The 71889-nt window shown below is 47.0% G+C and overlaps 4 protein-coding genes and 1 pseudogene across 5 annotated transcripts in view; all 5 read right to left on the bottom strand.

Moving 5' to 3' along the window:
* The window catches only part of LOC123447335, a 596-nt gene extending 567 nt beyond the window's left edge, over positions 1-29 (bottom strand). Inside the window, exon 1 of the mRNA XM_045123927.1 lies at positions 1-29. This exon is cut by the window's left edge and continues 567 nt beyond it. The gene's annotated coding sequence lies outside the window, so the exon portion shown is untranslated.
* A 14194-nt stretch (positions 30-14223) lies between these two features.
* LOC123447334 (uncharacterized protein At4g15970-like) lies at positions 14224-16690 on the bottom strand. The gene is made up of 3 exons (XM_045123926.1): positions 16388-16690; positions 14658-15515; positions 14224-14514 (listed from the first exon to the last, which is right to left on the bottom strand). The coding sequence occupies exons 1-3, from the start codon at positions 16628-16630 to the stop codon at positions 14506-14508; spliced, it is 1110 nt and encodes a 369-aa protein (XP_044979861.1). The 5' UTR covers positions 16631-16690; the 3' UTR covers positions 14224-14505.
* Positions 16691-39889: 23199 nt separating this feature from the next.
* LOC123450847 lies at positions 39890-41186 on the bottom strand (annotated as a pseudogene).
* A 2954-nt stretch (positions 41187-44140) lies between these two features.
* Positions 44141-48827, bottom strand: LOC123447332 (myb family transcription factor MOF1-like). Of its 2 annotated transcripts, none has more exons than XM_045123924.1 (6): positions 48384-48776; positions 48206-48282; positions 47869-47905; positions 47001-47175; positions 45617-46025; positions 44141-44558 (listed from the first exon to the last, which is right to left on the bottom strand). In XM_045123924.1, the coding sequence occupies exons 1-6, from the start codon at positions 48538-48540 to the stop codon at positions 44265-44267; spliced, it is 1149 nt and encodes a 382-aa protein (XP_044979859.1). In that variant the 5' UTR covers positions 48541-48776; the 3' UTR covers positions 44141-44264. The 2 variants fall into 2 exon arrangements, with proteins under 2 accessions (XP_044979859.1, XP_044979860.1); XM_045123925.1 differs by lacking the exon at positions 44141-44558 and adding an exon at positions 45196-45542 and having other exon boundaries at positions 48384-48827.
* Positions 48828-55745: 6918 nt separating this feature from the next.
* Positions 55746-61975, bottom strand: LOC123449787 (NADH dehydrogenase [ubiquinone] 1 beta subcomplex subunit 7). The gene is made up of 2 exons (XM_045127119.1): positions 61448-61975; positions 55746-55971 (listed from the first exon to the last, which is right to left on the bottom strand). The coding sequence occupies exon 1, from the start codon at positions 61795-61797 to the stop codon at positions 61462-61464; it is 336 nt and encodes a 111-aa protein (XP_044983054.1). The 5' UTR covers positions 61798-61975; the 3' UTR covers positions 55746-55971; positions 61448-61461.
* Positions 61976-71889: the final 9914 nt, after the last annotated feature.

Here is a 71889-nt window from a genome sequence, read left to right as displayed (position 1 = left end):
GTGGCTACGCCTATGCAGCTATGCTGCTGTATGCATGTATCTGCAGGTTGATTAGCAAGACACGAGCATTTATAGGCTAAACACTAGGCGGTGCTGGGCTGCTAAACCAAATATTTTATCGGTTGATGGGATTTGCGGACTATAACCTGAAACGCTCCACTGATGCACTAGCAAACCTTTTCATCTTGACCACGTATCTTCGGTTTGAAACAGTAACGCAAAGCGAAACAATAACGTATCCATGGGCTCTACCAGTCTGTCTACATGGGTAGTGGTTGACACCGGGAAAGGTCAAAGCGAAAAAGCACGCAACTTTTTTTTCGATGGAAGGCGCCACTTGGCCGCCATTTTCACTAAGAAAATGGAGTCAGCTACCACATCATAACTAATCTGCACCCCAAAAACACAAGCTGCACGGTGGGAGAAACACACTACTTTCTTTTCCATTTCTTCGACGACAACATGTCATTTCACACCTACTACCTCCGTTTTTAAATATAAAATGTTTTAGGATTTTTTAATCTTTTCATATTCATATGCATCGACACATTTTAGTATGTACACTTGCTCATTTTAATCTTTATGTAGTTCATATTATAATATCTAAAACACCTTACAGTTAGAAATAAAGGGAGTAGCAACCAGAAGGTGGCACGCAGCCGCCTCCTCCCCTAACAAAAGTTTAGGGTTCCTCTTCCTTCCATAGGCGCCGCCATCGGCCCTTCTCGTCTCCGGTTGTCTTAGCTAGGGCCGTGAAGGTGTATGGATCCCGGCCCTTTCCGTTGGGAGGGTTCTGTTTTTAGATGTCCCTTCGAGTTTTGTTAGGGCTTGTGTACTTTTTAGAATGATGAGACGACGGTGGGGCTCCTTGAAGCTGGAATATGATTCTTTCCGCCTAGCCCTGTCCCAATGGTGTGTCTAGTATCGCCGGTCGGCATGTGAAGGTGTGTCTCTGACGGATCTGTTCTTGGAGGATTTGCTCTGACCTGGTCGTAGTACGTCTACGTTCGTGTGTTTTCAGGTTGGATCCTTCCGGTCTTCATCGGTGACGGTTGTCCTGTTGCGCTAGTCCTATCGGTCCTTAACACGATGACTTCTTGATTGTCTATTACAACAAATTTTGCCTGGCTCCGATGAGAGAGGGGCGATGACGACGGCGCGTCTTTGACTCGCTTCAGTTTTTGCAATCGTTGCTAGGTGATAAACACATTTGGATATAATTTTGATTATTTTTTGTGTTCTTTGTACTGTCATGATTAAAAATAAATAGATCAGAAGTTTTCTGGCCCAAAAGATTAGAGGGAGTACATTCATAATATTCTTATTTAAGTCTTCTTTCTTTGGAAATGCTTAAATCATGTTTGATGAGCCTTAAATTTGCACACTTGTATTTTGATATTTATTTACACACTAATCAGTTAGATTCCCTGAAAAAAACTAACAATTAGATTATTCCCACGTGATATTATACGTCAAACACGACACGGGAGAGAAAGTACCAACTAAGGTTCAATCGCCTAACTAGAAAGCCAAGTAGTTGCCTTGGTTATTGCAAACTAATCATGTTTGTATTATTTGTTCGATCAAAACGACAGTGATGGCACTCACGATAGTCAAGAGCGAGACATATACCTGCAAAAACCGACAAGGGACCAACCAATGGGGCCAGTTATCTTGGGTCATGGATGATCATATGGTGCACTTATATATATTCAAGTGATCTTCCAAGGTAAGCACGTACGTCAATTATAATGCCACTCTAGCATGAATGCACTGCTCGATTAAGTTGGGCAACTGCGTGTCATCCTGCATTAGTTTTTGTCTTACCCCAAGAACGAAATATTATAAGCTAGCCTGCGCCCTAATGCAGGTCGCCGCGGCTGGCTTTCGATTCAATGGAAGAACACGCACAAAATGATGGGAATTAGCACACAAATGCATTTATGATTAACAGAAAACTACAGTAAAAATAAAGTAATCTCAGCACCACATCATGTACGTGCTAACTCAAGGATCGTTGCTTAGCATGGAAGGAAACATATGCAGCATCATACATGGAGGAAAAATGTTACTCTACACACAAAACACTCCTCACACAAGTGTTTTGTGGCAAGAGTGACTTTCTCGACAGCACCAAGCATCAACAAAGAGACATCGGATTTTTTACGTGGAAAACCCCTTAACTTGAGAGGAAAACCCACGGGTCGAAACCACCCAAATCATCTTCGACTATTATCAAATATAGGATACAATAAGTTTCTTCTCTAGATAGCACTAGAGGATCTCATACATTAAATTTTCTGAATCTTGAATGAACACAATAAGATTTGGGGCTCAATAACTAGGGATTGGAACAATCCAAAAAAAAGCTAGGGATTGAAACAATCTCATCAAAGATGGTGGAACCACAGCTTGAAGGAGACAGGTTAGTTGATCTACATCATCACAACCTTGAGGAGGAGCTCCCTTTGCTTCTTCCTTCAATCTTTCTCTTCTTCCCTTTCTCACTTGGTTTACTCTCTTCTTCAAGAGGTTGAACTGATTTTTTTCACTCTAGGTGTTGGCGACTAGATGGAGGGTAAAGCATCCCCATCCACTCACGTGCAAAGACCAAAATGACCTAGGTCATAACCCTAATGGGTAGTGGGCTTCTGCACCTCTTTTGAGCTGTCTAAAGGACTCAAATGGTCATCTCCTCACAGCCCACATGAGGAGGATATCCCAACAAATCTCCCCCTCCGACTCATGAAGGGGGCACCGCCATTCCCGAAACCTTGCAACATGCTTGTAGCTTCTCATTTGGCAATATCTTGGTCATCATATCCGATCCATTGTCATAGGTATGGATCTTCTCAAGTTTCACCAACTTGGAACTCACATCATCTCGAATCCAATGATACCTCACATCAATGTGCTTGGTTCGAGAGTGATAGCTTGAATTTTTGGCAGGTGGATAGCACTTTGACTGTCGCAAAACAGAACGTACTTCTCTTGCTTCATGCCGAACTCTTGCAAGAAGTTCTTCATCCACAAAACTTCCTTGCCAGCATCAATTGCTGCTATGTACTCAGCTTCTGTAGTTGATGTAGAAACACATTTGTGCAATCTTGATTGCCATGACACTGCTCCCCCTGCATAGGTCATCAGGTTTCCAGATGTGGACTTCCTACGATCCTTGTCACCTGCATAATCTCCATCTGTATAGCCCTGCAATACAGGATCGCCACCTCCAAAGCATAAACAAGATGTAGAAGTTCCCTTGAGATACCTGAGAATCCACTTCACTGCTTCCCAATGAGCTTTACCTAGACTTTTCATGAACCGGCTAACAACTCCAACTGCATAGGCAATATCACGCCTAGTGCATACCATGGCATACATCAAACTGCCCACAGCAGATTGGTAAGGCACTTTCCTCATTTCTTCTTTCTCCTTCTTACTTGTAGGACACTGCTTTGAATTCAGTTTGTGATGGCCTGCAAGTGGAGAGATAACAGATCTTGCATCTTTCATATTGAACCTTTCAAGTACCTTCTCAATGTATCTTTCCTGTGAGAGCCAAAGCAGCTTCTTTGATCTATCACGAGAGATCTTCATGCCAAGTATTTGCTTAGTTGGTCCTAAATCTTTCATGGCAAATGATTTACTCAATGCCTTCTTGAGGAGAGCAATCCTCTTTATGCCATTTCCAACAATCAACATATCATCAACATACAACAAGAGAATAATGAAGTTGTTAGACTGTATATACGTAGCCCTCTATGTATATAATGTATATTGTATTGTACCCCTTGGGTACCCTTATATAATGAGATAGCCACACCCCGTTTAGGGTGTCGAGCACTTCCCAAAACATTACGTCTTACATGGTATCAAATTAGGTTACGATGTCTTCCGTTGCACCGCCGCCGCCGCCACCACCGCTGACCCATGGCGCCGCCCCGACTGTCGTGGCGCCGGCCCTTGCCCCCGCGTCGCCGTTTCTCGCCTCTCGGCCCCTGGCGACAGCCTATGGGGCCCCGGCGTCACCTTGCAATCCGAGTGGATCGGATCTCACCACCTCGCCTGGGGCTCCTGCCACGGCTGCTGCACCTCGTCCCGGCCATGGCGCGCCACCGCCGTCGTCCTCCTGGACGGCCCCCTATGGCGCTTCTTCGGCACCACCGCACTACGGCGCGCCTCCCCCACCCTACTATGGCGCGCCGCCGCCGCACCAGTCCATGCAGCCGCCGCCGATGATCTGCGGGTCGTCTACCCCGCATCACTACGCGCTGCTCCAGTCATCCCAGGAAGCCGCCGCCGCGTCACACTACGGGGCCCCTGTCATGGAACCCTACGGCCCCCCCGTGCTCGGCTCCTCCGGTGCCCCGCCCTACTCGGTGGCCGCTGGTCATCCCGGGGCGGCTCCGTCGATGGGGTTCTATGCACCGCTACCGGTGCATGCTGATCCGGCCGCATTGCCGTCGCCGTTCTACTTCTCGCATCTCCTGCCGGTGAAGCTTGCGCCAGACAACTACTTGTCCTGACGTGCCTAGGTGATGCCCCTTCTGCGGAGTCGCTACCTCGAGGGATACGTCGACGGCTCTATCCCGTGTCCGCCGCCTCATCACCCGGCGTATCACACGTGGGTGGCTCAGGATCAAGCCATCCTCTCTGCCATCCAGTCCTCGCTCACACCGAGCGTCTCCTTGCTGGTCATCTTCGCCGCTACATCCCGAGAGGCGTGGACGGCGCTTCACACCAGTTTTTCCTCCCAGTCTCAGGCACGTGCTCATTCTATACGCACCGAGCTGGGTGAGACTAAGCTTGGTGACCTCAGCATCACGGACTACTTCAACAAGATACGGGGTCTAGCCGACACATTGGCCTCTGTTGGCCAGCCGCTACAGGATGAGGAGTTCACCACCTTTGTGCCTAACGGGCTTGATGATGATTATGACAATCTCATTGAGAACGTCCACGGCCGTGATGATCCGCTCCCGTCTCGTGAGCTCTATGCACGGCTCCTTGGCCGTGAACAGCGCATCAAGGTGCGCCGTGGCTCCCCTGGCTTTGCTGCTGCCAACACCGCGACTCGTGGCAAGCCCTCGCGGTCTTCCTCCTCCAACACCAGATCGGCGTCGTCACCACAATAGGCTTCCCGAGGCAACGCTCTGACCATCACGGGCGGCAACCGACCGGTGGCGTGCTGCTCCTCTTGTGGCGCCCCTCAAGCTTGCCAGCTCTGTGGAATTGAGCGGCACATTGCCTCTCGCTGCCATCGTCGCTACAAGCAAGACTTCCTTGGCCTTGGCAACAATGGCAAAGGGAATGATAAGCAGGCTGCTGCTGCGGTGACAGGTCATGATTCTGGACGCACGCCATCCTACTCCATTGATCCTGCTTGGTACATGGACACTGGCGCCACCAACCACCTCACCAGCGAGATGAGTAAGCTCTCTACTCAGGAGCCATATCGCGGTCATGATCGGGTTCACACCGCAAACGGAGTAGGTATGCGCATCTCACATGTTGGTCAGGCTTCTCTCCTTACACATAATTTTCGTCCATTGCATCTCTCTAATGTCCTTCGAGTTCCCTCCGCTACGCGCAGTTTCTTGTCCATTCCTCAACTTACTCATGATAATAATGTCCTTGCTGAGTTTCACCCTTTTCGTTTCTTTATCAAGGACCGGGACACGAGGGTCATTCTGCTTAGTGGTCGTCTTCGGCATGGCCTCTATGCTCTTGATGCGCCGCCACCACCTTCCATGCCGTCTTCTCCCCAGGTGTTCACTAGTGTGCGTGTGCCATCTACACACTGGCATGCCCGCCTTGGTCACCCGGCGGACCCCATAGTTCGACACATATTGCATCGTCATGATCTACCAGTTGTGTCCAATAAAAATGTTGAAACTATCTGTGATGCCTGTCAGCAGGGCAAGAGACATCAACTTCCGTTTTCAGATTCTAGTCGTGTTGTGACACACCCTCTTGAGCTTGTATTTTCCGATGTATGGGGTCATGCCCAGACATCCGTGAGTGGTCTCAATTATTATGTCAGTTTTATTGATGCTTACAGTCGCTTTACTTGGCTATATCTTATTAAGCACAAGTCTGATGTATTTGATGTCTTTGTTCAGTTTCAAGCCCACGTTGAGCGTCTACTTAAGCACAAAATCATTCATGTGCAATCCGACTGGGGAGGTGAATACCACCATCTCAACTTGTTCTTTAACAAGCTTGGGATCTCCCATCGTGTGTCCTGTCCTCATACCCATCAACAAAATGGAACTGCCGAACGTAAGCATCGTCATCTTGCGAAACAGGACTCACCCTACTAGCTCATGCTTCTGTCCCTTTTCGTTTTTGGAGTGATGCCTTCTTCACAACCTGTTTTCTTATAAATAGGCTTCCATCACGCCTTCTGAAAATGAAAACCCCACTTGAACTCCTACTTAATGAAATTCCAGACTACACCTTTTTCAAAGTGTTCGGGTGTGCATGTTGGCCGCATCTACGCCCGTATAACAAACATAAGCTTGAGTTTCGGTCCAAGAAGTGTGTTTTTCTAGGGTATAGTTCTCTCCACAAAGGGTACAAATGCTTACATGTTCCTACCAATCGTGTCTACATCTCTCGTGACGTTGTGTTTGATGAAAACGTGTTCTCGTTTCGCACACTTCCGACTCTCCCCACCAGTCAACCGTCACAAGTGCCCATGCCTCTACCTTCGCCTGATCAATTTGTTGATGTTGCATATGCCCCTGCGTTGCTTCCTAATCATGCTGCAGGTATTGGACGTGGAGCTTGCCTGGAACTACTTGAGGAGAGGATTCCGGACGGTGCTTCTCCGGACGTGCATGGGCCATGCATAGCGGGTGGAGCCAACAACACCCGCCCGCCCGTTCCTGCCGCGCCCGTGCTGGCGCCCCTGCGCGACGTGCATGGGCCATGCATCGCGGGCGCTGTTCGTCCCACCCACCTGCCCGACTCCGCCCCGCACGTGGCCTCCGTCCCGCGCGACGCCCGCTCGCCCGACTCCGCCCCGCACGTGGCCTCCGTCCCGCGCGACGCCGCCGCGCCCTGCCCAGCGGGTGGAGTCCGCCTGCCTGTCACGCCGACGCGTGGCTCCACGTTGCTGGTTCCGCCGGCGCCAGCTGAGCCTGCCTCGCCCGGTGCTCAACTGACCTCTCCTGTGTTGGCCACTGCTATGCCCGGCTCTCCGTCGGCCTCGCCTGGGCTAGCTACTGCCTTACCGGATCATGGGCTGCCGACCAGCCCTGCGTTGGCGGTCTTGACTCCATCGTCTCCTGCGCCAACACCGCCTGCCCCGCCCGATGTCATGCCTCGTCCGCGCACCCGTAGTCAATCCGGTGTTCTTTGCCCCCAAGCAACGCACGGATGGTACGGTTGCATGGTTGGCAGCGTGTATGGCTCATGTTGCTGCTGATCCCACTCCCGAGCCTCGTCACTTTCAGGCTGCACTCAGTATTCCACACTGGCGTATGGCAATGGAACAGGAAGTTCATGCTCTCCATAAGAATAATACTTGGCGCCTTGTTCCTCCAGTTTCTGGTGTCAATGTTATCGATTCTAAGTGGGTCTTTAAAGTAAAACGACATGCTGATGGCTCCATTGAACGCTACAAGGCACGGCTGGTTGCCAAGGGCTTCAAACAAAGGTATGGTCTTGATTATGAAGACACGTTCAGTCCAGTCATCAAACCCACTACCATTCGATTACTACTGTCTCTTGCTGTTACTCGAAGATGGTTCCTTCGTCAGCTAGATGTGCAAAATGCTTTTCTACATGGAGTTCTGGAGGAGGAGGTTTATATGCGTCAGCCTCCTGGTTTTTTTGATCCGGCTCGCCCTCATCATCTCTGTCGTCTGGTTAAGGCATTGTATGGACTCAAGCAGGCCCCTCGTGCATGGCATGCTCGCCTTGGATCTGTTCTTCGGGCTCTTGGGTTTACTCCCTCCACTGCTGATACGTCGCTTTTTCTTCTACAGCGCCCTGAGGTTACGATGTATCTTTTGGTCTATGTTGATGACATCATTCTCATTAGTTCCTCTGACTCTGCTGCTGATCGCCTTGTGAGTGCCCTCAGTGCTGATTTTGCTGTCAAGGATTTAGGTGCTCTGCATTTTTTCCTTGGTCTGGAGGTTTCACGTTCTTCTGCTGGGCTGACTCTCTCTCAGAAGAAGTATTCCTTGGACTTGTTGCGCCATGCTGGTATGCTCAAATGCAAACATGCTGTCACCCCGATGTCTGCCACTGATCGGTTGTCTGATCTTGATGGTGATCCTCTATCCTCTGATGACGCTACTGAGTATCGTAGCCTTGTTGGTGGTCTACAATACCTCACCATTACTCGACCGGATATTTCCTATGCAGTCAACCGGGTGTGTCAGTTTCTACATGCACCCACGACATCTCACTGGTCAGCAATGAAACGCATCTTGCGCTATGTCAGCCTTACTGCTTCCTATGGCTTGCTACTACAGCCAGCACCTTCGTTGGAGTTGTCTGCTTTCTCTGATGCGGACTGGGCTGGTAGTCCTGACGACAGGCGATCCACGGGGGGATATGCAGTATTTCTGGGTTCTAACTTGATCGCCTGGAATGCTCGTAAGCAAGCAACACTGTCTCGCAGTAGTACTGAGGCTGAGTACAAAGATGTTGCTGATGCGACTGCTGAGATTATATGGGTACAGTCTCTATTGAGAGAGTTGCATGTTACTCAAGCTCACCCTCCAGTTCTATGGTGTGACAACATTGGTGCTACCTATCTTTCATCCAACCCAGTGTTTCATGCCAGGACTAAACACATTGAAGTGGACTACCACTTTGTTCGGGAACGTGTTGCACAGAAGCTACTCTCCATCAAGTTCATCTCATTAAAGGACCAACTTGCTGACATCTTCACGAAGCCTCTTTCACAACCACAGTTTGTAGGCTGTAGGTGCAATCTTAACTTGCTTTGTACTTCAGGCCACGGTTAAGATTGAGGAAGGGTGTTAGACTGTATATACGTAGCCCTCTATGTATATAATGTATATTGTATTGTACCCCTTGGGTACCCTTATATAATGAGATAGCCACACCCCGTTTAGGGTGTCGAGCACTTCCCAAAACATTACGTCTTACAGGAGTCACCCTCGACGTACCTCTTCATAAATACACAATGATCAGGTTGTGCTTTATGGTAACCAGGCCCAGTCATAAAAGACTCAAACTTCTTGTACCATTGCCGAGGAGCTTGCTTCAAGCCATACAAGCTCTTCTTCAATTTTCAAACTAAATGCTCCTTGCCTGCAACCATGAATCATTATGGCTGCTCCATGTATATCTCCTCCTCTAGGTCACCATGCAAGAATGTAGTCTTCACATCAAGTTGTTCAATTTCCAAGTCCATGGTGGCTACCATGCCAAGCAAAACTCGTATTTAAGACATCTTGACCACCGGAGAGAATATCTCATCATAATCGACGCCCTTTTCTAACTGAAACCTTTCACATCCAATCTGGCCTTGTACCTTTGGTGCGGGTGTTTTCTTGAGTCTTCACTCTCTACACCCACTTGTTCTTGAGTGCTTTCTTTCCCTTTGGTAGATTCACCAACTCAAAAGTACCATTCTCATACAGGGATTTCATCTCATCCTGCATGGCTTCTCACCATTCTTCCTTATTCTCATCAGACATTGCCTCCTCATAGCATGAGGGCTCACCTACATCAGTCACCAACACATATTGATGTGTTGGATAATTAGAAGAGGGAATGCGACCTCTATCACTTCTTCTTTGTTACTGCACTGGTGGTGAATTAGGTGGATCTTCGTTGACATCATTATTACCACTTCTTCATAATCCTCACTTGATGGTTGCTTGTCACTTTGACTTGTACTGCCTTGGTTAGTTACATCTCCACTATCTTCAGTGTCATCATCTCCCCCATGATTGTCATGCCCGAGAGGAGGACGGATTGGATCCATGTCAACTTGAGGTGTGTTGGTCATTGGCTTCTCTGGTTTCCCAATATCTTTTATTGTCTCATCTTCAATGAACACCACATCCCGACTTCCCACAATTTTCCTATTGACTGGATCACACAACCAGTAGCTGAACTCTTCACTTGGTTTGTTGAGGTAGATGCACTGCTTTGTCTTGCTATCAAGCTTGGATCTCTCGTCCCTTGAGACATGTACAAATGACGTGCAACCAAAGACCTTCAGGTGCTTGTATGATATCTCCTTCCCTGACCAAACTCTGTGAGGAATATCACCTATAAGAGGAACTGAGGGAGATAGGTTAACCACATACATAGCATTCTTCAATGCTTCAGCCCAAAAAGAGTTAGGTAAATGAGCATGAGAGAGCATAGATGTGACCATCTCTGTGTGTGTCGTGTTCATTCTCTCCGCAAGACCATTGAGCTGAGGTGTCTTTGATGGACTCTTCTCAAGTCTGATGCCAAACTTCCGGCAATACCTTTCAAAAGGACCACGGTATTCACCACCATTGTCTGATCTCACACCCTTCAATTTCCTGTCATTTCTCTCTCAACTTTGGCATGGAACTCCTTCAAGGCTTCAAGTGTCTCGTATTTGTGTTTCAGCACATACACACAAACCTTTCTGCAATGGTCATCAATAAAAGTCACAAAATATAGTGCTCCACCATGAGATTTTTCAGTCATGGAGCGAACATCGGTGTGCAGGATATCAAGAACATTTTCTGCATGGTGTGGAGGGAGTGTACGAAATGCAACCCTATGTTGCTTGCCAGCAAAACAATGTGCACAGGGTTTCAAGGATATACCTTTAATTTAGGGAGGTACTCCATGTGAGCAAGAGCATTCATGCCCTTCTAACTCATATGCCCAAGTCTCTTGTGCCATAATTCCACCGAAGTGTCTTCTTCAACAATGTTCAACACCTCATTGCACAACTTGGTTTTAGTCACATAGAGATTACCTTGCCTACTTCCTCAAGCCACAATCAAAGAGCCTTTGGTGAGCTTCAACTTTCCTTCACCAAAATAACTAGGATGTTTGGTATCATCAAGCTTGCCTACTGATAATAAATTCAGCCTTATATTGGGAACGTGCCACACATCATCGAGCACCAACATGCAACCTGTATTTGTTTCGATGCATATAAAGCCCTTGCCAACAATTGTTGACGAACCACTATTTCCCATCCTTACTTGGCCAGTGACACCACTAGTGTAAGATGTGAAATACTCTTTGTGTGATGTGATGTGGAAGGATGCACCTAAACCCACAACCCAACTCATGGCACCATCACGAATAGCACTACAACATTCATCATCTTCAATGACTAGATAGTCCTCATCTGTTGTAGTCATGACTGAGATGCTCTCAACCTTTTGCTCGATTTTCCATGCAAGTTTGCCCTCTCCAAGCTCTCTTTTCTGCTTCCTGCACTCACTCTTTATGTGTCCTGGATTGCCACAATGAAAGCAAGTAATATGTTTTCTCTGTTTTTCCCACTGGATTTATTTCTGCCTTGCTGAAATTTGGTGTGACCACGTACACGGTTCTCATTCTTCCCATGGGGTTCAGCCACATACACATCAGAAGAAGAGGCATCACCCTTTTCCTTCTTTCTGGCTTCTTCATTCAGCATGTTGTTCTTCACCATCTACAAAGTTAGCTTCCCGTCCGGAGCTGACTTGCTAAGTGACACAACAAGCGTGTTCCAACTATCAGGCATGGAATTCAGCAGCAACAATCCTTGCACCTCATCCTCAAAGTTGATCTTCATGTCTGAAAGTTGATTTATATGGCATTGGAAGGCATCCAAGTGCTCAAATACACTTGTGCCATCTTGGTACTCAAGCTTTGCAAGTCTTTTGATCATCAATGCCTTCCTCTCATGCATAGACTCCAACTTCTACCACATCTCATATGCATTGGTGTCATTTGCAACATGGTGAAATATATTGTGTTTGATGTACAATCGAATCATACCTACAACATTTCTGTGCAGCACTCTCCATTCTTCTTCCGTGACTCCTGTGGGTATCTTGTCTTTCCAATTGGCTCATATAAATCCTTGCAATAAAGGATGTCTTTCACCACTGGCTTCCATAATGAGTAATTGGAAAAATCAAGTTTTATCATGGCACTTGTAGTAGCGCTTTCTTGCAAAGCCATTGTGAGCAGCACTTCCAGCAACAATCAAGCAATTAGGATTAGCAACCTTCTAAGCAACCAAGGCTCGCATGCCACTCTCATGAGAATTAGCACACAAATGCACTTGTGGTTAACTGAAAACTGCAGCGGAAACAAAGTAATCTCAGCACCACATCATGTACCAACTCAAGGAACATTGCTTAGCACAGAAGGAAACATATGAAGCAACATATATGGAGGAAAAATGTTACTCAACAAACAAGACGCTCCTCAGACAAGTGTCTTGTGACAGGAGTGACTATCTGAATAGCAGCAAGCATCAACAAAGAGACACCAAATTTTTTACGTGAAAAACCCCTCAACTTGAGGGGAAAAACCACATGCCGAAGCCATCCAAATCCTCTTCCACTATTATCAAATATGGGATACAACAAGTTTCTTCTCTAGGTAGCACTAGAGGAACTCATACATCAAGTTTTCTGAATCTTGGATAAACAACAAGATTTGGGGCTCAAGAGCTAGGGATTGGAACAATCTCACCAAAGATTGTGGAACCACGGCTTGAAGGAGACAAGGTAGTGGATCTGAATTATCACAACCTTGGGGAGGAGCTCCCTTTGCTTCTTCATTCAATCTTTCTCTTCCTCCCTTTCTCACTTGGTTTTCTCTCTTCTTCTCCAATGAAGGGTGGACTGATTTTCGTCACTCTAGGTGGTAGTTGCTGGATGGAGGGTAAAGCATCCTCATCCACTCAAGTGGAAAGACCAAAATAACCCTCGATCATAACTCTAATGGGTAGTTGGCTTCTGCATCTCTTTTGGACTGCCTAAAGATCTCAAATGATCTTCTCCTCACAGCCCACATGTGGAGGATATCCCAACACAAAGAATTCCCTTCGGTTGACCAGTGCTGATAGACATTAAGTATTTTGCTTTTTTAGAAGGTTTAGCTATCTTACAAACGAACAATGAAAATGGGTTAGGAATTCCCTTCAAATAAGAATTCTTGATTCTTTTCTGGGCAGAGTAGAATGTCCGCCGCAAAAATAGAAAAATAAATCGTGATATTGCGGAAGGAAATGAAGCCTGTTTGGTTGGCACGGACAAGGAGGGGGATGAGCGGCTTGGGTCTGTTGGTGATTGACTTTTGCAATAGTTTTTGGCGGCAGTTTTGGAGCGAGATAGGACGGAACGCATCAGACATTCTAGCCGACTCGTTTTTAGGAGCTGATAGGTGCTTTGCAAAACACCCTCGACCTTGATATCGTCATCAAGAACAACTTATACTTGCTCGAGATCAAGGAGAATCCAATTATTGAACTCGGGGATCGACATCAACACTAGCCCTCGTGTAACTGTGGACGACTGCAGAACTTACTGCAAAGCCACCGGTGGTTAGGCAAGTTGATATTTTTGTTAATCTTTCAAGGATAATTTAAGTCTGCAAAAAACGCATGTTTACTAAAGGGGCCACACCATCCACCAACGGGAAGAAAGCAGTAGCAGCATCAGAACGTGTAATTCAAGCTGTAGCAGGACTGCGGGAGCAATGCAAGTGCTTTGCTTCCTCTCTGACAACTCTGAACCTGCCTCTGTATTTTCACTGCTTGAGCTCTCTTTGTTCCTCCCGGCCATCTCTGTTTTTGCCATTGTAGTCAAGTCCCGACGAACCTGTCTGAATTTGTTTTATGTTCACGTTCATTTCACCGGAAGTTTGCAGGCCATGATTCCTGTGTGACAAGACTAACAAGAAGGCATGGGTCCTATGCTTGTACACCTCATTTCCAGTGTATGGTAACCCACTTTTTTTAGAACACCCGCTTTATTACTGAATATCTTTTGTATGAATGCTACTGGGGCTTAATAATTCTGAATTTCTTTCATCACGACTCTTTAATTCTCACGGTTATACCCAAAAAAAACTTCATTTGTGATCTTATTTTATGAAACAATTTTCATAAGTAGCTCAGTTCAATTCAGTTGATTGAGTAGCTTGGTTTCTGGCGTGCTAACCGAAATCGTAGGCTTAGCCACCTCTTCTCAGAAAGAAAACAAAAGCTGTCAAAACAAATCAAAGCAAAAGGAACTGAAGAACAATTCCATTAGCACTTGAGTACATTTGGTTGCAATCACTAGCTAGGTTGGCAACTGCCATCTAGTGAGTGTATATGTGAATATATGGGCTACGGTACTAAGAAGCACCGATGTTTGTTGTCAGAACACACGATCTTTACACACCTCCGATGTTGTCTCCTCGGTCAGAAGCTAATCACTTGGTAATAAACGCGTACGAATCCGGTGTCTACTGGACTTGGCACTCTTGTGTAAGAAATGATCCTCCCTCAGCCTCTCCTACTGCTCCACTTTATTCAGGCTGCAAATTAATTAAAGTGACCATCACATGCATGTATGAACATATATACGTATATATCATCAGTTGAAGCAAACATCTCTGCATGCAACATGGAGTAGCACAAACAAACAATCTGATTTAGTAGAGGAAAGCAAGATACGTACGCGCCTGCAGTTCCGGGGCACGCTCCATGATGCAGAGTGCTTGTCACGGTCCCTGAGCGACATGAACCTCCTCCAGTCGTGGAGCATGAGTTTGAGGTCGGCGATCTTGGGGCCGAGGCCGACGCAGCAGTTGGCGTGCATGGTGCAGACGGCGCTGAGGTTCCGGCTGGGCTCGCAGATTCCCCCGAAGAACTCGGTGCTGAGGAACCTGATCCGGATGCCGACCTCGGCGAGGTAGCGGTCGCCCTTGATGAGGTTGAGCACGTCCTGGTCGTGCAGGCCCGGGTGGCGCTCCCTGGCCGCGTACCAGTACCTGTAGAGCTCCACCGTCTCGGTGTTGGCGCGCACGTAGGCGAAGCCGCCGTTGGGCGAGTTGCCGAGGTCGTCGGGGTCGCCGGTGAAGTGGTCGCAGGCGATCTGGAAGTCGCCGTCGGCGTAGAGGCGCGGCAGCGGGCTGCGCAGCCACACGATGTCGGTGTCCGTGAAAATGAAACTGAAGCCCTTCTCCAGGACCTGCCGGAGGAAGTCGATCCGGCGCCACATCATCCGCAGGTACCCGTCCGTCATGAAGTTCTTCTGGCCGGAGAAGTCGACGCCCTCCGTGGCCACGGCCAGGCAGTGCGCGTGGATTTGCTTGCAGCGGCGGTGCGCGGCGAGGTCCAGCGAGACGATGACGAGGTGGTCGACCAGCTCCCTCGTGTGCTCGCCCACCCGGAAGCTCTCCAGGAACACGTCCACCACGGACCCCGGCTCCGCCCACGCCGAGTTGAGCGTCGTCAGGATCACCGTGTCGTTGGCCATCGCCGCCGCCCGGAGCACCCGCTCCAGCCTCACGTCCTCGCTGTCGTTCTCCTGCACCTAGGTACGGTACGTACGCGCACATCAAATCACCGTGTCTTGTACAGTACATACAAGATTGCCGTGCGGATATACCGGATACACGTACATAACCACGGCGGCAATCTCAACGAAAGAAAAAGAAGAAATGGCATGCTGTACTTGGAGTACGTGCAAGAGGAACACACACCAGCCCGTCATGTACCCCATGATAATAGACTTTCGTTTTGGTACGTGCTCACTCCGTTTCGAAAAACAAGTATGGTGTAATGAAAACAGATTGGAAATCAACATATACTTTTTCTAAAGTAACTGCAAAATAGATAGTTCCCTTGTACTACTCGTATGGCCGGCATGCGTGGACAACGTGAACTGAGCGGCATATGGCATGAGCCTCCGGCTTTCGGTGTAGTTACACAATGTAGTGTGAAATTTTCGTGGCCTACCGAACCTAAACATTTTGGTAAGGCATGCTCTTTGGCGCACTCTTTCTCGTTCCTACGACTACGAGTAGGTAGCCAAATTCATGCACACTATAGCACACAGCTGCCTGAATATATCACTAGTAATTAGCTTTGCAACAAATTAAAACATTGCACCTCCGTTCGCTACAATTATTTTCAGAATCAACTCCAGTGAATTGGAGGAAAACTAAGCGACGAGTCGAGTTTAATTACTTGTAATTACGTCGTCCTAATGAACCGCACACCCTGCTTTTCTGGTGATCATGCATGCGCAAGAAGCAACGAATTTATCTGTTCCGAGGAAGAAGAAGAAAATAGTGTTGACCAAGAACTCTAAACTCTTTGCATGGCGTTCAGAGGCTCCTTGGACTGACTAACTATTCAACGAGGAAGGCCCGAGCTTCTCGTAATGTAGGTTACGTTACGTACCAGGTCGACGTCGTAGTCGTCATCGTGCGGCGGCGCGGCGGCGGCCCGCAGCCACGGCAGGCGGGCGGCGGGCTGGACGAGCACCCCGGCGGGCGCGACGGCGCGGTACAGCACGAGGCACGGCAGCGCGACGGCCGCCAGGAACAGCAGCGCCGTGGCCAGCCGCCTCGCCCCCGGCCCGGCGCCGCCATGCTCCGGCCAGCCGCCGCTCTCACTGGAGCGCGGCACCAGCGGCGCGGCCATGCCGGAGATTTAGGGCCGGCCTGGTTAATTGGAAAGTTGCCAGTCCCGGCGCGGAAGCCGTCGGATCGGTGCGCCGAGAGGGATCTCTGGTTTATATCGAGAAGAAGGCGAACGATCGATCGATCGCTCCCGGTCGCGCCGGCCGCGTGACGGCGTTGGGTTTAGCAGACGAGTCCTTTAAGTTTCGGCGTATTACGGCTGTTCATCTGGAAGAGCCCATCAGATGCATCCCGCCGTCCATCGTTTCCTTTGACCCGTCTTTTTAGTTTTGGTGAATTTTGTGTGAATTTTGTCTTATTTCAGATTATTAGTATATAACTAGCAAGAGAGCCGGTGCTTGCAACGGAGACAAATTATAAAACACGTCCTAACCTAACAATCATGACTTGGGACCTATATTTAAGGGAAACGCTTTCACCCGGCGAAATCGTTCGGCCGGTCGCGCGCGGGCCGCGCGCCTCGCTGGCCAGATGCATGCAACATTTTTCGTCAGATTTGCTGCAACCATATGTGAATTTGATACAAACGTTTTCCATTTTGTTACAATCTGTCTATTCAAAAAGCTAAATCCATGTTTGGTTGCAACTCGAGTTCGTTGAATTTTTGCTACAATCGACGTTTGACTTTGGTACAACCGTGTTAATTTTTGCTACAACCGGCATCATTTTTTGCTGCAACCGTTTACTAAAAAAGTTGCATACACGTTCACGTAAATTTTGCTACAACCGGCGTTTGACATTTGCTACCACGCATCATCAGATTGGTTTTTTTCTACGATCACGTAGATTTTTTTTGCTACAATTTTTTTTGTTGCAACTGTTGATGAAAATTGCTGCATCGTGCTGAAATTTGCTGCATCGAAGAAAAAATGTTGCATGGATAGATCTAACGGTGCAGACGCACGACGGTTGACGAATCATGCGGCCCACGCGACTTTCGGCCCGTGCGCCGGCGCAGAGCACTGGCCTTTATTTAAAGGAAAATGTTTGTTTTCAATTGGGTGAAAACAACACATGGTAAGCCTCCTGCGTTGCTCGACACGTGGCCCTCTGGGCCCGTCCACCGCTTGCCCTCCCCATATTATCTCTTTGCACAGGCCTCTCTCCTCCACACGACCCCTCGTTTTTGTTTTCCCCTTCCCTCGTCTCTGGTTCCCATCGCGATGCCGAGCAGCCATCCACCAAACTACGACCCAGTGAAGAGCGATAGCGCCACTACTATTGCATCTCGTTGTGCCCAAACCCAGCGGGAAGAGGAAGGTCCCAGACGGGCGCAACCCCCGCGCGGTGCTGCAACGCGGCCTGTCTGTGCTGCCACGACGACGACGTCGGAGAGCGGTCGTCGGCGCTGCGATGGGAGTTGTGCGGGGCGCCGACGCTGCGACGGTGACGTCGTCGCTACAACGGAGCACGGTCGTGTCTGGATGCAAGCGTTGTGATGGCAGCAACAATGGCGATGTCGGCGCTGCAATGAAGCACCACCGCATCAGGAAGCCAGCGTTGGGATGGAAGCATCAGTGTGCTGCGATGGAGCTTATCGGGGTGCTACCAGTGCTGCGATGAAGCTCTGTCGAGGTCTTTCAGTGTTGTAATGGATCTTCGTCGGAGGGACCGGTTGGCTTCGTCGAGGATGATTGGGTTGCAATGAAGCTTTCTTCGAGCAGCCGGTGGTTCAACGGAGCATCGTCGACTGCGTCGATGATGCAATGGAGCGTCGCCGTGCCGCTGTTCATTGCTGCAGTGAAGCGGCGGCGGCGGCTTCGTGTGTTGCCAGATAGAAGAAGAGAAGGGTGGTGTTATGCGATGCGAGGAGAAGATCGTGTGCGTGTTGACCGTTCAACGCAGCTAACAGAAGCAATGTGACGGTGCGATTCGGGGTGATCAAACTGCATGCGAGCCGGCTTAAAAATCTCTCGCAACAGCCGGTTGATTTGTAGCACTGGCCTTATTTAAACTTACATCTACGTTGTTTCTTTTTTTTTAATACATTTATGCTCTCTCTCTCTAACTCTCTCTCTCTCAAATGAACATCAACTTCTTCGTTTTCATGCGATGTTTTGTCGAGGCACGCATGTGCGATTATTGATAGTTTCTTTTATCTTCAATATTATTTTGATGAGGTATTCATTTGCAACACGGATCGGCCTCGGTATGAAAAAATGGATTATGCGCTATTGATTAAAATTACAGCATAATAGAATTTGAAAATTGTTAAATAGGTAAAATAACATCAATTTTTAGATTGTACGCATCACTATAGATTCAAATTACATTATAAATAAAAATTTAAAAATTAAATAGGTAAACTAACATTATATCTCAATTCAATATATTTTTTGAATCAAAGTTCATATATAATAATTTAAAATTATAGTTACAGTTTAAAAGATATATTTTTTAAAGTATTAGTCAATTATAATTGTACCGCGGATTAATTAACAACATGGATTGGCCTCGGTATGAAAAAATGAATTGTGCGCTATTGATTAAAATTACAACATAAATATAATTTTAAAATTGTTAAATAGGTAAAATAACATCATATTTAGATTGTGTGCATCACTGTTGATTAAAATTACATTATAAACAGAAATTTAAAAAAAATTAAATAGATAAACTAACTTTATATTCTGATTCTACATATGTTTCTAATAAAAGTTCATATATAATAATTTAAAATTAGAATTACCATTTAAAAGATATGATTTTTTAAAGTATTTATCACTTATGATTGAACTGCAGATCAATTAATTAAAAAATGTAGAGGTGTTTCTCGAAACATATGGAAAACGATTCGTTTTTTATTTAAGTATGTATTATGGATTTATTTTATAAAAACTGAAGGAGGTTTCTATAAAAATTACAAAAAACAATTTATTTTCTCTCTTAAATCCTAACTGCGGGTTGATTTTAGGAAATTACAGGGGATTTCTGAAACATTACAAAAAAGATTAGTTTTCTCACTTAAATCCGGATTGTGGGTTGATTTCGGGAAACCACATGGGGTTTTCTATAAAAATGCCATGACGTACTCCCTCCGGTCAGTTAAACTAGTTAAACTTTGACTAACTTTATTAAAAAAAGTGCGAGCATTTATGACATCAAATTAATATCAATAGATTTGTCTTTACACGAGGTTTCCAAATATATCATTTTCATGGCATATATGTTGCTACTATTTTCTATAAAGTTGATCAAAATTTAAAAAGTTTGACTAAGTATTAATCTATATGTACACTTATTTGTGGACGGTCTCACTTAGTTCCGGATTGCGGGTTGATTTCGGGAAACGACAAGGAGTTCTGTAGAAATGCCACGACGTACGACCACAAGTAGTTTTTGCTTTATTATTAGGTAGAGATATATTATTATGTTTTCTTTCTTGTTTCAAATTTATCATGATGTTTTATTGTGTATCAACAAATAGTAGTGTGCGCTCATCTTAGAGTGGATTGGCTGGTATACCGTGAAATAAGAAAGACACCCGTGAAAAGAAACCGAAAAAAATTAATAATACTTTGAAACAAGATAAAAGAATCAAAGCCCTAAAACTTCATACTAATCATGAAACAACAGACAGTGGATAAATACACACAGAATGACATACATTTTTAAGAATGTTGCTACCAATATATTCAATTATTTTTCTTTGAAGAATCGTTTGAGTCTGTTAGTATAAAAAATCATCAGAAGTGCAAAGTATCTCAAGTATTAAAAAAATAACTAAAAAGGCTCTCACCTCGCTTTATTATACATAAACAACGACCATACAATTCAGCTCTTACAACTCGACAACACACATGACTCACCCAAGGCAAGATATGAGGGTGCAAGGAACGCTTACGTCCCCCAAACCATACGCACGAAGAAACAAAGCCGTGGCCGACGAACCGAGGACTCCAGGACGACGCCTCCAAAAAGGTTGTGGCATTGGAGTGTCACCGTCGCCCGATCCAAAGGATCAAGGTATTCATCGGAGCCACTCAAAGGGCGGAGAAAGCCGCGACAATGGCTTCAAGCAGGACACGACGACGTCCATAGACGTCGTCATCATCGGCTTGGCAAAAGCCAGACACGGAATGACCCCCGACAATAAAAATCCACTTCCAAAAAGTGGTGCGACCAATCACGAGGACACCCGCCACACCACCTTCACCGGACGTGGAGCACCGGTCACCACGCTGCCCTCACTACCATGACAACCAGCGCACACCTAATCTGCGATCTTCCCCCACAAGTACCACGACTCCCACCACCAGGGTCGTCGCCCCGGCATCCCATACCACCCCACATCGTCATCATGGTACAATGATGCCACTGACCAGCGAAGGGCAAAAGGCTCCCCCTTTTACCCCAAAATATGTCCCTCGGTACGAAAGGGCCCAGCCAGCCACAAGCAGAAAGGGAAAGGTCGAGCGCAGTCGTCGGCCTCGTCGCAGCCGCAACACCGCACCACCGGGGCAAGGGCCTTTTTCACCACCCACCTCGCATCTCTAGATTTTAGCAACGGTAAGGACGGGTGTCGTGGGTGTAAGCCTGACAGTAGATGTGTAGGGTACGAAAAGGATGGGCAGAGCCTTAGCTACGACGAGCTTGTATGAGTTCAGGCCCCTCTGCGGTGGAGGTAATAGCCCTACGTCTCAGTGCTCTGGAAGCTTGTTGTCGAGTGGAATATGGAATACAATGATTTGCTAACCCCTGCACCAGCGCGGGAGGGCGGCTTATATAGAGTGCGCTGCCCTCCACAACGGTTCTGATACAGGGGTGGAGTAGTGGCGATTGAATGCCTACGTTACAGGTAACGCCCGTCCTAAATGCTAATAAATGCACCTGGAAACGTACGACCGTTTCCCTCCAGGGGGGTTACGATGTACAGAGTGGAATCCAGTCGGTTAGTTTGATATTCTCCGAATGCTAGCCTCTGACTGGATGGTCGAGGACCTGTTACCGACTGGATGATGGAAACTCCTTAGTTCAGTCGGAACTGACTAAGGGCCTTGTCCCTTATGAGGGGTAGTCTTTGGGTAGGACTTACAGGGCAGGCCTATGACCCTACCCTAGGACTATAACCCCATCATTAGTCCCCGAATGGATTGGGGTTGGAACGACGGAGCGATGCTTGAAGTTTGGATCCGACTGGAACGGATGTGACTTTGGCGTTGCTTGCCTCAATCCATTTTATCTTTTGTGACCAACGATCTGAGTGGAAATCTTTGTGGAACAAACTGTCGGAAACCGAGTGCTTCCAGGGTATCTCTTGACGTGACCGTGACCAGCCAACTGACAGCGGCGGATTTTCCGGGATCCTCAAATTTCGGTTTCCGCGCGCTCAGCGGGGATAACGCCAGCGCGCTCGAGTAGCGCTTGACGCCTCGATTCTCGTGCCTTCATCCTCTCCATTGATATCGCCATGGTCGGTCGGGGGATAAGGTTTCGGGGCCACCTGCGAGCGACCCAGTCGGAACCTTACTTAAATCCCAGCGGCGAGGGTTTTTCGTTACGCCCGCCGGATCTTTTGCCTTTGCTTCGTCCTTCTCGCCACCTCCAGCGCACCTAACCTCCCCACTCCTCCTTCCCCTCCGCAGATTCGCATCTTCCGCCATGACCAAGGGTCAGACCAGCAAGATGGACGCGAGGAAGAAGAAGGGGAAGGCGGCGGCTCCTGCTCAGCGGCGGCAGCGGCCGTTGCCGGCGGGGTGGATGCAAGGCGACTTCCTCCCCTCCATGGTGACAGAGGGGGATCTGCTGCAGCTTGTGGAGCACGGGATGATCGTGCACAGGTCTTGGAGGCTGCCGGCGGAGAATGAGGTCGACCGGCGCCCCGGGAAGGGGAGCGCGTCCTGCTGCTCAGCCATGTCTATCGAGGTTTCTCTCTGCCCCGCATCCTTTCTTCAAGGGCATTATGAACCACTTCGGGGCACAGCTTCACCACTTTCCCCCGAATGCTATCGCCCATCTCTCTGCTTCATAGTTCTGTGCGAGTGCTTCATCGGCTGCCCTCCCCATTGGGGGCTGTTCAAACATATATTCTCTGCTAGATCTCAAACTATCAAACGACTCAGCCAGTCGGATGATAAAACACATCTTCTCCAACTCTGCGGAGGCTTAGGTTTCAAGAAAAAGAGTCGGAGTAGTTATCCTGCTCTTCAGCTGAGTGAGTCGGTTAGGAACTGGCAGTCGACGTGGTTCTACTGCCAAGACGTTGCCTGCCCGAATGCCTCGACAGGGTTGCCTCCCTTTAGCTTAGATCGTCCCGCTCCACCTAAGCAGCTTGCGCTCACGAAGGCGAAGAAGATCGACATCCAGCCCCTGGTCGACGCACTCGTAGACGTCGTCAGAAGGGGAGTCACCGGCATATATTTGCTGGAGATTTTCCTTGGTCGGCGCATACAACCACTGCAGGCTCGCGACCACGCCATGTGGCACTACACGGGGCCCGAAGACTCCACTCGGACCAACGCCTTGAGCGTGACCGAGGAGAAGGTGGCGTCGTGGGTGCTCCAGATCACAGGCGCCTGTGAGAACCCCAGAGGGTCTCGGCGAGTGAGGGCTTTCAGCACGGACAATCCTCCTCCGAACCAGGTGAGTACCATTTGTCGAGTGCACGTATCTGTCTTAGTTTTATCGCTTTCTTGAATCTCTGCCTGTCGTCTGATGTCGCCGACTGTATTTTACGTAGAAATGGACCAACTGGTTTTCTCCTATCTCGAACGGGAACCCGGCCGAGGAGGAGGAGGAAGGCAGCCAGGAGGGCAGTGTGGAGAGCGGCGAGTATGTCTCCGACAGTGGGGAGACGGAGGAGGAGTCTGGTGAAGAAGAGGAGGAAGACGAAGAGCAGGACTCGCTGCCTCCGCTGCGAGAGCACCGGACCAAGCGTCGACATGAACCTGCGGTTCCCTCGGCCCCTCCGGCATCCTCGAGTGCTTCGCCTGCTGCTCCCGTGGTTCCGAGTGCTCGGAGCACCAAGAGGGCCAGGGACGTTGCTGTCGAGCCCGTGGGTCAGCCTTCCAAGGTGGCCAAACCGAGTGGGTCTAAACCTCGGAAGGCTTTGCCGCGGATAAGGGTCATCGTTCCCGTCACCTCGACGTAGGTGTACTGTTCCTCTAACTTCCTCTGATATCCGATTGGACTCCTGTTTTATTGGTCGAATGAATTTCACTCGACAGGGTTCCCACCTCTGCTGCCTCTCCGGCGCGCCAGGAGGATGATCCCATGGACGCGGACAACGTCGTCTCGTCCCAGCCAGGTGCGTTGTAGCGATTTTGAGAGTTTTATATTATCATATCGCGAATTCTGTCTTCAGTCTTGCCCCTTTATTTTTCTGAGATCTTGCGCCGTTCTGTCTGGCAGGGGCGATTTATGTGGATGAGGGTGACCAGGGGAGACCTGAGCAAGCTGCGGAGCCTGTCCTTGAGGCTGCCCCGCCAGTTACTGCTCTCGCCGCGGTCGTGCCGCCGACTGAGGCGATGCCGCCGACTGAGGAGGCGCTGGTGGCTGCTGAACTGACTGGAACGTGCCTTGGGATGCCCAAGGAGCTTCCAACGATGCCAGGCCCGTCAAATGTCGAGTTCAACATCGAACACCTCCCGGAGGATCAGGTGGGAGCGGCCAAGGGAGCCATGGTGCAGGCAGAGCTGATGGCGGGAGAAGCCAAGAAGGCGTATGACTCCATCGCCTCTTTGTACCAGCGGAGCTTGGAGCTGCGGGACGATATCCGAGTAAGTAGTCTAGTAAGTATTTGTTTTTCTCTTGTAACCCAGTGGGTGTGCTCGGATACCGTATGATGTTTGCAATGGGTTCACTCTGAGTGAATCCAGTGGGTGTAGTCCCCGAGACTTCTGTCGAGTGCTTGCACCAGCAGTTGTCTTTATGCATATTGTCTCTGACTTAGTCATATTCATAAATAATATGGTCTACTGCTAACAGTTGGGGCACTCGGAGTGCACGTACTATAAGAGTCCCCGAGAGTAATTTTACTCAGGTCGGGTAGTATTAGCCTTGTAGGCGTAGGTGTTGTCATGAATCTCAATAGGACGGACCTGTTTGAGTTGCATGCCAGTGGGGTCACTCTCAGTGAACCCACTGGGTGTAGTCCCCGAGACCGCTGTCGACTGCTTGCGTCGGCAGGGGTCTGAAGAACTTAGACGTGGTATTGTTGGATTTGTCTGATCGTCTCTTGGCGCTGACTGGCAGAAAACTTGCGAGATGGGGACAACATATGAGACTCTCAGGGCAGAAAAGGTGCAATTTGCTGGTGAGCTGGATGCGGCACTGATTGCAATGGCTGGGATGAAGGAGGTTCTGGCGGAACGGGAGAAATCGCTGGAGCAGGCTCGTGAAGTAAGCAAGGCACTGACTGCTGAAGTTGAGAAGATGGGGAAGCAAAGGTCCACGCCGATGGGACAAATGGATGTGCTAAACAAATGGTGTATAGCGCAGGAGAAATATGTCAGTGACTGGGCTCGGGAGATGATGACGCGTCTGGGTGGTAAGTCCTGTTTTTCCGAGTGCTTGTGGGACGTGCGTTACACTCGGCGCTGATTGTTTGCTTGCCCTGTGTTTGCAGATTTTTGCGTGGACGCTGAAGCTGAAGCAGCTGACGTGGAGCGGTCGATTCGCGAGAACGTACCACTCGGCGAGGACGCCAATCGAGACCTACTCGCAGCGCACATTCGCGTGGGCAAAGTTGGTCCTTTCATCGGTCGACTGAGAGAAGTCGTCGGCCGGATCGACAAGGAGTTTTGGCCGGAAGATGAGTCGCGGCAGGAGATGGAAAACTTGATGAGTCGATTGGAGGAGGTCCCCAACCGAGTGCAATCATGGAAGAAATCTGCGGCTCGCTATGGTGCAGACGTTGCTCTGTCCTTGGTCCGAGTGCATTGCAAGGAGGTGCGCGAGGAGAAGCTCAAAGCGTTGAAGGTCGCCAACACGAAGAAACTTCGATTCGAAGACTTCATGGAAACCTTCCTTGAAAGTGCCACCCGCATCGCCGACGGAATCGACCTGGACACCTTCGTGGAGCCCTCCAGTCCTGGCGCCAATCCAGACGACGCGTAAGAAAACTTTATCCTCGATATGCCGAGTGTTGATTTGTAAGAAACTTTGGCCACTCATGTTGGCCGTCACATTCTTGTTTCGGTGTGGGTAAGCTTGATCCACACCGAGCCACTATCTTTGTTTGAACTTTGAATTGAATCCTTTGCTCTTCTGTTGCAATTTTGACTCGAGTTTTTGTTTGGCGTTTCTTGGTGAAGCCAAAGGCAAACATTCGGAACATGTCAGTTGTCTTCACATCTGCATGAGCCTCATTGAGGGTCCGTGGAATTTCCGATTGTATCTGTATGATCACCGAGTGGATCAGTAGGATCGCCGAGTGGATCGGTAGGACGTACTCGGAGGTCAAAGAGTACTTGGGCGATGCGGGATCGCAGCTAGGTTGTCGAGTGCGACTATGAGGTCGCACTCGGGACGAGTTGGTACTGATGTAGTTGTCAGTTGTTTTGACATCCGCATGAGCCTCAATGAGGGTCTGCAACTGATGTAGTTGTCAGTTGTTTTGACATCCACATGAGCCTCAATGAGGGTCTGCAACTCATGTAGGTGTCTGTTGTTTTGATATCCACATGAGCCTCAATGAGGGTCTGTTGAGTTCCCGAGTGTACCTGTAGGATACAGTCGAAGGCATGTGGGTGCTTAGGCGATTCTGCATCGCAGCTAAGTCCCCGAGTATGGCGTTAAGTGCACACTCGAATAAAGTTAATACTTAGGCAATTCGTGATCGCAGCTAAGTCCCCGAGTGTGGTCGTTAAGTGCACACTCGAAGAAAGTTAATACTTAGTCGATTCTGGATCGCATCTAAGTCCCCGAGTGTGGCGTTAAGTGCACACTCGAAGAAAGTTAATACTTAGGCGATTCTGGATCGCAGCTAAGTCCCCGAGTGTGGTCGTTAAGTGCACACTCGAAGAAAGTTAATACTTAGGCGATTCTGGATCGCATCTAAGTCCTCGAGTGCGACGTTTAGTGGACACTCGGAGAAAGTTATTACTTAGGCGATTTTTGATCGCAGCTAAGTCTCCGAGTGCGACGTTTAGTGCGCACTTGGAGAAAGTTAGAACTTAGGCGATTCTTGATCGCAGCTAAGTCCCCGAGTGCGACGTTTAGTGCACACTCGGAGAAAGTTAGAACTTAGGCGATTCTTGATCGCGGATAAGTCCCCGAGTGCGACGTTTAGTGCACACTCGGAGAAACTTATTACTTAGGCGATTCTTGATCGCAGCTAAGTCCCCTAGTGCGATGTTTAGTGCACACTCAGAGAAAGTTATTACTTAGGCGATTCCTGATCGCAGCTAAGTCCCCGAGTGTGACGTTTAGTGCACACTCGGAGAAAGTTAGAACTTAGGCGATTCTGGATCGCAGCTAAGTCTCCGAGTGCGGCGTTTAGTGCATACTTGGAGAAAGTTAGAACTTAGGCGATTCTGGATCGCAGCTAAGTCTTTTTTTTGTTGAGACCGGAGTGTGTGATCGCGGAAGAATTCTGAATCTGCAAAAGCTCAATCTGCTTTATATTATTTCATCAATACTTGTTCTTTACATTGCTTCAGTCGACGGTCATGTGTAGAAGCGCTTCAGGAGATCTCCGTTCCATGCTCGCGGCTCGTCTGTCTCCCTGTCGATATTGTAGAGTCTGTATGCTCCGTTGTTCAGCACCTTGGAGATGATGAAGGGTCCTTCCCAGGCAGGAGCCAGCTTGTGAGGTCTCTGCTGATCCACTCGGAGCACCAGGTCGCCTGCTTGGAACGTGCGACTCCTGACGTGGCGTGCCTGAAAGCGTCGCATATCTTGTTGATAAATGGTTGAGCGAGTCAGCGCCATCTCGCGCTCCTCCTCTAGAAGGTCCACTCCATCTTGCCTTGCTTGTTCTGCTTCAGCTTCGGAGAAGAGTTCGACTCGTGGAGCATTGTGAAGCAAGTCACTCGGAAGGACCGCTTCTGCTCCATAAACGAGGAAGAACGGTGATCGCCCTGTGGATCTGTTCGGGGTTGTGCGGAGACCCCAAAGCACTGAAGGTAACTCGGTGACCCATGCGCCAGCGGCATGTCCCACCTCTCGCAGGAGTTGGGGCTTCAAACCTTGCAGAATAAGTCCATTCGCCAGCTCTGCTTGTCCATTGGATTGAGGATGTGCTACGGAAACAAAATCCACTCGGATACCTTGGCTTGCATAGAAACCTTTGAATCTGTCCGAGTCGAAGTTTGTTCCGTTGTCCGTGATTATGCTGTGAGGCACACCGAATCTGGAGATGATGTCCCTGACAAATTTGATGGCTGTTAGGGCGTCGAGCTTCTTGATGGGCTTGGCTTCAATCCATTTTGTGAACTTGTCGACTGCCACCAACAGATGTGTGTATCCTCCTTGGCCTGTCCTGAATGGACCGACTGTATCTAATCCCCATACCGCAAACGGCCACACAAGAGGGATTGTCTTCAACACAGATGTCGGCTTGTGAGACTTGTTGGAGTGGAACTGACAGCCCTCACATCGGTCGACCATATCTTTAGCCATCTCGTTTGCCTGCAGCCAGAAGAAACCAGTCCTGAATGCCTTGGCGACGATTGCTCTCGAAGAGGCGTGATGACCGCAGGTCCCCGAGTGAATATCTTCCAGGATTAGCTGCCCCTCCTCTGGGGAGATGCATCGTTGAAGAACGCCTGAAACGCTTTCCTTGTACAATTGGCCATCAATGACAGTGAATGACTTCGACCTGCGGACTATCTGCCTGGCCTGGACTTCGTCTTCTGGTAGTTCCTGCCTCAGGATATATGCAATGATCGGCATAGTCCAATCGGGGATGACAGCAAGAATCTCCATGACCAGATCAACCACAGAAGGTACATCGATTTCAGTCGGATCTGTTGAACTCTTTGGTTGTACTGGTTCCTTCGTGAAAGGATCTTCTTTGACTGAGGAAAGGTGAAGGTGCTTGAGGCAGACGTCACTCGGGACTGGTCTCCGAGTGGATCCGAATCAGCTGCTTGGTTCTTCAGTCTCGGAACATGGTGAAGTTCTAGACCTTCAAACTTCTTCTCAAGCTTCCTCACTGCATTGCAATATGTGGTCATGGTGGGGTTCCTGACGTCCCACTCTTTCATCACTTGATTGACCACCAAATCCGAATCGCCGTAGACCATCAGGCGACGGACGCCGAGTGAGACGGCCATGCGCAATCCGTAGAGGAGAGCTTCATACTCTGCTTCGTTGTTGGAGGAATCGAAGTGTATCTGTAGCACATACTTGAGCTTGTCGCCCTTTGGCGATATGATCACAACGCCAGCGCCGGAGCCATTCAACATCTTGGACCCATCGAAGAACATTGTCCAATGGGCCGAGTAGATGTGGGTCGGTTGCTGTTGTTCTACCCATTCTGCTATGAAGTCAGCCAGAGCTTGAGACTTAATAGCTTTCTTGGCCTCGAACTTGATATCGCAGTACAGCATCTCCATTGCCCACTTCGCCACTTGGCCTGACGCGTCTCGATTGTGGAGAATTTCCGACAACGGAGCATCAGAAACGACAGACACCGAGTGGTCTTGGAAATAATGGGCCACCTTCTTCGCAGTCATGTAAATCCCGTAGATAAGTTTTTGATAGTGGGGATACCTCTGCTTGGAAGGAGTCAGGACTTCGGAGATGTAGTACATTGGCCGCTGAACTTTGTATGCTTTGCCTTCTTCTTCTCGTTCGACTGTAAGAACAGTACTGACGACTTGATTTGTAGCCGCGATATACAGAAGAAGGGGCTCTTTACTGAGCGGAGCAGTAAGAACCGGCTGGGTGGAAAGTAGGACTTTGAGGTCGTCGAACGCGACTTGGGCTTCGTCTGTCCACTCGAAAGTGTCTGATTTCTTCATGAGTCGGTACAGAGGAAGTGCTTTCTCACCGAGTCGACTGATGAACCTGCTCAAAGCCGCTAGGCAACCTGTGAGCCGTTGAACATCGTGTATTCTGACCGGCCTCTCCATTCGTACGATGGTCTCGATCTTTTCGGGGTTGACATCGATCCCTCGTTCGGAAACGAAGAAACCGAGTAACTTTCCGCTGGGAACGCCGAATGAACATTTGGCGGGATTGAGCTTGATATCGTACCTACGAAAGTTGGCGAATGTTTCTGCCAAGTCAGTCAGCGGGTCGGAACCTTTGCGTGACTTGACTACGATATCATCCATATATGCCTCCACATTTCGACCGATCTGGTCGAGAAGGCATTTTTGGATCATGCGCATAAAGTTAGCTCATGCATTCTTCAAACCGAATGGCATAGTGGTGTAGCAGAAGCACCCGAATAGGGTGATGAAGGCTGTTTTTAATTCATCGGGGCCATACAGACAGATCTGATGATAGCCCGAGTAGGCATCAAGAAATGACAAACGCTCGCAACCCGCAGTCGAATCGACAATTTGATCTATGCGGGGGAGGTGAAAATGGTCTTTCGGGCAGACCTTATTGAGATGCTTGAAGTCGATGCACATTCGTAGCGACTTGTCCTTCTTGGGTACCATGACAACATTGGCGAGCCACTCGGAGTGGTGAACTCGCGAATGAAGTTGGCTGCCAGCAGCTTGGCTACCTCTTCCCCGATTGCCTTCCTCTTGTGCGCGGCGGACCGGCGCAGGCGCTCTCGGACGGGCCGAGCGGCGGGATCAACATGCAGTCGGTGCTCAGCCAATTCCCTGGGTACACCTGGCATGTCAGAGGTTTCCATGCGAAGATGTCCCAGTTCTCACGGAGGAATTGGTGAGCTCGGCTTCCTATTTAGGATCGAGGGTGGTGGAGATGTTCGTCGGGGCAGCAGTGTCGTCCGTCGGGTGGATGCTGACCTTCTTCGTCTCTCCCGCCGACTGGAATGCAGACTCTGAAGATGGCTTCTTAGAGCGCATAAGGTCGGCGGGGTCGACTGTCTTCTTGTATTCGTTGAGCTCGAGGACGGCCATCTGCTGGTCGGCGATTCTTGATCCCTGCTGCAGACACTCTTCGGCTCGCTGTCGATTGCCCGTGATGGTGATCACGCCTTTCGGGCCTGGCATCTTCAGCTTCAGGTATACGTAACATGGACGGGCCATGAAACACGCATACGCTGGGCGGCCCAGAATTGCGTGGTAAGCGCTCTGGAAGTCCACCATTTCGAACGTCAGCTTTTCCTTGCGGAAGTTCTTGTCGGAGCCGAAAACGACGTCCAACGCGATCTGGCCGATGACTTGGCGCTCCGTCCAGGGACGACTCCATGGAACTGCATGCTGCTCTCGCTGAGTTTGGACATCGGGATGCCCATCCCCTTGAGTGTGTCGGCGTACATGATGTTCAAGCCGTTGCTGCCATCCATGAGGACTTTGCGCAGTCGGACTCCTTCCACCACCGGGTCGACGACCAGAGCCTGTCTCCCTTGGGTGGGTACATGTGCTGGATGATCTGACTGGACGAAGGTGATTGCAGTCTGAGACCATTTGAGGAACTTGGGGTTGGTAGGGGTGGCCATGTTCACCTCCCTGTTCACCAGCTTCAGTCGACTCTTGCTCTCCACGTCAGCAAAAATCATGAGTGTTGCATGGACTTAGGGGAACGGATCCTCCTTATCCTCCTCATCCTGTTCGTTGTCCTTTTCACTCGGTTGCCCTTCGCCGAACCCTTGGATCAGGAGGCGACACTGTCGAGTGGTATGCTTTGGATATATGGGGTTGCCTTCTTCGTCCATCTTCGTATGAACTGGACATGGCTGGTCCAGGATGGGATTATTGAACTGCTTCTTCTTGGGGGTAAACTGCGCCTTCCCTTTGCCCTTGAACTTAGCATTGGTCACGGCTGCAGCTTCTGCCAGCGGAGTGGATGGAGCTTTCTGCTTTTGCTTCCGAGTGTTACTCCCATCTCCGTCGCCGACTGTCTTGTGCTTGCCGCTTCGGATGCGGTCCTCTTCTTCGCCATTTGCATAGTGTGCTGCTATCTCCATCATCTTGCTCATGGAGATGTCACCTGTTCGGCCGAACTTTAGGTACAGATCCCTGTACCGCACGCCTGCCTTGAAGGCGCAGACTGCTTGATGCTCAGTGACGTTCTCCGCCGTGTGGTAGAGAGTTGTCCAACGCTGAATGAAGTCACGCAGGGGCTCATTCTGCTTCTGGACGCAATGCTGGAGCTCCACGAGGCCCGCAGGGCGCTTGCACGTCCCTTCGAAGGTCCTAATGAACACTCGGGCCAGATCTGCCCAACTGTAGATGCTTGAGGGGGCCAACTGGTTCATCCATGCCCGCGCCGAGCCATCGAGCATCAGAGGGAGGTGCTTCATGGCGACATGGTCGTCCCCTCCTCCGATCTGGACTGCCACTCGGTAGTCATCCAGCCATGTTTCTGGCTTGGACTCTCCTGTAAACTTGCTGATTCCCGTCGCCAATCGGAAGTTGGGCGGGATGTCAGCCGAACGGATGGCTCGACTGAAACACTCGGGGCCGGACACGATGGTCCTTCTTCCACTCGGACGGTCCATATCGTAACCATCGCGGTGGGCTCGGCCCCTGTCGACCCTTCGCTGGGCGATACGCCCTCTTGCGTCGAGCCTTGGGTCGTAAGTGTCGCCGACTGAACGCCGATCATCATGATGTCGGGGCCCGTAGGGCCCAACCCGCGGAGGGGTGCGTGAACGGCGGCGATCTTCGTGATTTATGGAACGGCTGCCTCCCCTGTGCCGCTGCTGTGAACCAGGGCTGTGAACTGATCGATGTGTATTTGCATGAACAGAACTATTGTGGATCCTGTTGTGCGACTGGGAGACTGCCGAATTCTGCTGCTGCGCCGTGTGCAACAGGGCGCGAATTTGCTCGATCCCTCTACCAGCCTCTGAATCAGTCGGCTGGAGGGAATCGGTGATCTTGGCAGCCGCAGCCAAGTTGAGGAGGGATGTACGGAACAACTCCACGTTGCTCCGCCGAGTGTGCCGACTGGCAGAACGGTGAGGTGGACGACGCGCGCCGGACGTTTCGCCGACCTCGTGCTCGTTCCGGCCAGCTTGACGGGGGTCTTCATGAGAGTTGGCCATGTGTACTTCTGCTGCAGGCCCGCGACCCGCGTACTCGGAAGGAAACTCAGTCGGAACCGAGTCCGAGCGCTGGGACAGCGGGGCAACCACAACAGACTCTAGAACCGCCACTTGTGAAGACGCGTTCTGGCGCGCCTGGGCATGTTGCACCCAACGCTCGAGCCGCGGACGGCGAGACCGCTTGTTGCGGCGCGTGACGGTGGTGAAGATCGACACCGGAGCCGACTGCTGGAGAAGAAGAATGTCGCGGGCACCGGCACGGAAGTGCGTAGCCCCACGACGGGGAAGCGCCTCGACGTCGAGAGGAGCATCCCGAAGCCACGCCGAATCATCGACGATGAAGGAGAGAGCGTCGAAGAAGATCTGGTGACCCATGCTCGAATCTCCACCGGACGACATGACGAAAGGAAGTAGTCGCAAACTCGCTGGAAGTCGCTTAGACGCCTGCCCCACGGTGGGCGCCAACTGTCGTGGGTGTAAGCCTGGCAGTAGATGTGTAGGGTACGAAAAGGATGGGCAGAGCCTTAGCTACGGCGAGGTTGTATGAGTTCAGGCCCCTCTGCGGTGGAGGTAATAGCCCTACGTCTCAGTACTCTGGGAGCTTGTTGTCGAGTGGAATATGGAATACAATGATTTGCTAACCCCTGCACCAGCGGGGGAGGGCGGCTTATATAGAGTGCGCTGCCCTCCACAACGGTTCTGATACAGGGGTGGAGTAGTGGCGATTGAATGCCTACGTTACAGGTAACGCCCGTCCTAAATGCTAATAAATGCACCTGGAAACGTACGACCGTTTCCCTCCAGGGGGAGTTACGATGTACGGAGTGGAATCCAATCGGTTAGTTTGATATTCTCCGAATGCTAGCCTCCGACTGGATGGTCGAGGACCTGTTACCGACTGGATGATGGAAACTCCTTAGTTCAGTCGGAACTGACTAAGGGCCTTGTCCCTTATGAGGGGTAGTCTTTGGGTAGGACTTACAGGGCAGGCCTATGACCCTACCCTAGGACTATAACCCCATCATCGGGATATCTCCTCCCTTCCTCCTCAGATCGTCCTTGTTACCACCGGCCATCCATCAACACACACTCGTGTTGAACCCCCGTTGCCATCGAAATAGGGACAGCCACCGGTCGAGGCTCCAAGCATATAAGCAGAAGCATGGGAGATCCTCCACCAATGTCGCACTACCAACCCCCCATCAGCAGATCACTATAGTAGGGGGCAGTCACCCGCGGCAAAGGCCGCCTTCGGCCCGTACCGCCCGGTTGTTAGATCTGGATGTATCACTGCCAATTTGCTGGAGGCTCTGTCCCCAACCACCACGCATGCACCTCCAGCCCATCGTCTCTCACACAACGATCACCTAGCGTCGCCTCCTTGCTCCGATGCGCAGCCGCGCGACAATGCCCAAAGCCAACCGTTGCTCCTAGATCATTTGTCATGCCCCGCGCCAAGGCTGTCGTGCATGGAGACGCACCAATCCCCGCCATCATCGACGAAAACGGGGCTTCATCCGTCCGCGACTCAGGCGTCGGCGAGGGAGGGGAGGAGAAAAGGAGGGGGTTCCCGACGGTCATGGCTAGGGCACCCCTCTTCCGCACGCGGGGCGACGTGAGGGGAAGGGAGGAGGGACCAGAAAATATTACGGTAAGGATTGAATCACTGATTACTACCATCACGAAAAATGAGTCCCAAGTATACTCAATTCATCAAAGAACTAACTAACCCAATGTCCACAGTAAAACTAATTATTTGATACTTATGTCATCTTCGTCAGTCTGATTACACGTGTCGATCCTCATCCGGCATCCATGCCTGCTCGGCACGGCTCCTCGCTGACATGCATATTGACGGCTCCTCGCTGACATGCATATTGGACAAGCCTTTTCTTACTTGTGGAGTTTATATCCATACCATATTTGTTTTATTAGGACATCTCCAACGCTAACCCGCAAACATGATGGAGGGGAGAGCCATCTAATGCTATTCACAAAATAATCTGGTTAAGAGGAAAGAAAGTAGTTAGGGACCATAGATGTGGTGGGATATCATGATGTGCTCTTCGGTTGAAAGAAGAGAGAGAGGGGAGGAACACCATGCATGTGAGGAGAGAGAGAGAAAAAAAGGAGGACCACGCCAAACCTTTGTGTTGATCAAGTGCATGTCCCGACTTCGATAAAGTTTCTCAAGTTCGTTTCGGATTTATTGAAAAACGGACGCCCGGATCACTTGGCGGGTCAATATGGGACTTCATTGCATGACAAAAGTTAACAAGAATGGTCCAGACACCTTAATCCATGTGTATACCGGAGCTTTGAGGGTCTCCGTTTGAGATGCCATCATATTCATATATATATTTGGCAGTATATGTTTCAATATTTCTTTCCAATCCTGCTAAACAATAAACGTCCCTCCATTTTCATCAGCTACTCGGTTTGATAGGCCAAACTATCAATATTAGCTCATCCAGCTGGATATATGGGTGACAAAGTTCATAAGTGCGATACCCTCTCTGGCGAGAGCCATCTCTTTATAGAGTGTAAATATACACAGCAATACTTACTCTTAATGCCCATCGTTTTCCAAAAGGCCAGCCCTACATGCTCATTCTAACACTGGGATTTCCCAATTGGAAGAACTACAGCTATGAACCTGACTCGAGTATGTATAATTGTATATACTTACTTCGTTTTTAAAAATAATTTTTTTTAAAGATTTCATTAGGGATCACGTATGAAATAAAATAAATTGATTTATACTAGTCTTTAATAGAATCTTTTAAAAGACTTATATTTAGAAACGAAGGAAGTACCCACTGGTGACTGGTCCTTGCTGAGCTGCATTTCCTTCTCCCTATTCAGGCCAAATGCACGCCCTTTTTATTAACAGGCAGCTATACATAGCCTACACCACAGCCACAACGCGAGTCTCGTCAGTACCAAAATATGGAGAAGCTGCAACCAGCAACTGCAAGCGAGGGCAGTTTTCAAATTAGCGGCAACCCGGTGGATCAGTTTGGTTGCAAACGCTGCTGGTCACGTTCAGCAAGCAGCGGGGCAATCACAAGCCGCGTGAGCTAACTAACCTACGATCGGGCCTATGTTCGTTATGCGTGTGTACATGCATGCACACGTTTGGGTCGTGATCTTGTGGTCAAGTTTTCACATTGTATAAGTCTTGATTCTTAGTTCTTGCTCCATCCGTTTCAATTTTATTTATTAATTGCTGGAATTTTGTTTATTTATGGGCCAACCCAATATATAATTTCAGAAAAAAATTAATAAATCTTAGAGGCCACGCAGCCTATTTGTGCAAGGCAAGAGGTGAAAATATCTAGTCTCACGTTGCTAGTTTAGTGAGAGTTGGACCTTTTTATAAGGAAGGATGTTTCCACACATATATATTTTTTAAACCGGGCAACCACCTTTTCATTACTCACATAATGGAAATACAATGTCCAAATTCAAAAGAAAAACCAGAAAAGGGGTGCGAGTTCAGAGCATTCTTGAAAAACCTACACATAGGCACTCGTCATCGAGCAACCTACCATAGGGCGATAATCCAAGAACACCCATACTACGCACTAACCATCCAAAAGAGTTTAGGAAACTCGAGTAAGCAAACAACATAGGTCAACGTCTGAAACCACTCCACGCAGGGAGGCCACCAAAGCAACTGAGCATCATAAACTACGTCCATCAGCAATCCTTCTCCGGGGCCGCACAGATCCTCAGCAGATTCGACGCATTCCTCTTCAGCATCTTCGCCTCCCGCTCCAGCGTCAGTTTGTCCTCCCCTGTTAATAACCCTGCCCAATATGTGAGGAACCCACAAGCAGAATAAACGACATCAAAAGGAGATCCCAGCTTCTTTTTTTTCAAATGTCGCGCGATTGCGGCAATTCCACAGTGCCCAACAAATAGCCGCAAGGCCACAAGTATAAAACCTAACTCCATTAGGCAAATAAGCAAAGCACCAAGCATAAAACTGCCAAAGATTATCAGGACCTTTGCTGGTCCCAAGCATACATCCCACTGTTCTCCACACCACTCTAGCGACAGGACAAGAAAAACACAAATGTTGCGAAGTCTCCCTCTCTGGGCAAAAAGAACATCTAGGATTACCTTTTCATTTTCTCCTACTCATCACATCTCGCGTTAGAACAGCATCTTGAAAAGGTTGCCATAAGAAAATCTGGATCTTAAGAGACAACTTTGCACTCCAGATCCATCGAAAGTCACAACCAGCAATGTTACTCTCCAAATGCTCATAAACAGATTTAGTAGAGAACCTTTTACCACCCCCAAACTTCCACAAAATCTGGTCTGGTTCATCAGATAAGACCCATTTACCAACAACTACCTTCAGTTCTGACCATTGGCCCGCCAACAGAGGAGTCAATTGTCTCCTAAAAAAGTCATCCCCCTCCCATGTTTTAAAATCTCTCACAGTAATATCCTGATGATTACAGATATAAAACAGATCAGCATAAGAATTTTTCAGCGGTGGGGCAACATTCACCAAATCATGCCACAGTCTAGTGATAGTACCAGATCTCAACACAACCTCTCTACCAGCTATATAATGAGGTTTAACTTTCATAATAGCTTTCCAAATAGGAGAATCAACAAACTTACTAGAAATAGATGTCACATCAACTTTTCTAAAGTATTTTGCTCTGATCACATCTTGCCACAACCCTTGTTGTGTTTCTAACTTCCACCACCATTTAACAAGCAGGCTCACATTCTGTTTATGCAAGTTCTTTACCCCCAGGCCCCCTTTATTTTTGGATCTACAAATACGATCCCACTTAACGAGGTGATATCTCTTATTACCCTCGAACTCTCTCCAAAAGAATTTCTTCCTGTGTTTATCAAGTTTGTATATGACCATCTTAGGAAGCAAGAACATCGTCATATAGTAATATACTATATTAGTAAGAGATGAGTTCATCAGAATCAGCCTACTTCCCGAAGATGCAGCATTACCTATCCAAGTTTCACAACATTTAAGAAATTTTTCATCCAAAAACAACCAATCTACACACCTGAGTCTAGTAAAGCTTACTGGAACCCCCAAATACTTCATAGGAAAGTGCCCAGTCTGACAATTAAACATGTCAGCGTAAGTATTCAAGATATTATCATCACCTCCCACACAAAAAATCTCACTCTTCTCAAAATTGATCTTTAACCCCGACATGAGTTCAAACATATATATAAAGAGTTTCAAATTAACAGCCGCAGCTACATCATGTTCAAAGCATATTACCGTGTCATCCGCATACTGAAGAATAGCAACACCATCACCAATAAGATCAGGGGCAAGACCGGTGAACAATTTCTCCCTCTGGGCATTTCTCACCATCTTAGATAAGGCCTCAACAACAATATTGAACAAGAAAGGAGAGAAAGGATCACCCTGTCTAACCCCCCTTATGACTTTGGAAATAAGGACCTTTTTCATTATTCAACCTAATGCACACCGTGCCATCATACATGATCTTTTTTATCCAGCCACACCAGGTTTCTCCAAAACCTCTGTTTCTATGGCACTCCAAGAGGAAATCCCAGTTGATCTTATCATAGGCTTTTTCAAAGTCCAGTTTCGGCACTATCCCACATTTTTTTCGACGCTGAGTGTGGTGCAAAACTTCATGCAAAGTCAGGATGCCATCCATTATATTTTTATGTTCAATGAAAGCATTTTGATGCCTACTAATTAGAACATCATAGTACAATGCCACCTTGTCATTCAAAACCTTCGTTGTCAACTTACAAGGACAACGCAACAAACAAATGGGTCTGTATTGTTGAATCTTTTTGGCTCCATTTAATTTAGGAAGCAAAGTGATAACCCCGTAGTTTAAACGAGCCACATCTAAAGAATTGTTATGGAAAGCATCAAACAATCTCATCAGATCATATTTAACAAATTTCCAACAATGCTTATAAAATTCGGCAGGAATATTATCTGGGCCTGGGGCTTTATTGCTTTCCATAGAAAACAAGGCCTTCTTCACCTCCTCCTCCGTGAACCTTCTAGTAATGAAAGCATAATCATCCACACTAATTTTTTTCCTCCATAGACCAAGTATTAGGGTCCAGGTGAAACATGTTCCCATTAGCAGGACCAAACAACCCCTTATAAAAGTCAGTTGCATGCTTCAACAGGTTTTCGGTCCCCTCAATCACCACATCCCCATTAACAAAAGAATGAATCGTATTCTTCCTTTTCCTACCATTAGCCACTCTATGAAAAAAATTTGTGTTTCGATCCCCTTTTAACAACCATCTCTCATTAGACTGCTGGAGCCAAAAAAGCTCATCATTATTAAGGATCTCATTATATTCAGCACACAAGAGTGTCCTCTTTTCATACACAACAGGATCTAAAGGGCCCATCTCCTCCAACCTCTCAATCTCCTCTAATTCTCTTCTAATCTCATCTTTTCTCTTCCTACTATGACCAAACTTGTTTGATCCCCAGCCTTTAAAGTATTTCTTAATGCGCTTTAATTTTATATTGAGAATATCAATAGGGTCTTCCGCCCTGAGATATTGTTCCCAGATGCTCTTAGCTTCTGGGAAAAAGTCTTCATGCTTAAGCCAGGAAAGTTCAAATCTAAACACCCTATTCACACGAGCACTCCTTTCATCCGATCCCGTCGATAATAACAAGGGATTATGATCAGACACCTCCCGGACCAGTTTACGAACCGAAACCAGAGGATATAATCCTTCCCAGCTAAAGCTCATTAATACCCTGTCCAATATTTCCAAAGTAGGATGACTCTGTTTATTAGTCCACGTATACTCCCCCCCCCCCCCCCCCCATATCAATCTCTCTTAGGCCTAATGAATGAATAACATCATTAAACTTTGCAACAAACTTGAGATTGCCAGGTCTCTTGTTCTTATCATGCATCCCTCTAATGATATTAAAATCACCCCCAATAATATAGGGAATATCAACGTTACGACAGGTAACAAGCATTTCCTCCGGGAATTCATCTTTACGATCATCCTGAGCCACTCCATAAACTACAATTAAAACCCATCCACATTTATGAGCTTAAGAATAAGAAAGACATACACACGCTGAGGTTGTGTATTTACAATGGGAGGTAGCAGTAGACACTGCCTATTTTTTGTGCAAATCAGCTTCCCAAACTACAGGGAAACCCCGTCGTGCTCAAACGTGGTCGCCCACGTCCTCGAAAACACGGTGTTGTGGAAACTGGAAAGAGCCGAAGAAATCGTCCAGCTCCACGCGCGCCCGTGCCCGGAGCTTGGACTTGTCGTCCGCCAACTCCGCAGCGATGGAAGACGGTACGTCGGCGTCGTCCACCTCGCGGCTGGCCGGGGCCGCCTCGCCTGACGCCGTCGTGCCGCGCGGTGACTTGGGTGGGTGGTGGGCGGTGCCGGCGAGCGTGTTGATCAGCACGGGCACGGCGTGGCAATGGTCGTCGATGTACGTGACGATGAGCGCCTCGGGCTCGGCCGGGCTGCGGTCCACCAGCTTCCGCGCCGTGCACGCTCTGAGGCTGCTGCACTTGTAGTACGCTCTGCACAAGCTAGCATTTTTCAGTCTCCCACGTCTGGTGGAGGGGCTTGGATTCATGGGAGAAGGAACGGTTGATTACCGAGGATGCGGGGAGCCCTTGATAGGTTTCTGGCCGTACTTGCGCCACGCCCACAGGTCATCCACGGTGCTGTTGTTGACGCCGCCGTCGGCCACCGGCACCAACCGCACCACATTCTTCTTGCTGCATCGACCCAACCAAACATGTAGCAATGATCATCGCTTCATACGATATACATGATCATCTTTAGGGCATCTCCAATAGTCATATAATCATCGTCGATAAAATTGTCACTTAGACGATTTTAATAACATGACACATAATAAAAAAAAGAATGAAATCGTACGAACTTGAAGCAACGGTTCATGCACAAGCTTCGAGATAAGTATGGTCATTTCTTTAATATTTAATGGACCCGTTTAGTTATTTTACATACGGTTAACATACACTCCATTGAAGAGTTTATATGATGTGTTGTTGGCTGTTGACGTGAACATTTATACCAACGATTGAACATACGTGGAGTACCTTCTTTTCGGCCGTCTGGGAGTGGGAGCACCAGCGCCCGGTTTCCGGCCAGCCTGCTTCCTTCCCGGCAGCGTCTGCCTGGACGTCGAGGCAGACAGGAGGGAGAAGAACATGCTGCGCTCATGGGAAGCCGACGACGGCGTGATGGAAAATGGCGGCTGAGGCACCTCCAGGACGTCGTACAACGACGAGGAGGCCGCCACTTTCATTCGTTGCCCGACGAACTCCACACGGGCGGCGACTCCTCGGCGAGCCCGTGCAGCTGGAGGCTCTGGCTCTGCTTCCGAGCCGGGGACTACGGTCGAGCCGCCGCAGCTCCTCACGACGGCCTCGAGGCCCCAATCGCCGGAGTCCATGATCAGTTTGGCCGAGGCAGAGGAGAGGAGAGGAGAGGAGAGTGTGGTTGACTTCGGCGCGGGCTTCTTGGAGCGTGTCATCGTGCATGTATATATAGTGCTCCACTGCTCGTAGACTTGGGAGCCGGATGAACGGCGGAGCTCGATCGATTATTGTTGTAGGCAAAGTGTGGTTGTCATAAAAAGTGTGCCTAACAAAATAAACATCATAAATGTGGCAAGATTTAGCAAAAAATTAAATGTATGACATGTGAACCATATAACTAAAAATGTGACAGGCATAGGTGTGACAATGAACCAAACACATGCCTAAGGTATTGTCGCATGACTAAGGTTAGACGTGACAACCTTAGACGAACCAAACAGCCCGAGAAAGTCAAACACCGCCGCCGAGTGATTGAGCTACTGATCATCAAAGCATGAAAAGCGTCAGCGACTACTAGAGTACAATTCTAATAGAACAAAACAAAAATATATAAAAAAATTTAAAGTCACTAGAAGTCATGCTGTTTCGCCTTAAAAAAAAGGCGAATGTGCAAGATCGCATCCACACTTGACCCATCGACCGACCTACCTAGTTTCATTTAGGTACGTCACGTGCTGCAACTGGATACGTGTGCACCTTTCACTGGACCAGAGTAGCAAGGTGCTACCTAGGGATCGATGCATCCAGGACTTCGCGATGTAATTGCATCGTGGGCCATTTCATGCCTTCAAGGGCTCCCACGTGAGTCATGCTGTTTTTTCTTAAGTAAAAAAAATTAAAGATGTCATTAACCCCATGCACGTTTGTGTTCCTCCTCTGCAGAACAATTTTGCGGTACTTAACCTCACAAATAGTACATATTTAACGAACCAACTTATGATTGAACGGTTAGACGGACTATAGTATTCCTAATCCATAAAAGTTTAAATCCTAGTGCTTGTATTTATTCTTCTATTTATTTTATGATTTCTGACGATGCACATTCAATGTGAGGAGACGTTTTCGTCGATGACGAGGTGCCTATGATAACTTCGTAAAGTTCAAGATGATATGACGGCTCAGTCTATTGAAGGTGCTCATAGGGGTAGAATGTGCGTGTGTGTATTCATAAGGGTGAATGTATGCGCATTTATATGGACACTTGCGTCTTTACTGTGTTAAAAAAATAGTACATATTTAAGTCTTTTTTTCAAAGGTGGGGGTGACATTTAGCTTGCAAGTTAATACAAGATTGTCATTTTTCTTGCTCAACTATATAGATGGCCAAAAATAAGTGCAATAAAATTCTACCATGTCCCAGGTAAAATGTTTGTCACATCCTTCACGACACTTCGTTATTCGATAAAAAAAATACTCTTTCTGCGTCGGCCCTTCAAAGCATCATAGAACCCTTGAAAAACTTGGTGGTGGCCCCACTTCACGACACTTTGGCTCGTGTTTCGTTGTGGCCTCACACCCTCTCCACTGGTTCTCTTTCTCTCTCTCTCCTGGACGCCTCGCTCTCTTAACCAAGCCGACAATGTGGCCTCTGTTACTAGCAGAGACGCCGACCGTATCTCGTGTCGTTCCCTCCCAATACAGCTTCAATCCACCTCTATTCTTCAGTCCCTTGGTGTTGCCTCATTGTTTGGCCTTCACTCACTGCCCTGGGACTAACCCTAGTCGTGTTGATTCCCGGTTCAATGGCCATGGTCTGATGATAGTGAGTTAGTGGCAACGACGACGCAATGGCCAAGCGGGCACCTGTGATTTATAAGATAGTGTTGGAGAGCCATGAAGTCTTCCACTTAGCACAGTTTGTTATCTTCATGCATGTGTGACAAAGAATATTATATCCATCTTATTTTAACAACATTAGGCTTTTAAGCCAGATTCTTTCATGAAACCTTGGATCAATGAAGTTTCTTTTTCTTGCATAAGAACATGGTATCTAGTTTCAAAATTATTGACACGAGGACCATTCGTAATTAGGACGCTTGTTTTATAATGTATTTAAATTTAAAGTTTACACCTTAGCAAATAAAAATGCCAAACGTCTATGTGATCATTATTAGAGCGGGGAGGGGGTTGTCCCTGCGACCGCGAAAGGCTGGGAGCCTAGGGGCTTCTTTTATATATACAAGACAGTACCTGGCCGGTTGTTACGAGAATGTTTTGGAATATATTTCAATGGGTTTTAGTTGTATGAAACATGAATATTTGACAATAATATAAGAACTAAAACTGAAAATACATATAACTTTTTGTATTTGATTATTATCTAGTTGTAAAAAGTATATATATCATAATGTAATATAAAAAAACTTGCATGCACTTTTGCATGTTGAAGTGGATTTTTTTTTCTTATGCATGGTTTTATGTTGGGGTGGGCCTATGTCATACATGTCGAGTGCTTAGATGACCTTTTAGCAGTAATGCTACACATACATAGGTTTACAGGAGTTTTACAGACAGGTGGATTTTAATTGGAGATTAAGGGGGTGAAGGCCCCACCCCCTTTGAAAATCAGGGGGGGGGGAGGTTAGTTAAAAAAAATCCTAGTTAGCATGTAAACCTTTGTAAGTCTTTGTATGTTTATCATTTTTGGCCTTTTAGATATAGAAGACATAAAAAAACATGTACACACACCCCTTCTAATCCTGATACATGAGAAGAAAACAACCCAAGCGCTCTAGTGCCAACAAGTGGTGGAAATGCATTGCATCACATCTGGCCAGCAGAAAAGCTCAGGAATAACTTTGCGAAGGCTTCGAAGAGCAGATATCGCTCTAGTCTACGTAGTGATTCCAAGCATTGAACATTGTACACTTTCTTCTCTTTCCGGGAATTTTATTTTATACCCCAGTTAGTTTGTTTTTTAGGGAAAACACTCCGATAAGTTTTTTCTAAGGGATAAATACTCGAGTTAGTGCGTTGGGCATAAAAGAGTTTGGATGCATTGGGCTTCACGACGAGGCCTGCACAAATCTAAAACTAGAGGCTAATACTATTTCACATGGACCAACTCGGCAAAACCTGTTACGACAGCCCATGAGGGCCCATGCATGCCAACCAGTCCACGTACATACGGGCATAGGGCACAGAGCCGGTCTCTACGAGTCGAGCGTGGACAGCGACAGGTCGAGGCTGATCCGGCTTCCGCACGACGACGACGACGAAGATGACAACGACGACGAGAGCAGGCTCCCGTCTGCGGCCGGGCACAGTGCCAGCGCTAGCGACAGCGAGAGGGAGCAGCCACCGTCGCGTTCGCCGGCCACGGTTGTCGACATCGGATTCGTGAACCCGCCGTCGACGAGGTTGCCCGGCGGCTCGAGTCTGCACGGATGGGCACCGTCGGTGAGGCTGGCTCCGTGTGCCGCGGGGCGGGTAGGAGGCGTGCCCACCTGCATGCATGACAATCAACCCCACTGTTAGATCTTTACTTTTGTACGAGCAGGAACGTAGTAGTAAGTAGTACTACTATGTATTAAGAGGATCCCTAACAGTCGCTCTATATAACCATCGTATTAAAAAAATACATTCTTTTGCATGTGCGTAGTCGCTCCAAACGTTTCAACAAAGGCTTAAAAAACGCGTGCGTCATAAATAGTTCAACGCACGGGACGACACGGCATCGCATGCCGTTTATTTAGAACGCCCGCTCCTACACGCTGGACAACGACGACTCGCACGCGTCTTCCATCCACCACTAGATCCAGGCTCTGGCGTCGCCGTCCGCGCCATCCCATTTGCTCCGACGATCCGAGGGCGCTTCCCCTGCCTATCCCCGCGCCACCGCTGCTTCCTCCATCTCCCTCTACCCGCCGCCGCCCCTCGCACGCCTTGTTCCTTCGATGAACAGCGTCCGGCCGCCACTGCTGCTCGGCACCCACTCGGCATGCGGGCCGGGTTTTTGCTGGAGCGGCTCGCGCATGCAAATTTTTACGACGGCCGTTGGAGCCAGCGCTCTTCCACGCGTTAAAATTCGCTATTTCGATATTACAAAATATTTTTAACGCGTACGACGGTTGCGTGGTTGTTGAAGATGCTCTAACCTGAAATTCCAAAGTACTCAAGGTCGATAATTCCGTCTGGCTCTTTAAGGACCAAACTTTGAACTTGATATCATGCAAACGCAAATGCAAAAGTAAACGTGGCACTGATCAATCACTCGGTGTCGCCCACTGCGCGTATGAATTACAACCGAGCTTTCAGCAATTCACTGCGTGCAGCAGTAGTAGCTGTCGGCAACAACGGACAAAAAATCACCAGTATGTGCACGCTTGGTCATCTATCGAATCGATCCAAGCACATGCACACAGAAATATAATCGATTTCGCAGAGGGACTGGACAAACCGTGCTCTACTGCTCCATACGCTTTGTCCCTCTGACCATATGTAGATAGAAACTGATATATACTTATACATAACATAAGCACAGTGTACTTAATTACGCACATACCTCAAAAGGGTGGCCGTCGCAGCGGCTGGCAGCACGGGGAGGATGTCCCGGAGCGACCAGGAACCCCAAGAACTTGAGCTCGGAGGCGGCGGGTTCGCCGTCGCCGCCGCCGTGCAACCTTGCAGGCATCCACGGCCCTCGCCGCTGCCGCTGCTTCTGCTGTATTCCCAGCGCCGTCAAACCGCGGGGCTCCACCAAGCGAGCCGCCGCCACGGGCGCCGCTTGCAGTACGGCCTGCTCCTGTACCATGTTCATATTCATACGCAGGTAGTAGTTGCCACCGGCTGCCGGTGCGTGGCTCGACGACGACTCGCATATTCCTCCTCCTCCTTGCACTCTCAGCAGGCTCGTGGGGCTCGCGCTCGCCTCCTCCCTCGTCCCCGTCCCCGGCTCAGATTCCCCTGCTCTCCTGTTGATCATTTAGAGTGAACTAAGTTTCTTACATACACTGATTATCAATGGTAAGCAAATATCTTGTTATGTAGGACATGAGTTATGGAACCCTGGACAAAGTGAATATATGTGTACTAGCTAGGTTTCCAGGGGAACACGTTGGCAGTCTTGCTCGACAAATATTCCACGTTGATACAGGCTGTGTGCATCACCGTCGATGCAGAGGGTTGAGGATACATCCATCTCTTTAGAAATAAACGAATTCCACAAAGGGATGGCTAGATCTCAGTCAATTGCATGGATGCTATATTCATGAGATCTTACGTGTAGATTCAAGCAAAACTTACTTAAAGCGATTCTTTTTTTATATATTTTGTCATTCGACTGAGACTTAGTTAATTTTCAATCGACAGAGATCTAGTCACGTCCACACGAGCACATGTCGTATTTTAGCAATTGTATAGGCCGAGGGTCTTTTTTTCCCTTTAGATTCCTACTATATCTATCTTGGAATATACGGTTGTGGCACCTCAAGATTGAAAAATAAAAAGGTGAATGCAAACTAGGGGTTCTGGTCTGAATTGTCGTCATGCATAATTTGTGCCTTGACTCGTACACCTAGCTAGGTACCCCCTCCGTTTCTTTTTAGTCCGCATATATAAGATTTGATCAAAGTCAAACTTCATAAACTTTGACTAGATTTATTAAACAAAATATCAACATTTATAATATAAAATCAATATTAGTAGATGCATCATGATATTAATTTTCATAAGATATAGGGTTTCGTATTATAGATGTTGATACCTTTTAATATATATTTGATCAAACTTTGTATCACCTAACTTTGATCAAATCTTATATGCAGACTATAAAGGAACGGATGGAGTACGGTACGTTCGGAGTGCCATGCAGGGAAAATAAGCAGACATATTGAGTGAATAACCGGGTGAAGAAGAAAAGGGAAAGTGGGTATGAAAAAGGTGGTGACCTTTTCAGTTGCGGGTGGAGCGGCAGCGGCGTCGACTCCTTTCTAGGCATTGGCGAGTCGTAGCCGGGGACATGCCACTCCTCATCTTCGTCGGTGCAGACTTCCATGCATCCTCCTGCTGAGCGTGTGTGCCCCTCCTGGCCCGACGACTGTTGCACTGCTGGCTGCATCCGGCCTGTGCTCCATCCACCACAACATTGGCCAAAAGGAATTAGCTGGGCTGCTCTCGTAGTATGATGCAGAGTAGCATGCATGCACCTATTATTATTATTATTTTTACAGTGACAAAGCATGCATGCACCTTTTATTATTATTATTTTTACAGTGACAAAGCATGCATGCATGCTGTGGTTGTGGCGGAGTAGTGTACATGCATGCTTGCATTCCTGCATGTCACCCATGCACATGTGCACATAGACGAATCTGCGTCATCATAGTTTTTTTTTTCTGAGACAAGCAATAGTGCATACTCCCTCCATTTGAAATTACTTGTCCCACAAATTGATAAAAATAAATGTATGTAGGACTAACATATAGATACATTCATTTATATAACAAGTATTTTCGGACGGAGTAAGTACTACACAAAGACTGCGTTTAAAGACTATCAAGTTCCACCAGTGTTTTGCTTTGTTGCAAGTTTTGCTGGGTAATTAGCAAGCTGGGCGTGCAGCAATGTTTTTTAGATGACCCAACAACCAATGGTCCACGAGGAGATTTCCTTTTTAGTTAACTATATGCTTGCTTTAGTAGCTTAGTTTGTGATATTTTTGGAAAATATAACGTTGGACAGCACGAATGCTATATAAAGAGTATATATGCATGCACCTGTGCATATGTGACCTTAGAATTATGCACATAAGTGTACCTTGCATTCCAAGATCATTCTTCATGTTCCTGTACATCTGCTTCAAACAAACAGACAACATTAATCATCAGTAACTCCGTCGAACAAAAGGAAAGGAACACTCCATTAATTCACATGCAGGTCAAGATCATGCATGCGCATCTACTCTCTATGTATCAAAATACTAAAATACTTGTCGTTAGGGGAACTTACACTAGTTCCCCAACAACAAAGATTATGGTACAGAGGGAGTAAGATCCATCGACGTGCAATAAGCGATCTAAACGATCTTATATTAGTTTACAATACTATTGTTTTACGGAGGAAGTACCATGCTAATAATAATAGATTGACAGACCTGCAGATGGCTTTTGACATGAGAAATGGTGAGCCCTCCCACCCCCATCAGCTGCAGCACCCGCTTCGGCGTCGCCCCTGCAACGCATGCATGCACACGCCACGCGCGCGCGTTAGTTAGACCGGCCGACGCCACCCCCATATACTCATGATCGGCCGCGCGATGACGGAGGACGTACTGTCGTGGCCTCCGAGGCTGTGAATGGCGTGGACGAAGCAGCGGTGCAGGGCGCTCGTCCACCGGAGGCGCGGCACCTTGGACCGGTTGTACTGCCTCACGCCGCCGGCGCCGGCGCAGTTCGCCTCCCTGCTGGCTGTTCTAGGCGCCATGGTCATCGATCTGGCTAGCTATAGCTTGGAGCTCAGATTATTTCAGCGGAAGCAGACACCAGCCGACACAGCAAAAGATCGTGTGTGCTTTGCGTATGCCAGCGGGAGCTGAGCCAGTGGTCGACCTCGACCATCCGGGCCAGCTTATATACCGCTCCAACTCAGCACCTCAGCTATCGCAGTTCAGTAGTAGTTGGTAGTAGCTAGGAAACTAAGGAGGGGAGAGAGGGGAGGTAGAGCTGAGCACGGAGGAGTGGCGTTTAATGGTGCTTGCGTAGGAGAGCAAGGAGGGGGCGGGGAGGGAGAACAGGAAGAGACAAAAGGTCGGGGACAAAGGAGGGGTTTCAGATGGGGCGCAGGGGCATATGCCTGCGTGCTAGCTGCTGCCATGCATGCCATGGGTAGGGGATAATTATGAGATGGGGGCAGCGCTGTTGACCCGAGCGAGGGAGACGATGAAGACAGGGATGGGCAGGCAGGCATGCCAAGCTAGTTTTCCGCCTGCGCTGTGTTCCCACTGACACGCACCTCCCTCCCTCTCCTCTTCTTGGTTCTTGCATGCCATGCTGCGCTTGCTACAGTAATTGGCTGTGGACATGGGCAGCTCTGTACAAATTCGCTTCGTTCGAAATTAAGGGAGCCGCGACGACAAAAAAATGAAACCACAAAGAAAGCTGGTCGAGCAAACTAAGACAGCCACCAAGACAAAACATGAAAGTGGTGGTTATGCTTTTGATATGACCCTTCCGTCTCAAAATATTTAGTTTTTGGAAGTGTTTAGAACTCATCTAGATGAGATATAATTTGATCTCATTTAAAATAAAATAAAATAAAGGCCTCCATTCTATAGTATAGTGTGTCCTTGTTTTCCGTCATCTAAGGTTAATCGTAAATTTAACCAACGAGAGACCGACTTCAACGGAAGCAAAAATTATACCACTGAATTCGTAATTCGTATTAAAAATAGGAGCACACACGCATCTTATAGCCTCATCCAATGATTATAAAACATAAATTATAAATGAGACATAACTAAAACTCAGCTAGAAGAATTCTATCAAAACCGTTAGGTTTATCCTAAGTCAAACTTCTTCACGTTTTCTCCGACGAAAGCCGGTGGCACCGTGGATCTGGCTAGTATGATGTTGGCTGACACTGCCACAGACCTTAGTGGTCGCGGCGATGGTCGGATGGCATCGCCTCAGGAGTTTCAAACTTCCGGTCCCGAGACAATGGTGATTTTCTATGTCGCGTGGTTCATGGTCAGTGTCAAGGATCGCATAGATAATGGCTACGTGTAGTGCTACTGTCTTATGTAGATCAACCATCTGTTTCCGCTTGCGAGTATGGTGCGGGCCCCCGGAGCGTTCCAACCTAGGGTTTTTGCTCGTGCTGGTCTCGTTTCTCCCCGCCAAATACTTCGTCATGTTGTGCCGAATGGCCCTCACCATGGCTCACCAACCTACGATCAGGACCGTGTGCGTATTCAGCTGGTGGGATCGAGGCTAGTGGAGGAGATAACATATGATGACTTCAATTGGGTTGTACTTTTTTGGTACCAGGTCTCGAGCTCCAGGTGAAAACCCTAGGTCTGATCGTTTGGTTATACCTACAACGGAGGTATTCTTTGTGTCGTTATCCTGATGAAGGCATTTCTCGGAGTTTACTTGAATTTGATATACAACCCCACGATCTGACTTTCGGTTGTAGCGTCGGGGGACGACGGCGCTTGCACGTTGTTGTGTTCCTGGAGGTGTCGCTTTCGAAGAACCTTCCTCGCAATCCTTGTGTTGTCAAGAGATAGTTTGGTGGCGTCACTATTGTATGCTGCCAACAGTTGTTTTTATCACTTTTGAGTTTTCACTTTTCTTTTTTCCTCGCCTAGGCACATATAGCTTCAGTCTTGATGACTTTGCTATTTGCCAACGTATTTTTTTCATGTGCCCTTTAATTATGCAGAGGGCGGGTGTGTACTCACTATAATTATGTCTCTCGGTTCTATATTTTGACTCAATAAAAAATACCCTTTGTAGAAGAAAAAAACTTCCTTAGGTTTGACAAAGTCTATAGGAAATATACTGACATCTACAACATCAAATTAGTTTCATCATTTTTTAAGTATATTTCTGATGTGGTGCATATTAGGATTTTTTTTCTATAAAACTCCAAATATTTTGGAGCTATCCGCTTTTAAGAGATGATGAGCGTTACACCAGGAGTCTGGTCCATGATGGGCTAGAGGTGCGACCACCTCGCTAGCTCTCACAAAAACACATGTTTACTGGAAAATATGGTATGCTAAGTTATCAACACACTCGGTGGTTGGAGTAGAACCGATGAACATGAGAGGCTGGGATGGATATGCATTGAGATTGCTCAAAAAACAGAAGTGGTGCGGGTGGTGCTTGTAGGTTATAGCTAGCTAGGTTATGCAGATGGGAAAGGATCCGTCCGATCGGAATAATAACCTAGAAATGCTCAATCTTGCCACCAACTGTGACCCATGTGTAGTACGAGATTGAGTTGTGTGTGCACTCAAGTAGTGCATAAATATATGCATGTTTGTGACTAGCTAGCTAACTGCAGAACGTTAACCCAGGTAGAATAAAGGTGGATGCACGTACGGTTGATTAGTCAGAAAAGGTGCATGGTTGATCAGTCATAAAAAAGACTTGAAGGATTTGATCTCTGAATTTGGACTTCAAAATAGTATGGTACCAATCAATTGCAAGAAAAGCTAGTCAACTTTATTTTTCCCTTTTTTAGTCTCGGGGAAACCGAAAGCTTAGCTATCACGCATAGCTAGCGATTCTGTCACTGATAGGAAAATGATAGACCATACTATCATCAGCTAGTATCAACAAGAACATGATGGAGATCAGGTAGCATGATCACTACTACGTATTAACGTATATACTGGTACAGTATAACCTATCATACCTGGGAGACCATGCAATTAGCTGTGGCATAAAAGGAAAGAAGAAAGGATGCTATCAACTCAAAGATGTACCATGGTGGCGTGCATTCAGTACAACGTTTTCCTTGAGAGCTCTGACCGGATCTCTCCTACAGTCCTACCACCACTCGAAGCGGCCGTGCCATTTCCGTGGAAAGTTTCTAAAGGAATTTGAATATACTGGTCATGAGTACGTGCAGTCGACAAGTAACAAACTGAATCGAGGAACCGTGGAAAGCCTACAACTTTTTGAGATCTTTGAAACGAAGGAGCTTCAGCAGGTGATGGGCATCTACACACGCACACACAGAAAGAGAGAAATAAGTGGAGGGAACAGGAGGCAGTACAGGAGACAGCGGCGGCATCATTGCATGCAGGGCAAAGCAAGCGGATCATACGGTTCATCATGGCCTCGCGCCCTACACCCACTGATCCTCTATGCCACTGCCAACACCGTCGATCACTAGCTAGTACTACGTAGTACTCCCTAGGAATCTGCTGACCGACCACGAAAAGGCTTTGTGTCAATCAGTCTACCCAACAAGTTCACCACGAATCTGCTGCTATATTTCTCCATCGATCGATCAGCGGCGAAAACGAGCCCACAAACCAACAAGCGTGTGTGCGTGAGCATGCATGATTAGATACATATATACTACTCCCAAAATAAGTGACCCTGTTTTGCATGCGTACGTGTGTTCATGGATCGCTCAAGGATGTAGACGATCTGAGACAGTGCGTGAGTGAAGCTGAAGCGGCGGGGCTGTCGATTTGCTACTTGCCAACGGAGATATAGTCGCCGGGATTGACCGGCGCATGCCATGGAGCACGTACGTACTCCATAACTTATGTCTCTGCATGCGTCGTCTGAGTGCACGTGGATGGACCAGCCAGCCAGCCAGCCCGCCGGCCCTTGATCGCGCGCGCATCGACGGAGAACACGTTAAATTCGGCCGGTGTAGGTACGTACGCACGCAGCGTGTAGTGACTACAGTAGAACACAGTGACTGTAGCAGTCTGGCATGTGTATCGACGGAGGACAGTGACTGTAGCAGTGTGTGACAAAAGGATGGCCAAATTCACTGTTTTAACATTTTCCCGTTAGTTTAGCACTATCTGACCTTCTGTTCTGTGTAAAATTGTTTGAGATGTAATCTTTTTTCTATCATCGTTTTCTTTGGCGGTAAGGTAACACCTCTATCGTTAAGGCCTTTGATGATAAGACTTACCTATGCCATCACGTTCGTTTGGTGTGAAAAGACCCTACTATCATGGTCATGACATAGATTATGAAGTTGTACTGTGTTTAGATAGGATATAGAGTCGTGTCCAAGCAGGACACTTGTATCCTAGGCCTCTCATATATAGCGGGGTTAGACACACGATGTAACCTATGACAACATAATAGCACAGGTGCGTAGGGGGAGCCGGCGACGTGTGCCTACGTCCAAGACGGCCAGGGTGCGGTATTGTGACGGTGTCACGGCAAGAAGCGTCTGTAATCATGTCCCGAGGATGTCACCATATCGATGAACCTCGTTAACAAATCTCGGTGTCGTGCTCGTGTGATTGCTTGATTTCAGATGATTGACGGTGTGTCTTGGATTTATTCTAACATAACTAAATCCCATGGTTAAAGGCATTGGCCCTGTTTGGATACTCTAACTTAGCTAGTGGTTAGAGTTAGTTTCTAGCTCATGACTAACCCTAAACTAACTCTAGCCAAATAGGTGTTTGGATGGAAGGGTTAGATTGACAATAGATGCACTTTATGGAAAGAGAAAAGTGATTTTTTAATGAGCCCCATGAGAACTAGCTCCAATTAGCATCTCTTGGCTGGTGGGAGAGAGAGAGAAAAATATTTTTTAATGAACCCCATGAGAACTAGCTCCAATTAGCACCTCTTGGGTGGGATAGTTTTTTCGGATGGGTTAGATGCAACTAGCTTCAATCTAACCCTTATGTTTGGATACTTTAGGGCTAGTTGAACCCAAACTAGCTCAAACTAACTCTAGCCCATGGATTCAAACAGGGCCATTGAAGGTACATAGGATGTACTGTCCTACCGTCAGAAAACAATAACGATAGACGAAAGGTCAGATTCAAAAAAAAAATATTATACTGTACATAGAATCACATTGTGTTAAACTAGATGAAAACAGTGAATTTGTCCAGGGCCAAAGGCCATGAGGGCGTGTACATCGATGGAGGAACGAGCAGGCAAGCAGTTGAGACTTAGAGGGAATGATGAGATGGATGACACGCGGAACAGTGACGGCGCGCCGGAAGGACACAGTCGGTCGGTCTGTCGGTCTGCCTCAGGAGCAGTAAGAGAGAATCATTGCACTGCGAGGGGCACGCACAAGATGCAGGTGCAGTGTGCGTCCGTCCATCGAATTCGCCGCGCCCCCACGACCATGATTCTTTCTGTCTCCCCCGTCGTCCCCCCGATCGCCCCATGGATGGATGGATGGATCTTCCGTCGTCCAATGCGCACGCCCACCGGCTGCGTCTGGTGCTAGCAGGAGCATATACAGCCGGACCTCTTAAACCTTTCTTAAACGCAGATCGTTGGATCATTGTGTGGGCGATTTAAACAGGCTATTTAAATCCTCCTCAAACGTCCGGACTAATCGACACCTCTCATTTTTAGTTCAAATATGGATCGGATAACGAGAGTCCGAGCACGTCTGTCACGTCGGATCCGATAGCCCGGCCCCGTCCGGACTCAGCGGAAAACCCAACGGTTCGACGAACGCCTCAACCATCGGCATGGTGTAAACGCCGTGTGCCACTGCTTCGGAGTTGGCGCTGGCTATTTAAACCGGCCGACGCGCCCCAGGCCTAGCACATCCGCCTTCTTCCTTTCTCCAGCGCCATCCGAACACTTCCCTCTCCGAGCCCGTCAGCCGTGTCACCACGCCGGCATTACATGATCCAGCATCGTCTCTTCCTCCTTCAACAGGTCTGAATGCGAAGGAAAGCGCGGCTACCTCTGGAACCGGAGGTGGATTTCAGGAAGGAGGAGGAGATGGGGGAGGAGCCCGAGGAGGATCCACATACGCCAACGGTCGTCGATCCGTGGTCGGAACAACTGGTCATCCTCAACTACATCCGTTCAGAGTCGACTTCGGTGGACAGGCGTCGGATGGAGGAAGCGCGGGCGGCACAGGAGGCGTCGTAGACGGCTCATGCTCCGGCGCAGTCCATCTTCGACGAGGTTAATACGTATGATATACTTCCTCCGTTCCTAAATATAAGTCTTTGTAGAGATTTCACTAATAAACTACATACGGATGTATATAGACATACTTTAGAGTGTACATTCAATCATTTTGCTTCGTATGTAGACACATAGTGAAATCGCTTAAAAGACTTATATTTAGGAACGGAGGGAGTATTTTGCATGCTTTTGTATATGAATACAAGGTAGAAAAAATTGAATGTGGAAAAAAAAATTTAAGACGTGATCGGTCCGTGTCCGTGGTTGTGGTTCCGCTGTGGATGCTCTAAGCTAATCTGTCGGGGCTAGCTAGATGCCGGAGCCTGAGAGCCCCTGGGATGAAACATGTGCGCGCCTCTGTGTTTCTCCGTGTGCCATCATCATTCCCCTGCACTAGCTCGCTACATGCATGCTCTGCTGCTCCCCTGCCCCTGCCTCTGCCTGCGACGCTGCATGTGTCCGTCCAGTGCACGCATATGGCGTTGCAGCGCACTCATGCGCGGCGCTCGTTGCCGCCTACAGTTAGCCGTGCGTGTTCGCAGACACAACTTTGCATCGTCGGCGCTGCCACCGGCAAACGTGAGCTCCGTCTCGTCTCGTCCGACGTAGGATGATTGGGATTTCCGACCATGCGGGGTCACCAAATTGTCCCAACAAGTCAAGAGGAGCTTTGAGGTACCTCCGACCACATCACAAATCTACACTACCTTTTCCTCTCCCTCCCCGCGGACGTCTGCCCGTTTGTCCACAGACACGTCCGGACGTTTGATGGCGTCGTTGGAGTTGAGACCCGTCTCTGAAACTTGTATCAAATGGCAAGGAATGGCATGGCTCACTGGCCCCAGACATGCAGAACTAGTCAGGCCACGGACTGAACAGAAACAAGCCTCGAGCATGGTCACAGGCTGGGAACAACATTTGGCCACAATTACCTCACAAGGTTTAGCGGAGTATAAGCAAAGATACTGGTATCTTATAAAAGAGGCGCTACTACATCAACGTATCTAGCTACATAAGCAGAGATCCATGCAATGCATTTCAAAACTTCAAGGTGTCATTTCGCTCATCGAGTATAGACATCTAGTCCCTTATTCCATCATCAAACTTTAAAAAACCGGTAGGTGCTCGCACCGAAAAAGAAAAAGGAAGGAGGGGAACAAGACAGGAGTTAATTCAAACAGATGTTTTGTTCATACAAGAACAACATTCATGATCCTTGCAAGCATAGCGCCCTTCGAGCTCTAGTGACCAACCCATCCTGCGCATCCAAAATGAAACCATTGATCAATAGGAGTATGATGAGTGAGTGATAAATATGCACTACAGAGAAGTACAATCAATCCGATGGAAGAAAGTGTCGGCACAAAAAGAATAACGGAAGCAAAGACTACCGGAGGAAACAGCGCCGCATTTTTTTACCCTGCTTTAGGGCTCCTTTTATTCAAATGAATTCTATAGGATTATTCGAGGATTGAAATCCTTAGGAATTTTTCCTACATTGGTCCTTTGATTCATGGGATTGGATGACCCCATAGGAAAATAAATCTTTTGTAGTACATTTCATAGAAAATCTAACATCCACTCCAACCTCTTTTTATGATTCCTTTGTTTTTCCCATGGCATCAAACACTCTCTGCTAATCCTATAGGTTCAAATGGAGATACCACTCCAGCCCTATACTTTTCGTATTCCTGCGTTCTAAAAATCATGCGAATCAGAGAGACCCTTAGGGCCTCTTTGATCCATGGGATTTTGAAAACGCAGGAATAGGAAAAGTAGAGGGTTGGAGTGGCATGTCCATTTGAACTCTATAGGATTAGCAAGGAGTGTTTGATGCCATAAGAAAAACAAAGGAATTGTAAAAAGAGGTTGGAGTGGATGTTAGATTTCCTATGAAATGTAGTACAAAAGATTCCATAGGAAAAAATCCTATGGGATCCAATCCTATGAATCAAAGGACCAATGTAGGAAAAAATCCTAAGGATTTCAATCCTCTAGAATTCCTTTGAATCAAAGGAGCCCTTAGACCAGAGCGGATAGGGAACAAACTCTTGCCCCCCAAACGCTAACCATCTAATACACACCACCCGTAGAGACATCAAAGGTGATAGTGACACATTTACATGGAGGCAAACCCCTCAGAAGGTAATTGTCATTTACAACTAGACGACAGAGCAACACCTATCAATTTTGGCATGAAGGAACTGACCCCGCATACCCAAAATGAACAGTCAAAGGCGACAAAACCTGATAGACAGCATAGAAAGGATTGCAAATGCCAAAATCCTTCACACCAAAATATCATGATGCAATAAGTCCGAAGGAAAGAGTACCCCACATACAGTATAAGTGCAGGGATTCCTTTGCAGTTATTATTAACGGAATGAATGAGCCTTGACCGGCCAAAGGACACTAGTTGTAGTATGTCACTCTGTCCTTTGTTTCTTGCTGTCACAGGGTGCAAACAGAATCATCAGACAAGATCGCGGAACTGCTAAAGAGGCATGATTTACAGTGGACGGTTTGCAGCCATATGGGCTATATCAGACCAAAAGATTCCTTAAATATCACATCTGTTGTGTCCTCAACATGTCACGGGTAAGCACAGGACTCCTGATGCAAATGCAAGGTAAAACTGAAGTCCATTTCTTTGAGCTAGATCTCATGATGTTTTCTTGCATGAGTTAGACAGGTTACTCGTGTGCAGGGATTCCTTTGCAGTTACTATTAATGGAACAAATTAGCCTGGGCCACCCAAAGGACACTAGTTGTATGTACAACATTATTCTGTCCTTTGTTTCTTGTTGTCAGAGGCTGCAAACAGAATCATCAGAGAAGATCGTGCGTGGAACTGCTAAAAGGACAGGATTTACAGTGGACAGTTTGCAGCCATAAAGCCTAGATCGGATCCGAAGGATTCCTTAAATATAGCATCTGCTGTGTTTTCAACAAGTCACGGGCAAGCAAAGGACTCCTGATGCAAATGTAAGGTAAAACTGAAGTCTTTCTTTGAGCTAGATCTCATGATGGTTTCTTACATCAGTTATACATGTTACTCGTGTCAAGTTGGAAGTACAGGGATTCATTTGCAGTTGCTATTAACGAAAGAAATTAGCCTTGACCACCCAAAGGACACTAGTTGTACATACGACATTATCATGTTGTCACAGGCTGCAAATAGATTATCAAACAAGATTTACAGTGGACGGTTTGCAGCCATATGGGATCAGATCCAAAAGATTCCTTAAATATCACATCCGTCATATTTTCAACATATCATGAGAGGGCAAAGGACTTGACTGAGTGCAAATGTGAGGTAAAACTTAAGTTCCACATATGTCCATTTCTTTTCAGTCAAGTGCATCAAGGACGGAGCAGATCGGCTTTTGGTGCACGACGACGAGACCAAGCATAGATGATGAGAGTACTTCGACAAGCTGTTCAATGGAGAGAACGAGAGCTCTAACATTGAGCTAGACGACTCCTTTGATGATAAGAACAAATGTTCTGTGCGATGTCAGGGAGGCTTTAAAAAGGATGAAAGGAGGCAAGGCGATGATCCTTGATTGTATCCCCATTTACGTGTGGAGAGGCCTTGGAGACACAGCAATAATATGGCTAACTAAGCTTTTCAACCTCATTTTTCGGTCAAACAAGATGCCCCAAGAATGGAGGCGGAGTATATTAGTACCAATCATCAAGAACAAGGGGGGTGTTTAAAGTTGTACTAATTGTCGTGGAATTAACCTGATGAGACATACAATGAAGCTATGGGGAGAGTCACTGAGCACCGCTTAAGAAGAATAACAAGCATGACCAAAAATCAGTTTGGTTTCATGCCTGGGAGGTCGAGCATGGAAACCATCTTCTTGTTACGACAACTTATGGAGAGATATAAGGAGCAAAAAAAAATACCTGCATATGGTGTTCATTGACTTGGAGAAGCCTTCGATAAGAAACTGTGGAATATCATGTGGTGGGCCATGGAGAAACACAAAGTTCCGACGAAGTACATTACCCACATCAAGGCCATGTACGATAATGTTGTGATAAGGGTCCGAACAAGTAAATAGTGGTGGCGACATTAATGACTTCCCAATTAAAATAGGACTGCATCAAGGATCAGCTTTGAGCCCAACTTTTCGTTTTGGTGATGGATGAGATCACAAGGGATATCCCATGGATTATGCTCTTTGCGTATGATGTGGTGCTAGTCGAGGATGGTAAGACTGGGGTGAATAGAAAGTTAGAGCTTAGGAGACAAACTTTAGAATCGAAAGGTTTTAGGCACGATGATGTTGTGATAAGGGTTTGAACAAGTGATAGCGACACTAGTGACTTCGCAATTAAAATTGGACTGCACCAAGGGTCAGCTTTCAGCCCATCTTTTTGTTTTGGTGATGAATAAGGTCACAAGGGACATCCCATGGCGTAAGCTCTTTGCAGATCATGTGGTCATGTGGTGCTAGTCGACGATAGTCGGACTGGGGTGAATAGAAAGTTAGTTGTGGGGACAAATTTTAGAATCGAAAGGTTTTAGGCTTAGTTGAACTAATAGAGTACATGATGTGCGGTTTCAATACTACTAGGCACGAGGAGGAGGTTAGCCTTGATGGTGGTACCTCGGAAGAGCACCTTTAGATACTTGGGGTCAATGCTACAGAAGGATGGTGATATCGATGAAGATGTGAGCCATCGAATCAAAGATGGATGGATGAAGTGGTGCCAAGCTTTTGGTGTTCTCTGTGATAGGAGGGTGACACAAAAGCTAAAATGCAGGTTCTATAGGACGGCAATTCGACCTCCGATGTTGTATGGTGATGAATGTTGTCCAAGTCAAAGGCGACATGTCGAACAGTTAGGTGTAGCAGAGATGCGCATGTTGAGATGGATATGTGGCCACACAAGAAAGGACCAGGTCCGGAATGATGATATATGTGATAGAGTTGGGTGGCACTGATTGAAGAGATGGTTTGGGCATATGCAGCGCATGCCTCTAGAAGCACCAACGCATAGCGGACGGTTGATGTGTGCTTATAATGTCAAGAGGGGTCCGGTTGACCAAATTTGACACTGGAGGAGTCCGTAAAGAGAGATCTGAACTGCTGGAATATCACCAGAGATTTAGCCATGGACAGGGTTGCGTGAGGTTAGCTATCCACGCGCCAGAACCATGACTTGATTTTGACATCTTATGGTTCCAACTCTAGCTTACCCCAACTTGTTTGGGACTAAAAGGCTTTGTTGTTGATGGTGATGATGATGTTGTTGTTACATCTTATGATGATTTACTAGCAACTACAATAAATTGAGAAGCTCTCCATTGCCATTGACAAGCTAACATGGCCTTCATTCAATAAATGGAAACAGAAACAGGGATCTTTTTTAGAGTCGTCCATTTCAATAGAGAGACAAAAAAACTCTAGCATTCCTATAGAACCCGGAGATTGATTGCCTACCAACTACTCCCTCCGTCCCAAAATAAGTGTCTTAACCTTAGTATAATTTTATGCTAGAGCTAGTACAAAGTTGAGACAGTTATTTTGAGACGGAGGGAGTATGAAGTAAAGGAGGTTTCAAAAAGTAATGTAGGGCAGATGCATCACGTGTATTGAATTCAAGCAAGAACAGGAAGTGTGAGAATGGTCCGGGACGCTGAATGTAACCAGAAATCAACAGATATGTGTACTGGTTTCTAAATAAAGTTGTGCCTTCAACTATTCATCAAGCTGGTTAGATATAATATGATTTAGGAACTCAAAACAACCAAGAAGACTGAGGTTTATTTCACAAAGACTATTGAATTGATTAAACTGGAAGAACAAAGGGTTCACTATACTTGAACACAATGCCTTTCAGTCACCAGGAAACATATATTTGAGATCAAATACCAAAATATATAGGCAGCTTGTCAATATATTGGCATACACCAAGGCCGAATCAAAAGGAAAAAAAAAGGATAGATACAGTGCTAGAAGCTCCCGCACCAGGTGGGTCTGGGGAAGGATTATATGAGGCAAGCCTAGTTTGTCAATTTTAATGCTTCACTGATGCCATGAAAACATATATTAACCGGAACAGATAACCCATCTGCTGCTAAGACCAGTCTAACATTTTAATGCTTCACTGATGCCATGAAAACATATATTAAAGAGAATTCCAGAATAGATTATGAATTAGTTTTGAAGCTCTACAAAAATCCACAGGCCAAACAGCAGGAATTCATGTTAGCTTTACACCTATGTAATCCTTTTTTGCATTTCAAAAGTTCTATAGGCACAAAACAATCACATTTGACGACTCAAAAAGTATAAACCTCCGGAATAATCCACAGGGCAAGCACAGGAATTCGTGTTAGCTGTACACCTATGTAATCCCTTCTGCACTCTAAAAGCACTATAAGCTCAAAATATTCGCAATTCACAACTCAAAAATGTATAAACCGGCAGAATAACAATAGAAATGGATGGAGCAACAGCGAAATGCAAGGATATGGCATGAAAGCCGAACCCAGATCCCCGCACACATCGGTTTACAGATCTAGACTCTAAACGAGCACCTGCCACCCGTGAATTTGAGTCGAACCCAACACAATCGTCTCACAATCAGCTAGAGGGGTCAACTATCCTAGCGCAAACCCTAGCTATCCATCGAACTCCACCCAATCGACCCAATTAATGGTCACGCAATGCCTCGAACGGAAAACAGATGGTGGGGAGGAGCGGGCGATTCACCTGAATCTGACGGATCAGGCGAGCTTGGCGGTGGAAGGGGCGAGGGGCACGCCGATGGTGACGCTGCCCTTGACCTTGGCGCCCCCCTGCGCCTCGCGGATCTTCTGCATCTGGAGCATCCGCTCCATGACGAGCTCGTACTGGCACTTCTCGTAGGAGTGGCGCTCGGGCTCGCACTTCCAGGGGAGGTAGAACTCGGAGACGCGGCACTTATTGAGCGGGATGAGGAGGTGGGCGCACTGGTCGCGGTAGGGGATCGGCAGGCGCGCCTCCGCCATCTCCGCCTGGGTCGCGATCTGCGGCTTCGAGGAGCCCAGCTGCACGCCGGCCGCCGCCGCCGCCGCTTCCATCTCTCACCTTCTTCTCTCTTCTCCGGCGAGGTCGCCGATGGGCTGTGCGGGTTTGGTGCGGCGCGTGGTCCGGGCGAGAGAGTGGTGGTGGGTTCCGGTCGCTCTCGAGTTTTGGACTGCGGGTGGTGTTGTCTGGGTTCGGGCGGGCTCGAGTCGGGGCCTGTGGCTGGGACTGGGAGTTCTAGGTCCCTTTGCTTCTCTACCACGGCCTTTTAACGGTTGCATGTACAATAGGTATTTTACAATAAAAAAAAGGTCTTTCGAGCTTTTTTTTTAACATGTTACACACAAAACCGTTTGTATACACGCACATAATTCATTCCTATAAACCCATATCCACACATCATACCCCTATGAGCACCTTCCAAACGCTGAGTCGGCATATCATTTGAGATTTATCAAGCCATCGTAGGTGCCTCATCGTTGACGGGAACGTCTCCTTTCATTGAAAGCGTATCGTCGGAAATCCTAAAATAAATTCAAGGATAATGCAAGCTCCATGACTTCAATTCTGATAGGTTGTGGATACCACTGTTCCTTTAATCATCCAACAACACATTGATTTGCAACAATTTGCTTAGAAATATACTCCCTTCGTTCCTAAGTATATAAGTCTTTTAGATATTTTACTAAAAGACTACGTACGGATGTGCATAGACATATTACAAAGTATAGATTCATTTATTTTGCTCTGTATATAGTATTTTAATGATTTTTTTAGAAATACTTATATTCAGGAACGGTGCGAGTATTACGACTCCGATATTCACCACACGTGTGGCATAATGGACACTCGGTCACACGACTCGTCCGATCGTATCCAGAAACTAGCACACACGGTCTTGTATGGGCAAACATTAAAACTGCCCATACGTCCGGGCGCAGCCACAACGGTCCGCACGCCGACCCAATAACAACTACACATCTCCACCACACACGTGTGGCACGAAGCAATTTTGTCTTGACTTTTTCGATGGCAACTTTAGTTACTCAGAATGACAACTTTAGTTGTAAAGCATGGCAACTTTTTGTTTTGATGACAAGTTTCTCGGATGGCAATTTTAGTTGTAGAAACGGTAGAACGGTGTTACTTCGTGCCACACCTGTAGCACTTATCATTTGGGTTGACTATAGTTATCATGCCTAATTAACTATAGTTACCACGTGTGATTAAGCCAGCGTTATCATGTATAGTCAATCATAGTTGACATGTGTGACTAACTAGTTGCCACATGTGGTCAAATCATAGTTGTCATGTATGGTCAACTATAGTTGCCATGCATTAGTGAAAAATGAGGCTTTAGTCCCGGTTCGTAAGGGCCTTTAGTCCCGATTGTGCAACCGGGACTAAGGAATCGGGATTAAAGCCCCCACCCCTTTTTAGTCCCGATTGTGTTACGAAGCGGGACTAAAGGGGCTCCACGTGACTGCTGTGAAACGCACAGGCAGAGAGACGTTTAGTCCTGGCTGGTAACACCAACTCGGGCTAAAGTGTGTGTTGGGGTTTATGTTTTTTTAAGGATGGGTTTAGGGTTTTATTTTTATTTTATGTTTTCCATTCAACTCGATGTTACTACATATAGCAATGAAGGAATCATTACACAACATTGTCATCAATATAGAGAAGTGACATCTTTCTCCGCGTTTGGTCGAACAACGAGTTTTTGTATATATATTCGACGCTACTACATATAGTACACGTTCATGCATATATATAATATAGTATCTGATTACCAAAATTCCCTACCAATTTCTGATGGTATTAATTCTCCGGTTTTAGATATGACCTCTTCAAGTAAGAATCCCGTCAATTCCTCTTGAATTGCTCATACGCGATCTTTTGGTAGGAGTTCATCCCGCATACGTTTTATCTAATTATAAGAAGGGGTCAATATACATGAATAAAACTCAACGTAATTGATGGTAATAAAAAAATTGTGAATATTGTTTACATACTCGAAGTTTTTCTAAAATTCTGCCCTTCTCAGAGGTCGTCTGGCGAATGAAAACGCAAACGTAGTATACACGTAAGTTATTCCTGTCTCCCTGCCTCAAGCATTTTACGATAATAGAGTTCAATCAAAATAATAATCAAGCATCATAATGGTATTGAAACTAGAATCAAAGAGACGCGCGGACCTAGCTAGTACTACTTACATTGAGTTGTTTAAATCGCAGCTCGTCTTTTCATCTCACCCTAACCTTCTTGATGAACTTTTTCCAAACCCTGCCCGACAAACAAAATGAATAAAGGAGTTAGTAATTACTTGATATCAGGAAATGAAAGAACGTTGTGGATATAGTGCGATAATGATTGAAATTACCTTTGCAGCATTTCACTCAGGTTCGCCCACATCTCAAGGTCTTTACGTTTCGAGTCCATGACAAGTACTGCTCCTACGTCAACCTCAATGACTAGCACAATAAAGTGGAACCTACACACGCATAACTCATCAATCACACTTAACATCGAGTAAGCGAAACAGAATATGTACAAGAGACAATATCATTCACTTGAACTTGTAAGAAAATAGTACTTCCATTCTGGTTTGTTGTTCAAGTAACGCTCTTAGCAATTATCCTCTGTGTCCTTCGGGTACTTTTCTATCGTATATTCATGTATGTTATTTGGGTTATGAACTCAACGTCATAGATTCGTCCTCTTTTGCATTCAAGAATCTTCATTCTGCATAATATAGTAAGGATAATTATACATGCAATGAACGACCCGAGCTAGAGACTTAATTACAGAAATAATAATTACAGACAATAGCAACTCACGATAGATTTGTCGATGGCGTCTTGGTTGTATAACTGAAATAATTCATCAAATTCAATGTACATCTCCTCGTCTTCACTAAAGTAATGCTCGTCTTTAATTCCCACCATGAGCCAGTTGCTCCCTTCCTTTGAGGCTTCCATGTACCATTCATGTATGTTGGGGAACATCGCATGGGAAACAAAAAATTTCCTACGCGCACGAAGACCTATCATGGTGATGTCCATCTACGAGAGGGGAATTTTCGATCTACTTACCCTTGTAGATCGCACAGCAGAAGCGTTAAGAAACACGATTGATGTAGTGGAACGTCCTCACATCCCTCGATCCGCCCCGCGAACCGTCCCGCGATTCGTCCCACGATCCACTCCGATCTAGTGCCGAACGGACGGCACCTCCGCGTTCAGCACACGTACAGCTCGACGATGATCTCGGCCTTCTTGATCCAGCAAGAGAGACGGAGAGGTAGATGATTTCTCCGGCAGCGTGACGGCGCTCCGGAGGTTGGTGGTGATCTAATCTCAGCAGGGCTCCGCCGGAGCTCCGCAGAAACGCGATCTAGAGGTAAAACCATGGAGGTATGTGGTCGGGCTGCCGTGGCAAAAGTTGTCTCAAATCAGCCCTAAAACCCCACTATATATAGGAGGGAGGGAGGGGAGGAGGCAGCCTCAAAACCTAAAGGTTTGGCCGAAATTGGAGGTGGAGGAGTCCTACTCCAATTCTACTTGGAGTAGGATTCCACCTTCCCACTTGGAAACTCTTTCCACCTTGTGTTTTTTCCTTCTCAAACCTTATGGGCCTTAGTGGGAACTTATTCCAGCCCACTAGGGGCTGGTTTATCTCTTCCCATAGCCCATGAGACCCCTTGGGGCGTGACACCCCTCCTGATGGTCCCCGGCACCCCTCCCGGCACTCCCAGTACACTACCGATGAGCCCGAAACTTTTTCGGTAATGCACGAAAACCTTCCGGTAACCAAATGAGGTCATCCTATATATCAATCTTCGTTTCCGGACCATTCCGGAAACCCTCGTGACGTCCGTGATCTCATCCGGGACTCCGAACAACATTCGGTAACCAACCATATAACTCAAATACGCATAAAACAACGTCGAACCTTAAGTGTGCAGACCCTGCGGGTTCGAGAACTATGTAGACATGACCCGAGTGACTCCTCGGTCAATATCCAATAGCGGGACCTGGATGCCCATATTGGATCCCACATATTCTACGAAGATCTTATCGTTTGAACCTCGGTGCCAGGGATTCATATAATCCCTTATGTCATTCCCTTTGTCCTTCGGTATGTTACTTGCCCGAGATTCGATCGTCAGTATCCGCATACCTATTTCAATCTTGTTTACCGGCAAGTCTCTTTACTCGTTCCGTAATACAAGATCCTGCAACTTACACTAAGTCACATTGCTTGCAAGGCTTGTGTGTGATGTTGTATTACCGAGTGGGCCCCGAGATACCTCTCCGTCACACGGAGTGACAAATCCCAGTCTCGATCCATACTAACTCAACGAACACCTTCGGAGGTACCTATAGAGCATATTTATAGTCACCCAGTTACGTTGCGACGTTTGATACACACAAAGCATTCCTCCGGTGTCAGTGAGTTATATGATCTCATGGTCATAGGAACAAATACTTGACACGCAGAAAACAGTAGCAACAAAATGACACGATCAACATGCTACGTCTATTAGTTTGGGTCTAGTCCATCACATGATTCTCCTAATGATGTGATCCCGTTATCAAGTGACAACACTTGCCTATGGTCAGGAAACCTTGACCATCTGTGATCAACGAGCTAGTCAACTAGAGGCTTACTAGGGACAGTGTTTTGTCTATGTATCCACACATGCACTGTGTTTCCAAGCAATACAATTATAGCATGGATAATAAACGATTATCATGAACAAAGAAATATAATAATAACTAATTTATTATTGCCTCTAGGGCATATTTCCAATAGTCTCCCACTTGCACTAGAGTCAATAATCTAGTTCACATCACCATGTGATTCCAACGAATCCAACACCCATATAGTTATGGGGTCTGATCACGTCTTGCTCGTGAGAGAGGTTTTAATCAACGGTTCTCAAACTTTCAGATCCGTGTGTTCTTTACAAATCTTTATGTCATCTTATAGATGTTGCTACTATGTGCTATTCGGAAATACTCCAAATATCTACTCTACTATACGAATCCGTTTCACTACTCATAGTTATTTGGATTAGTGTCAAAGCTTGCATCGACGTAACCCTTTACGACGAACTGTTTAACCACCTCCATAATCGAGAAAAATTCCTTAGTCCATCAGTTACTAAGGATAAATTTTGACCGCTGCTAGTGATTCAATCATGGATCACTCTCTGTACCTCTCAACAGACTTTGAGTCAAGGCACACATCAGGTGCAGTACCCAGCATGGCATACTTCAGATTCTACGACCAAGGCATAGAAGACGACCTTCGTCTATTCTCTTTATTCTGCCGGGGTCGGGTTTTTGAGTCTTACTCAAATTCACACCTTACAACGCAACCAAGAACTCCTTCTTTGCTGATCTATTTTGAAGTCCTTCAAAAACTTGTCAAGGCATGCATCTTGTTGAAACTTCTATCAAGCGCTTTCGATCTATCTCCATAGACCTTTGATGCTCAACGTTCAAGTAGCGCAATCCAAGTATTCCTTTGAAACTCCTTTCAAACAACCTTGTATGCTTTACAGAAATTCTACATTACTTCTGATCCACAATATGTCAACCACATATACTTATCAAAAATTCTATAGTGCTCCCACTCACTTCTTTGGAAATACAAGTTTCTCATAAACCTTGTACAAACCCAAAATTCTTTGATCATCTCATCAAAGTGTATATTCCAACACCGAGATGCTTGCACTAGTCCATTGAAGGATCGCTGGAGCTTGCATACTTGCTAGTATCTTTAGGATCGACAAAACCTCCTGGTTGTATCACATACAATGTTTGCTCAAGGAAACCGTCGAGGAAACAATGTTTTGACATCCTATGTGCAATATTTCATAAATAATGCATCAACTACTAACATAATTCTAACAGACTTTTAGCATCGCTACGAGTGAGAAAGTCTCATCATAGTCAACTGTTTGATCTTGTCGGAAACATCTTTGCGACAAGTCGAGCTTTTCTTAATAGTGACTTATCACCATCATCGTCTGTCTTTGTTTTAAAGATCCATCTTTACTCAATAGTCCTATGACCATCAAGTAGTTCTTCCAAAGTCTACACTTTGTTTTCACACATGGATCCTCTCTCGGATTTCATGGCTTCCAGCCATTTGTCGGAATCCGGACCCACCATCGCTTCTCCACAGCTCGTAGGTTCATTATTGTTCAACAACATGACCTCCAAGACAGGGTTACTATACCACTCTGTAGTAGTACGCGACCTTGTCGACCTACGAGGTTTGTAGTAACTAGATCCGAAGCTCAATGATCACCATCATCAGCTTCCACTTCAATTGGTGTAGGCGCCACAGGAACAACTTCCTGTGCCCTGCTACACACTAGTCGAAGTGATGGTTCAATAACCTCATCAAGTTCTATCACCCTCCCACTCAATTCTTTCGACAGAAACCTTTCCTCAAGAAAGAACCCGTTTCTAGAAACAAACACTTTGCTTCCGGATCTGAGATAGGAGATGTATCCAACTGTTTTGGATATCTTATGAAGATGCATTTATCCGCTTTGGGTTCGAGCTTATCAGACTGAAACTTTTTCACATAAGCATCACAGCTCCAAACTTTCAAGAAACGACAGCTTAGATTTCTCTAAACCTTAGTCTATACTGTGTCATCTCAACGGAAATACGCGGTGCCCTATTTAAAGTGAATGCGGTTGTCTCTAATGCATAACCCATAAACGATAGTGGTAATTCGATAAGAGACATCATAGTATGCACCATATCAAATAGGGCGTGGCTAAGACGTTCAGACACATCATCACACTATGGTGTTCCAGGTGGCATGAACTGCGAAACAATTTCCACATTGTCTTAACTGCGTACCAAAACTCGTAACTCAGATATTCATCTCTATGATCATATCGTAGACTGTTTATCCTCTTGTCATGACGATCTTCACTCTAAAATAGCTTTGAACTTTTCAACATTTCAGACTTGTGATTCATCAAGTAAATACTCCTGTATCTACTCAAATCGTCAGTGAAGTAAGAACATAATGATATCGACTGCGTGCCTTAGCACTTATTGGACTGCACACATAAAAAATGCATTACTCCCAACAAGTTACTCTACTTGTTTCATGTGGCATGTTTTGCATGTCTCAAGTGATTCAAAATCAAGTGAGTCCAAACGATCCATCAGCATGGAGCTTCTTCATGCATTTTACACCAACATGACTCAAGTGGCAGTGCCAAAACTAAGTGGTACTATCATTATTACTTTTTATCTTTTGGCACTAATATTATGAACATGTGTAACACTACGATCGAGATTCAATAAACCATTGAGGGTAATTATTCAAGCAAATAGAATAACTATTATTCTTTTAAATGAATAATCGTATTGCAACAAACACGACCCAATCATGTTCATGCTCAACGCAAACACCAACTAACAATTATTTTGGTTTCACCACCAATCCCGATGATAGAGGGAGCGTGCGATGTTTGATCATATCAACCTTGGAAACACTTCCAACACGTATCGTCACCTCGCCTTTAGCTAGTCTCCGTTTATTCCGTAGCTTTCATTTCGTGTTACCAATCACTTAGTAACTGAACCGGTATCCAATACCCTCGCGCTACTAGGAGTACTAGTAAAGCACACATCAACATCATGTATATCAAATATACTACTTTCGACTTTGCCAGCCTACTTTTCTACCAAGCATCTAGGGTAGCTCCGCCTCAGTGACCGTTCCCCTCATAACAGAAGCACTTAGTCTCGGGTTTGGGTTTAGACTTGGGTCTCTTCATTAGTGCAGCAACTGTTTTGTTGTTTCACAAAGTATCCCTTCTAGCCCTTGCCTTTCATGAAACTTAGTGGTTTTACTAACCATCAACCATTGATGCTCCTTCTTGATATCTACTTTCGCAGTGTCATACATCACGAATCTCTCAAGGATCATTGTGTCTATCCTTGATATGTTATAGTTCATCACAAAGCTCTCACAGCTTGGTGGCGGTGACTTTGGAGAACCATCACTATCTCATTTGGAAGATTAACTCCCACTTGATTCAAGTGATTGTCGTACTCACACAATCTGAGCACACGCTCAACGATTGAGTTTTTCTCCTTTACTTCATGGACAAAGAATCTTGTCGGATGTCTCATACCTCTTAACAAGGGCACAAGCATGAAATCACAATTTCATCTCTTTAGAACATCACTCATGTTCTGTGACGTTTCAAAGCGTCTTCGGCGCCACGCTTCTAAGCCATTAAGTATTTTGCACCAAACTATCGCGTAGTCATCAGAAACGTGTATGTTGGATGTTCACAACATCCACAGACGACGCTCGAGGTGCAGCACACTAAGTGGTGCATTAAGGACATAAGCCTTCTACGCAGCAACGAGGACAATCCTCGGCTTTACAGACTCAGTCTGCAAAGTTTGCTACTATCAACTTTCAACTAAATTTTCTCTAGGAACATATTAAAACAGTAGAGCTATAGCGCAAGCTACATCGTAATTCGCAAAGACCATTAGACTATATTCATGACAATTAGTTCAATTAATCATATTACTTAAGAACTCCCACTCAAAAAGTACATCTCTCTAGTCATTTGAGTGGTACATGATCCAAATCCACTATCTCAAGTCCGATCATCACGTGAGTCGAGAATAGTTTCAGTGGTAAGTATCTCTATGCTAATCATATCAACTATACGATTCATGCTCGACCTTTCGGTCTCATGTGTTCTGAGGCCATGTCTGCACATGCTAGGCTCGTCAAGCTTAACCCGAGTGTTCCGCGTGTGCAACTGATTTGCACCTGTTGTATGTGAACGTTGAGTCTATCACACCCGATCATCACGTGGTGTCTCGAAATGAAGAACAGTCGCAACGGTGCACAGTCGGGGAGAACACAATTTCGTCTTGAAATTTTAGTGAGAGATCACCTCATAATGCTACCGTCGTTCTAAGCAAGATAATGTGCATAAAGGATTAACATCACATGCAATTCATAAGTGACATGATATGGCCATCATCATTTGCTTCTTGATCTCCATCACCAAAGCACCGGCACGATCTTCTTGTCACCGGCGTCACACCATGATCTCCATCAACGTGTCGCCATCAGGGTTGTCGTGCTACTCATGCTATTACTACTAAAGCTACCTCCTAGCAATATAGTAAACACATGTGCAAGCACAAACGTTAGTTTAAAGACAACCCTATGGCTCCTGCCGGGTGCCGTACCATTGACGTGCAAGTCGATATTAACTATTACAACATGATCTTATCATACATCCAATATATCACATCACATCGTTGGCCATATCACATCACAAGCATACCCTGCAAAAACAAGTTAGACGTCCTCTAATTGTTGTTGCATGTTTTACGTGGTGACCATGGATATCTAGTAGGATCGCAACTTACTTACGCAAACACCACAACGGAGATATATGAATTGCTATTTAACCTCATCCAAGGACCTCCTCGGTCAAATCCGATTCAACTAAAGTTGGAGAAACCGACACTCGCTGGTCATCTTTGAGCAACGGAGTTACTCGTAGCGATGAAACCAGTCTCTCGTAAGCGTACGAGTAATGTCGGTCCAAGCCGCTTCGATCCAACAATACCGCGGAATCAAGAAAAGACCAAGGAGGGCAGCAAAACGCACATCACCGCCCACAAAAACTTTTGTGTTCTACTCGAGATTACATCTACGCATGAACCTAGCTCATGATGCCACTGTTGGGGAACGTCGCATGGGAAACAAAAAATTTCCTACGCGCACGAAGACCTATCATGGTGATGTCCATCTACGAGAGGGGATTTCCGATCTACTTACCCTTGTAGATCGCACAACAGAAGCGTTAAGAAACGCGGTTGATGTAGTGGAACGTCCTCACGTCCCTCGATCCGCCCCGCGAACCGTCCCACGAACCGTCCCGCGATCCGTCCCACGATCCGCTCCGATCTAGTGCCGAACGGACGGCACCTCGCGTTCAGCACACGTACAACTCGACGATGATCTCGGCCTTCTTGATCCAGCAAGAGAGACGGAGAGGTAGATGAGTTCTCCGGCAGCGTGACGGCGCTCCGGAGGTTGGTGGTGATCTAATCTCAGCAGGG

This window comes from Hordeum vulgare, chromosome 4H (genome assembly GCF_904849725.1).
Source record: "Hordeum vulgare subsp. vulgare chromosome 4H, MorexV3_pseudomolecules_assembly, whole genome shotgun sequence".
In the NCBI taxonomy this organism is placed as follows: domain Eukaryota; kingdom Viridiplantae; phylum Streptophyta; class Magnoliopsida; order Poales; family Poaceae; genus Hordeum; species Hordeum vulgare.
The sequence above is the reverse complement of the archived record's forward strand: the minus strand, read 5'-3'. Positions and strand labels throughout refer to the sequence as shown.

Coding starts and splice junctions, on each gene's coding strand:
- LOC123447332 (XM_045123924.1), bottom strand. CDS start 48,540: ATGACCATGGCGCCTAGAACAGCCAGCAGGGAGGCGAACTGCGCCGGC. Junction 47,906..48,205: donor ATGTCAAAAGCCATCTGCAG/GTCTGTCAATCT, acceptor TGTTTGAAGCAG/ATGTACAGGAACATGAAGAA. Junction 46,026..47,000: donor CTCCACCCGCAACTGAAAAG/GTCACCACCTTT, acceptor AATGATCAACAG/GAGAGCAGGGGAATCTGAGC.
- LOC123449787 (XM_045127119.1), bottom strand. CDS start 61,797: ATGGAAGCGGCGGCGGCGGCGGCCGGCGTGCAGCTGGGCTCCTCGAAG.
- LOC123447334 (XM_045123926.1), bottom strand. CDS start 16,630: ATGGCCGCGCCGCTGGTGCCGCGCTCCAGTGAGAGCGGCGGCTGGCCG. Junction 15,516..16,387: donor ACGACTACGACGTCGACCTG/GTACGTAACGTA, acceptor TACCGTACCTAG/GTGCAGGAGAACGACAGCGA.